A 67,417-nucleotide genomic window follows, 5' to 3' on the forward strand; every position below is an offset into this window, starting at 1 on the left:
TGGAAACAATCCTACTAGCCTCCTGGATACTCAGCCCATCCGGTGGCACACTGTGACTCGGACAGATCCTCCGGAGAAAGAAGTCACAGAAGGTAAGGGATATTGGGTCCTTATAGGGCGTCTCAAATATTGTTTCAAGAGGACCCAGAGCTCCTCAAGCCCAGGCAAGAATCAGAACCGGAGGGTCTGCTTGTGGGAGTGAGGGAAGGAATCAGAGCGTCCAGAGGGCTTACGTTCCAGAATGTTCCCTCGCTGGAAAGAAGGAGACTACAGTCTTGACAGAGGCGGTCAGGTCAACACGAAGTCATCAAGGGGAGCTGGTGCCCTTCAAAGAGGTGGAGATGAGGATACAGACGTACACAGAGCGGAGACCACGAGAGGACGCAGGGAGAAGGCGGCCATCCCGTCTGCAAGCCAAGGGGCTGGGGCGGAGGGGCCTTGGGCGAACCCAACCATTTAAGACACAAAGCTGATGAGGCTGCAGGAGGGACACTGAAGGCATTCACCTCAGACTGGAAGCTTCCAGAACAACGAGACAATAAATTCCTATGGTTGGGCACCCCCGCCACCCCGATCTGCGGTCCTTTGGCTGTGTCCGCCCGTGGCTGACTAGTACGCCCCCTGGAAACCTTCTTTCCAGAACCAGAAGCTGTGGTTGGAAGACACAGGTGACCTTCACACAGAGGGGCCTGATGGTCAAAATCCGGTCAGCGGCTCTCACGCTGGAAGGTGCTTACCCATCCGCTGACGGGCTCGGGATAGCAGGAATCGCGGGGTCCCACGCCAGTGTCCCGAGTCAGCCGATTTGGGGCGGGGCCTGGAATCTGCTCACAGGTCTGTTCTCCTGCGGTGTTGGCGGCGCTGGCAGGGACCACCCCTGGGCAACCAGTGTTTTTCACGCTCATTAAACTCGGAGGACCGCTGGCCCGACAGCTGGGGCCCCTGTGGGAGAGTCACCAGCAGCGATGGGGTGGGGGGGTCTGGTTCAGTGTTTCTTAAGCAATTCGGTGCATCAGCAGCTCCTGGGAAGACCCCCTCCTTGTTCTACACCAGGGACTCTGGTCTGGAATATGGCCCCGGGCAGTGAGACTTGTTTCAAGACACCCCCATGGCTTCTAACGCACAGCCAGAGTGGACCAGAAGGCACGACAATGGCGGGCGCACGCGCCATCGCGTAACTCAGACCGAAGTTGTTAAGACTTAGGGCTGATCGCGTGGCAAGTGGGGCATCAGCTTCTTTTCCATTCCATCCGCTTCCCTCCATTTCCAAATGCTGTCCCTGCCCCCAACTAAACCAATTTCACACCGATAGGTCACAGCCTACAACTTGAAAAGCGCTGGGAGAGCGTGAAGGCTGAGCTGGAAGGGCCACCATGCTCCCAGGGGCAGTTCCTGGCGGGCTTCACGCAGGGCGGGACAGCTGGGACTGTGTTTCCGGAAGCTCCCCGCCGGCCAGGCAGGCAAGCAGGCAGCCTGTGGGTGGGCCGAAGGGCAGAGGCCAGGGCCCTTCAGCCTTCCTGCTTTTGCAACCACCACCCAGAACGCCTCTCCCTTGGAGAGAAGGGAACAGGTTCAAGTCTGGTATCACCTCCTCCAGGAAGCCTTCCTGATTACATCCCCTTTTCCCAGGATAGCAGGTGCTGATGCCCTGCCGGTCCCTGCTCCCAAGCAAGGCCAAGGCCTGGCCAAAGCCGGCAGCTCAGGAATGTGGAGACCAGAAGCAACGAGGGAGTAGATAACCCAGGCCCGGCGGGAGCCCCTGGCCCGGCCTCACATGCCTCCCACCCTGCATCCTGGCAGCTGCCCTGCCCGCCCCGTGGGACCCGCCTGGCGCCGCAGAGATCAGGCCCGCTGAGGGTTCCGGGCATGGGTGGAGGGGGTCTGCCCAAGGCAGGGAGTGGCCAGACGTGGCGTAGGGATGGAGACCAGCAAAACCCAGGAGGAAGAGAGCTTCCCACCCAGCAGCGTTCCTAGCTCAGGCTCTTGGAAGGGCTCCTGGGCACGATGGGCTGGAGGAGGTGAGGCGATCAGGGCGTGCAGGAGAGAGCACGGCCGTGAGCCAGGCAGAGGGAGCGCGGACGGGGCAGGGGGAGCATGGATAGCTCTGCCCACCAGCTCCCAGAGCCAGCGTGGGAACAACGGGGGTGCCCAGCCCCGGGAAGGGAGGACCAGGGAGCGTACTTTGGGGAGCTTCGCTTTGGGGAGCGTACCTCCCAGCTCGGGCCATCACCCTATCAGAGAGTGACTGGAAGGGTGAAATGCCCCAGAGGCCTCCACTCCAGGCCATAATGCTAGTGGGTGAGCTCTCGTACCCCCAAAACACTCACTCTGCTCCCCTGGGTAGCAGGATAATGAACAGAGCCATGAACACCTGTGTGGGACCCTCCCATGGCTCCCCAGGCTACAAGCCAAACCAGGCAGAAAGCTGCCTTCTCTTTGAGTGCATATACAAGACAGGAAAGGTTTCCCCACCCGGGGGGATGGGAGAGCTCCCCGTGGGTCCGGAAGGAGATCACCGCTCGCCAGCATCCCCAGAGAGGGCCTGGCCCTGGGACCCCCAGCCTCATCACAGACCCAGGGTACAGAAAGGCACAGAGGCTCCAATAAAAGTCGGAGAGGCCAGGGACCCCCCCCCCGGGTTTGGGTTAGGGACAGGACAGAGAGAGCCGGTGACGGGGCTGGAATGGGCTGCCGTCCCCTGACAGGGGCTCCGCAGTCCAGTTACACAGATCAACCTCAGATACAAAGAGTGCTCTTTCTGGCGGTCCGAGTCTGTAGACAGGGGTCCTAACCCCTGTGTTTATACTTGGGATAATAATATCCCCAATCATAAATGGAGATGTGCTTTGTAAACTGTCAAGTGTCAAACAAACGAAAGGCACGTTCTGGGTCCTTGGGGAGAGGGGGGCCTGCCGAGTCTGCCCGGCTAGCCATGTTCCCCCCCACCCGCCCCCCAGACGGCAGCAGACAGTTCGGGAGGACATATGGAAACAGCGCGGAGCAGAACAGCACGGCCTGTCCGGGACACCTACCCCCCGGCTCGCACCGGCCAAGGACCCAGACTGACAAATGACTCAGATGCAAAAAAACACCCAGGCCTGGGCAGAGGCGAGGCGTTGCACAGAGACTGCAGGACCAGAGACCAGGAGCTGGAGAATTGGGGCATGCAGGGGCCGGGGCTCGTGAGAAGGGAGCTTCCCCCGGCCCTCCCCTCTCTCCCTCTAGCCTCGGTCATCTGCTTTGGTCACCGAAACGGTGTCGTGGACCCCATCTTGCATCGGCACGCGGGCTGTCTACCTGGTGCGGACAGACAGGAGTTTTCAATCTTAAAGGCTTAGGGGAAGCGCCCTGGCTCCGTGTTTCTGGGGCTTAATGACCCGTTGATGTCACCGTTATTGGGTATTGCTAGGTGATCTGCCCAAGGTCATGATGACCCGCCACCCCCCTCCACCCCGGCACCCCCAAACTCCTCCTGGGATCCCAGCTGCCGCCCCAGCTCCCCCAAAACTGCCTCCAAGTACCGCCTGTTCCTCCCTCGGGCCGGTCCCGCGTGACGAAGCAGCCCAGACCCGCAGCCTCCCATCAAGCGGCTTTTCACGGCGGACCCTTTACCTCCAGCGAAGTCTGACATCTGTCCGCTTGGCAAGTTCCTCCCCTCTCCTGGCCCGGGCTCAGAGAGGCCCCCAGCTGCCTCTGAGCAGGGACCAGCCCCAGAAGGCCTCTCTCATTTTCCGGCCAAAGCGTTGGCGCTGGGTGCCGCGCGGTACGCCCCCACCCTACCCCCCGGCCCCACCCCACCCCCACTGCCGTGGGCAGTCAGTCACCTGCTCTGGTTGGGTCACCAGCATGAGGTAGGGCCTCTCCCCTGGGGCTGCCTGTCCTTGTTGGGCTCCAGACCTCCCCCGACCCCCACGTCTGGCCCCACCGGCCCTCCAGGACATCCCTTCCTCCCGGCCCCTCTCCCTCACCCTCCCGCTGTCCTGCCTATAATCTTATTAGTGGGAGCTCCTCCTCACCAGTCCCCTCATGACCTTCCCCTGCGCTGTCCACTCCGGGGGCCACTGCCCACAAGGGTCTGCTGAGCACACCAAAGGCCACCAGCTGAAATCGCGATGTGCTCAGTTGGTGGTCTTTATTTATGGGTTTTTGTGTGTGTGTGTGTGTGTGTGTGTGTGTGTGTGTTTAATGTAACCAACATATATCCACAGTATTAGCTTCAGGACCGCAACATGATAACTCGATACTGGCATATATTGTGATCGGATTAACATCCGCCCCCAGATACGGTGACAACCTTTTCTGTCCTGATGAGAACTTTCAAGATCGGCCCTCTTAGCCGCTTCCAAGTCCGCCATCCGGCGTGGTTCACGGCCGGGACCGAGCCGTACGTGACGTCACCAGGGCTCGTCTGTCTGAGGGCTGGAAGTTTGTACCTTCTGACTCCTTCCCCCACATTACCCCGCCCCTGGCAACTACCCATCCGTCCGCCCCACACCGTAATCTGTGAGTTTGGGTTTCTTTATTGATTTGGATTTCACATGGAAGTGAGGTTGTACCGTATTTGTCTTTCTCTGTGTGACTTAGTTCACTGGGTATAATGAGGATTCCTTTCCTTTTTAGGGGTGAGTAACACTCCATTATGATGTTCCTTTGTCCGTTCCCCGTTGGTGGCTACTTAACACGCTTCTCAGTCTAGCAATTGTAAATCATCCTGCAATGAACACAGGGTGCGGATGTCTTTTTCAAAGTAGAATTTTTGTTTCCTTCAGACCGGATACCCAGAGGCAGAATTACTGGATCCTACGGTATTTGTTTCCTAGGCCAGTTTTAAGACTCAGTACCAAAAAAAAAAAAAAAAACGTAGAACATCTCCATATCTTTTATATCAATTCCCTGTTCAAATGATAATATTTTAGGTGCTCCTGGGTGGCTCGGTGGGTTAAGCCTCTGCTTTCGGCTCAGGTCATGATCTCAGGGTCCTGGGATGGAGCCCCGCATCGGGCTCTCTGCTCAGCAGGGAGCCTGCTTCCCCCTTCTCTCTGCCTGCCTCTCTGCCTACTTGTGATCTCTCTCTCTGTGTCAAATAAATAAAATCTTAAAAAAAAAACAAATGATAATATTTTAGATATAATCAGTTAAATATAACATATGATTAGGATCCGTTTTACTTACATTTTCTTTATTTTACGGGGCTATTGGAAAATTTTTTAAATCAGAGGAAGGGCAGGGTCTGGCTTTATGTCTGCAGCTGGGTCTCTCCGATGAGGGAATGGGCACGTCGCTCGGCCTTGCTGCTGATTCTCTCTACAAGCGTCGACACTCGGACCCACGCCCGCAACCAGCGTTCTGTTCCTTCCGAAACCTCAGTTGGGGCCATCTGAAGAACTCATGCTCTTGCTACCAGTGTAACCTTGACTTTATTTCCTACAGGACTGTCCCTTACTCACACGGAGGGGGAGGTGACTGACAGCAGAGGGCCCCATGCGCAGGGACGGAGCCCAGCACGGATCCCGGGTCCGATGGACAGCAGGCTCTTCCCAGTCTAGCCCTGAAGCAAGTGTTTGTCTCTCTCCCACTCTCTCTGGTTCCAGACCCCACGCAGAGAGCGCATCCTGTACTCAACCAATAAAAGGACCATGTGTAGACGGCGGGAAAGCAGAAGCCGCACCCAGACTCGGGGGGTCCACTCACACCAGCAGCCCCTACCCCCCCCATCTCCCAGAAGGCACAAGTGTGCTATTATCGCATATCATCCAATGAGGACACGGGAGACAGAACTGGGTCTATCCTCAAACTACCTACAGCGATGGCCAGGGCAGAGGGTCTAAGATAAAATGCCAAGCCCAGCCACAAAGGTTCCCACCAACGCCCCTCAGAGAGGGTCTGGGGACAGGGATGCCAAGGGCACAGGAATGCAGGGACAGAAGCTGAGACTAGGGACCCTTGCCAACGTCCAGCCCTCCGGGACAAGTCTGGGAGCCGGGGAGGAGCTCCACCAGCTAGAAGGGAGACCAGCCAAAAGGAAGGAGAGCGTCAGAGCCCCTGCGCTGGGTCATACAGGGCCTTGAAGGCCATACTCAGAAGCCTGGACTTTATCTGGAAGGCAAGAGAGGGCTTCCAGGCAAAGCAATAAGGCACTCAGAGCCGTGCAAGGAGGCAGCGCTGTCCTTTCTAAACAGGTGCTCCTGGAGGACTTGGGGGGACGGAGACGGCCTGTCAGTGACGCACCTGGATGCCCAGCAGGGAGGAGGCAGGGAGGCTCGTGGGTGATAACAGAGAAGCCAGGCTCGCCCAGCCCGAGATGCGCCCCGCGGCCATCCGTGGGCGGTTCCACCTTCCCGGCCTCGTTTAACCTACGCAGCTATGCAGGGAGGTGGGCGTAGAGCAACTGAGGACGGCCGGGTTTCTGGAATGTACGAGGGTATGAATGATCGAGTGTTGGCTAATAACTGTAATGCCTGGTCCTTAACTCTGTACTGAGGGCGCTGGGCTAAATTGTACTGAAGAATCAGCTCAGTGGGTGAGTTCTGAACTAAAGCCCCTCCCGCCGTGTGCAGACTCTAGGCTGAGTGTCCCTGGAGCTGCTGCCGTGAGCTCGGGGCGCTAAAAAGAAGGGAGTCCTGGGTGGGGGTGGGACACAGGGCCCCAGCCGTGCGGAGAGAGGTCTGGCCCAGCAGCCCCGAGTCTCTCCCTGCCAGCGCCCCCTCCACACCTCTCCCAGGTCCCCGGGTAGCAAGAAAGCTCTCCTTCTGGCTCCAGCCTCTCTCCCGGTCCTGGAATTAATAAAGACTCTGAGCAGACTGCGGTTTGCATTTCTGAAAGCCGGTTCCTGCCCACGTCACTGCCCCGAGAGAAGTGGGGCCCAGCTCCTCCCCAGCACCCCCTCCGCTCCCCCTTCCCAGGAGGGGGCAGGCGCACAGATGCACCCCTACCCCGCCGGCCTCCCCTCCCCACACGCAGGCTCGCCCTAGGCGCTGAGCCGCCGGACCCCGTCCCTGAGCAGCCCCAAGCCCCTACCAACAAAGACCATCTCGGGCTCATAACCTCTATCCGCTGCCCCAAAGTCCCCCCAAAGAACACACGCTGGAAACAAGAGCTGTGCATGTCCTGGACGCCTGTTTCAAGCCTGTTCTCTTCATGTGCTCACCCCCCTTCCAAACTGCTGCTGCAGCCTGAGACCAGAGGAAGAGGCAGGTTTGGCCCCGGGGTCCCAAGGGGGTCCCGCAGAGAGCTGGCCTTACAGTTACACCAAACACGGGAGCAGTCCTTGCAGGACGAGCGGAAGCCACAGCGTGACTGCTGGCACTGAGACCCAACAAGGACGGAGCACTTTGGGTCCGGCAGGTGCGGTGCAGGAATATAGGACCATATTTTATTTATCTCCGCAGTCACCCTCCTAGGCAGGGATATTTATCGGCCCCTGACGTGGGATGAAACGGAAGCTCTGTGAGGAGCTTACCCCAGTAGAAAGCGCTAGAGCTAGAATTTAATGCTAGGTTCGCCGGAGCCCAGTGCATGGCCTTGCCGCTAGACCTCCAGGTGGCCGCGGGGCTCCCGGCTGCAGGAGGGGTGCTTTAGCCCCCTTGCTCAGACCTGCGGTTGTGTCTCCCCCCCCCCCGTTCTCTCCATCTGGAGGCAGGGAAAAGCTCACAGAGCTTGTGGCCTCGACTTTTTCCCTGTTGGAGGCTCTGACGAAGGCAAGTATCCATCTCCCACCCCAGTCCTCTGGCTCCCGAATTTCTTCTCCCACTTTCGGGGTCTGGGGAGGCATGACCCTCTCCTATCCTATCCGACCCCAGAAAAATCCCCAGGGTCCTCATGGTGTCTCAGGCAGGCTGGGACCTCCGGAGTCCTTCTGGAGATGCGGGTCCCCGCTGTTTCAGCGCAGGGCCGCCCCCTCCTGGCCACCAGCGGAATGTCAGGCCCCCGGGGTGTTCTGGTCCTGGTGCTAGCGGTGCTCGGCCCCCTGAGACAGATGGGGGCTGGGTGATAAAGGTGGCTGAGCCACTTCTCAGTCCAGGTGAGGTCCCCAACCCCTGGGTCCCCCGTAGAGTACCTGGGGATCCGGCCTGTACTTCACCAGACACTGTGGTCTACACGGGCCTGCGTGTGGGACTGTGACCTTGATCCATGACAGATGGAATCTCTGTGGTGTGTCAGGGGGTCCCACATGTCCCCCAGATGCTCCAGGGGACAACGCCAACATGGCCTTAATTCCCAGGCATTCCCCTGGTGCAGCCCCTCTGCCTTTGCACTTAAGGATCCCGGACCTGCCCCGCACTCCCTCCTCAACATCAGGCAGGAGACGGTGACCTAAGCCTATAAAGAATGGAGCCCTATAGTGTGTCAGGGTCTCCCTTCCTTTCCCCAGATGCCCCACGGGGCAGCGCCAACATGACCTCCCCTTCCAGGCCATTCTGCTCACAGGCCCTCAGTCTCAGCAGACATTGGCCCCAGGCCCTGGACCCCAGACCTGCCCGACACCCCACCTCCCCAGCTTCGGGCAGGGACCGTCTCTGGCCAGACCCGGGGGTGTTGGGGGAGTCTGGAGGGCCGGGTGGGGGCAGAGGCTCGGGACAGCTGGCTCGTGTCCCCACGCTGGGCCCGGGGCCCAGCCGGAGGGGCGGGGGCCTGGCCACTCGGGCCTTGGCTGGGGCCGGATTTTTGGCCGGGCTGCAGGGCCCTGCCTCCTGCTTCCTCTCCCGAGGGCTGTCCTGGCAGAGGCCCCCCTCGCACTTTCTGGCGGGAACAGGGCCAACAGTGAGAGAACAGCAGGAGAGAGATGGGGGGGACTGTGTGTGTGTGTGTGTGTGTGCGCGCGTGCGTGCGCGCGTGAGTGTGTTTTAAGGAAAAAAGCCCACAGTCCAGTCCCGTCAGACCCAGCCTGGGAGGCTTGTGAGCCGGGCCTTTCGTAACTGCCCCCTCCCCGCGGCCCCCTCCCCCAGGCCCCCTCCCCGCGGCCCCTCCCCCAGGCCGCCCCCTTCTCCCGCCCGCCCTCCTTCCCTCTCCGAGGCAGCAATTACGCTTTGGGGATAAAACGAGGCGCAGAGAGCGGGCTGGGGCATTCCTCCCCGAGATGGCGGGTCTGAGAGCTGCAACCCTGCGGCCCGGAGTCCTCCTGCTCCTGCTGGCCATCGCCCACCCCTCGAAGCCTGGAGGTAGGCCTCACCCTGCTCCCGGGGATGCCGGCAGCCCTGGGGGGGCCACCCAGCCAGGTGGTCCAGAGGGCGCCCTTCACCACGCTGTCCTCCAGGGGTTCCCAGGCCGGAGCCCCCTCGGCCACTGGATCCTTGGAACCGCCCCTCCCGAGAGCCAGCCCGTGCTGAGGAGGAACCTGTCACAAGACTCGGGATGGTCCCAACCGAGTCCTGGTTCTGCCGCCCCAACGGGGCTGAGGACCCCTGCTCTGTCCGGGGTGCTGTCCCAGTGGGGGGAGGGGGGACTCCTGAGCACGCCGGGGAGGGGCCGGTGGGGGTCCCGTTGGGTCGTTGGGCACCGGCAGTTTGCACACCTGTGGATCCAGTAGGTGCGCACATGTGCCCCGGGGAGGGGGGGGACCTGGGCTGGAGGCCAGCTCTGCCGCTGTGAGCTGTGTGACCTCAACAGGTTCCTTGACCCCCGGGGAAGTCAGGACACCTGTCTGAGGAAGGTCAGAGTTCAGTGGATTACGGGGCTGTGGGTTGCAAAGCCGCTGCCGTGGTCTGTCCCTGGCGAGGAGGCGGGGGGCATCCCAGCATGTGTGTGAGTGTGTGCACGTGCACAGGAACGAGTGTGTGGCACGCGATCACACAGGTGAGCATGTATGTGTATGCCCAGGTGTGTCATCAGACAGGAGAGGGGGAATGTCTGTTCACAAGTTCATCCCTGAGCAGGTGTAAGTGTGCGTGTGTGCGTGCGTGTGTTGGGGCGGGAGTTGTAAGGTATGCTATAGTGTTGGTAGCGTGTGCACAAGTCTGCCACCCGACAGGCATGTGCACCTGGGAAACGCACTCTCCGGGTGTGGAGGGTCACTGTGCACATGTGTGCGTGTGTGTGCGTGTGCACGGTCCAGAGCACGAATGAGGATCGGGGAAACCGGGGAAGGTGTTCATCCTCTGGCAGAGAGAGAGGGTGGCCACTGGCAGAGGCTCGGGGCAGTCCCGGACCGTCTGGCATGCTCTCTGCCGCAGGGGACAAGGGTACCCCGCCATGGGGCTGCTACGCACCTCAAGGGCCCCCAGGAGTGCCCCCCCCGGGGCCCCCGAAGGTGTTCGTGGCCATGGAAAGAGAGGGGTGCAGATACCTGAGCCATTTGGTGGGGTAGCCTGGGTGGGGTCAGCTTTCTGGGGGTGTCCCCCTTGCCGTAAGAACCAGACCTTCGGTGCGGGGGACAGCATGGGGGGCCCAGTGGGGGCAGGGCCACGCCGGGGGGTGCTGGAGTTAGGGGCTGGGCAGCTGCAAGGTTTCCGTGCGACGGCCTAGCTGGGCAGGACTGCTGGGAGCAGAGGGTTCCAGCACGGGGGGGTCAGCTCCCGGACCTGGAGTAGGGGCAGGGGGACTTGCACACCATCAGGGGGGTCCAGCAGGGGGATCGAGACAAGCCCCAGAGGACAAGCCACCCCAGGGCCCCCCGTAAAAGCAGCAGCTCTAGGCCTTCCTGAACCTCCTCTCCGCTCCCGGAGGTGTGACCCCTGAGCACCTGCCTCCCCAGAGCATGACAATTCAACCCCTTCAAAAATCCCGGGAGTTGAGAATATTATCCTCTTTTGCAAATAGGGAAATAGAGGCTGAAACGGGCTAAGGCAGCCGGGGGGTTGGGGGGCGAGCCCCAGCCAGTTCTCTGCCAAAAAATGAGGGGCGGGGGCCGGGTACCAGGCTGCCTCCGGGGAGGAGCACGCCCAGGGATGAGTCTTCCAGAGTGGGCACGCCCTTGAGCAGAACGCACCCCTTGCTTGTGTCCTCGGTGACACCGCTAACCTTCCCCTGTCCTTGTTTGGTTTTTTTTTTTGCAAGCGTTAAGTCTCAGCTCGGTCCCTGGTGGTAGAGCGACTGGGTCCCAGTATGGGGTGTGGGAATCCATGACATCTGTTGGGGTTTTTGCCCAGAGCCTCCGAGAGAAGTTAGGGTTAGATCAGGGGGCGGAGTGGGAGGGGCCGTCTACCTACACACACACACACACACACACACACACACAGCCTCCTGCTCAGCTCTCCTGGGGAGCCAGCTCCCCCCACGCCTGCCCCCACCCACCAAGAGGCTCCCAGGGGTTCCCCACCTCCAAAATATTCTATTTCCTAGGGGGCTCCCTAGGAAAACTGTGATGGAAAGGGCTGTCTACACCCATTCAGGGTGGGTCCAAAGCAGCTTGGAGGACCAGCCGCCCCCTAACCCCCATGCCATCTAAAAAGAGACAGAAAACAATGACATCGGGGAGAACTCTTTCCCCCGTGCCCCAGAAATGTTATCAGCCTTTTCTTTTCCTGATTCCGGAACTAAGGATGATTTGGAACTGAGATTGCGGACCCTGGCTGCCGGCTGGAGTTAACCGGGGGGGCTTTAAACAGCGCTGATACCAGGGTCCCACCCAAGAATTCCTGCTTTATTTGGTCCGAGGAGGGCACTGGATTGTAGAGGTTTTGTAAACACTGCCCAGGTAACTCAGATGAGCCTCCGGGGCGGATGGCCTGCGGTTTGGGGGGGGGGGCTAATCCCGCTCTCCAAGTTGGCTGGGACCGGAGGCTGAAAGGCAGACGTGCCCAGGGGGAGGGAGAGGACAAAGTCACCCACTAGAGGACAGATTGTTTTCGAAAAGCCCTTGGCAGCCTTTCTCCAGGCAAACAATAAACAGCTTCGTGAGGTCTTATCTGCTCCCCCCGCCAGTCCCCTGGACTGAGGCTTGGCAGAATCCCTTGCCAAGGCCTCCTGATCCTATGCTCATTCCCAAACGGCCTTCTCCACGTCTTTGAACCTGAAGCCCAGGGCCCAGACGGAAGGCCCTGCGTCCCTGAGTGGGACCGGGGTCCACTGTGAGTCCCGGGCCAGGCGCCTCATCTCATCGGCCGTAAAATGAGGAGAAACATCCCTGCCCTACTTATCTCCGAGGACCAGGGGGAGACTCCTGCCAAAGTCACATCAAATAAGGGGACTGTGGGAATGTGAATTTCTGAGACGATTCATCTTCTGATTCAGAATGTGTTTACTTGGACCGACTGACTCTTACAATTAGTGCATATTTTTATGGTTTAACTTTCCCTCTCGCTACTCACGCCATGTTTTGTCTCCTGGGTGGAGCGCGCATGGGTGATGGAGGAAGCAGATAGGACTGCGGGTCCCCGGGGGTGTCTGGAAGGGTTCTGGGAAATCCAGGAAGGCTTCATAGCAGAAGCGGCATTCGAGTCAGACCTTGAAAGAAAGGGCCCTGAGAGGCCGTCTGTGGATGAGAGATGAGGCTGGGTCTCTGCGGCTCTGGAGAGACGGAGGGGCTGCTTCTATCTCAGCAGAAAGAAGATGTCTCCGCAGGTGGAGACGGGAGGGGGTGACTTCCCCGTCACCGGAGGCATGCAAGCAGGAGCCCAGGGCGATGTTTGCGGAAGGAGTTTCTGCCCGGGCCAGAAGACTGTTGTGATCTCTGAGAGTCTAGGAGGCGAGAGAGACGAGTTCCACCATGGGCTAGCCTGCAAAACAAGCCAAACCCACATAAAACAAGACAAGCGTGCTCCAAGCCAACGGCTTTGGGCCCGCCGAGCGGTGAGAACCACAGGCTCAGAGAAGGCAGGAGGGGAAGAATTTGAGATCAGTCTCGGAGGAAGGGCAGGACTTGGGTCGCAGAGAGGCGCTCCTGGCGGGAGGCACGGCTCTGGCCAAGGAGGGGAGGAGGGAGATGACCGGCTGGGGTGTGGATTCTGCCCTTCTGGAGGCCCTTGACGGACGACAGCCTTAATCTGTTCTCTGCTCTCCTGCACTTGGCGAGAGGAGGGGGGGCTGGGATCCTTCGGCCCTGCCCCCCCTTCTCCCTTAGCTCCGTGTGGAACAGGGAGCAAAATATCTCTAGCTCCCCCAGGCCGGCATGGTTCAGGCTCGGAGTTTAGCAATCGCTGTTGGGATCTGAATCATGGGGGGGTCGGGGGGGCCCGGGGCAGGCCAGGACGGCTGCAGAGAGAGAGGCAGGTCTGGGGAGAGAACAGGTGGACCAGCAGCCGCCAATGGGCGTGGGGAGCAGAACCTCGACAGAGGAAGTCGGGGTTCAGCCAAGCCCAAGGTGGGGGGCCCCCAGGCTGGTTGGGGACAGAACAGGTTGGACCCCGACCCATAGGCAACATCCTTGACCCCCCCTCCACCTCATTCACCGGCTGGTTTATTGACTATCTGCTGGACACCTCCCCCAGGCCGTGCACTGCTTAGCAAAGCATGGACAGAGACTCACCTCCTTTTTGGGGGGGGAGGCGGTGATCACTGTATGCTAGAGCAAGGGCAGGAGGTCCCTCCCTTGAACCCTTTGACAACTTGCGACAGCCTTGCAAAGCCGAGGTTATCAGTCCCCCATTGCTTACAAGGAAACTGGGGCTCTGAGGGGTTAATTGACTTGTGCAAGGTCCCGCAGATGCTAAGAAGTGGCACCTAAGAAGTGGCACGGCCAGGATTAGAGGCCAGACGGGCGTGTCCCGAGCCCCTGGCTCCGAGCCCCCCCCCCCCACAGCTCCTGCGGCAGCCTGCCCGGAGCCAGAGAGCAGAGAGGTGGGGAGAGGTTGCTGTTGTCCTCGAGAGGGAGAGGGGAGGAGGTGAGAGCCGAAGCAGAGAGAGACCCGGACTACAATGGGGCAAGGCACGAGACACGCTCAGAGCTGGAGGCCCGGGACCAAGGGAGGCATCAAAGGCCCAAGGCAGGCTGTGCGCGAGGTCGGCAGCAGAGGACAGCGTCCAAGCGCTCCTCCCCAGCGGGCCCAGCCTCCGGAGGCTGCTGCCCTGCCACTCTGCGTCCCCCAAGGCTCAGACCTGATTGCTTGCACAGTCCAGGTCTGGGTGACAGGCCCCGGGGGGCCTGTGGCGCCGGAGTGACAAAGCACTGAGCTTTGGCACGGGGTAACCATGACGGCTTGGCACTCCCCGCCCTGCTGGGCTGTTTCTGCGGTTCACAGGGCCATGGGGCCAGCAGGCCCAGCTGTGGCAGGCCACGGAGACCAGACATCTGTCATAAGGTCTCCAGACACACCGCAGGGCTGCCCGACCCTGTCCCCCAACCCCACCCACGCCCCTGTCGGCAGGGTGGTCCCGGGGCCCTGGCCGGAGCACTGGCAGGGCTGCTGGTCAAGGCTGGGGCCGCCCAGCAGCACGGCGTTCCCCCGCGAGAGCCGTGCGGGTCCATGGGGAATGAACTCGTGATCTCGGCCGGGCAGACCGCCCCTGGCCTGGCCAGTGAATTAGATTTTCCTTAGGAAACTATTCACTTTGGTCATTCATGGTGTCCCCCTCTGGGCCCCGGCACGTCCTAAGACAGCGCTGCGTCCGACAGCCAGAACCCCACCCAGCCGTCGCTGCCCAGTGGCCGAGGACGCTGACCTCACGCCATCCTATCAGTGTGGGAATGGCTGTGTTTGTGTTCCCTGAAGCCACACTTCCTTACTGCTCGCTGTCACAGCCCGGCCGGCCCTCCCACAGCGATGGGCCGGGCCAGGCTCACGCCGCTCGAGGCTGCAGAGAACGGGCCACCCAGCAGAAGGTTCCCGGCCCCAGTCCCCTGCCCGGCCCTCTCCGGGGAACGGGGAGAGAAGCAGGTAACACAGTGCCCACCATCCCGCTCAGAGCGGTGGTCTGGGTTTGAATCCAGACTCCGTCTCTTCCCACCTGTGTGTCCCCGGGCACCCCTCTTCACCTCTCTGAGCCCGATTTTACATCCATTGAAACAAAGGTAGTAGTAATCTCTGCCCTTCCAACCTCATGGGGCCATCTTGAGGAGCGTGAATGAGAAAAGGCTTTACGATCATCAGTTGCTTGGCCGACATTCTTTGCAGAGACACAGCAGTCTACAGTCCTCTGCCCTCAGCTTCATTAGGGTTCCCCTAAGTTCTGGCTGATGGAGGACTCTACTTACTTACTTCCAGGGGTTCCGGGGGCTGTTCCTGGTGGAGTTCCTGGAGGCGTGTTTTACCCAGGTAAGGTACACAAAACTTCCATGCACCCAGGTAAGGTAGATTGTGACCAGATCATAAGAGCTGCGCCCCATGGCAACGCAGACAGGAAGGACACGGGCGCGCCTCCCGCCGCAGACCCGTGAGCCACTCTAAAAGTCGTCTGCGTGACACTTCTACAAGGACTCCAGCATAAATTCTCTGAGATGGAAGACAGCATTTGCTTGCAAGGCTGTACGGAAGTGGACAGCTTTATCCTGCCCCCTCAAACCATGAAACCCACTCTTGAGAATCCGTTCAAAGAAAATAATTCAGAGGTAGAGAAAAAGAGAGATCCCGTACAAGGTTTATCAGAGGGTTATTTGCAAAGGCATAAACCAAAAATCCCCCCCTGACTGGAAGGTGTGATTGAGTCAAATCTGTCCTAATTAATATACGGCTACTGAAAAATATAGCAGTGCCCTACCTGCTCAACTGGACAGCACAGTGCTTTTCCGGCTGCTAACAATATAAAGGCAGGGACCACGTGCAACTGGAGACTGGGAACACCCCGGAAAGATAAGGGGGAGAATGGTGTGGCTCTGGCACGTTTTCTTTTAATTTAAGAAAGAAAAAAAAGCATCATGCTTTGAAGTAGACTGAAAAATCAAAAGTAATATTTTCAATACTTAGAAAGTATTGGAGGGGCACTTCCAGAGAGGGGGACCCCGGGACGAGCAGGAGGAGGTGCCCATAGGGGGCGTGGAAGCCCCGCCCCATCCTCCAAACCTTGCCCCGCCCCCCCGCACCCCACCCCGCCCCTCTTCCATCTGGCCTTTTCCTGGGTTCATCCTTTCATAATAAACAGATGATCTAGGGAGGAAAAAGAAAGAAAAAAGCATCTGAGGGTTCAGGACTGAGGGCAGCTGCCGGGTCAGTCCCAGACACAAAGAGGCACTGGGCTGTTGGCCCAATGGGGAAACTGAGGCTCACGGAGGTTAAGGGTGGCCCAAAGCCACGCAGCTAAGCAGTGAGGAACTTGACCATGGATCCGTGGGCAGCTTTCTGGCAGAGACACTGATGGTTCTATCTCTCTCCCTCTCTCTCTCTCTCTCTCAACACAGGTGCTGGTCTCGGAGGTCTGGGAGGAGGAGGTAAGCTCAGAATCCGAACTTGGTTCCTCGCCCATGGGGTCCAGCTGTCACTCGGGTCCCCCGGGCTCAGAACCCAGAAAGCCTAGACATCCCTCAGTCTATGGACAGTGTCCAGTTGGGAGAGACTCGCCAGAACCCACTGGCCTCCCAAATCGCTCCTCTAGCCTCTTTCCCTGGTAGCCTCCTTTGCCCCGGGTTTGGACCCTCCACAACACCCCTGCAAGGTCTTCCGGGGCTGGGAAACGGAGTCTGAGACAGTAGAAACCGTAAGTCAGGGCTGAGACTTCCCGCCCACACATCCAGACCCCGGGCTCCCGGCAGCTCCCTGGCTGAACGGGAGGACCGGTCCCATGAGCTCTTCTAGGACCTGGGGAGTGAGATACCCACCCCCTCCCCCGCCCCTACATTGCCCCAGAGAGAGAAATAGTAGAAAAATCTCGGCCTGGGTCTCCTCATTCACTCCCATCTCTCCGCTTTGCAGCTCTGGGGGCTGGAGGCAAACCACCCAAGACTGGTAAGACCTGAGGCCCCCGGGGAAGGGGAGGGCAGGGCAGGGCCTCCAAAGTTGTGAATCCAGGGAGGGAAGCAACAGGCCAGAGGAGGGAGGGGGGTGTTGAGCAGCAGCTATACTCTGGCTGGGGCTGGGCCCCAGGACCTCTAGGAGTGGGAGGCTGGATGTTTTCCATCCAGGGTGGGGAGGGTCTGGGGTCTACCCTGCAAATACCCATGAGCCCAGCTTCCTGGAGAGCCCCCTTGGCACAGGGTTGCAGAAACAGCCCCCAGTGCCGGGGGTGGGGGTTGGAGGGCGGGGGAAGCAGGGCCAGACCTTCCAGTGACCACCAAGCCCATGAATGTCACTCTGGTGCTAACCCCGATGGTGGGCTCCAGACCCCGCCTGGATGGTCCCCTGATCCCAGACCAAGCTTTCTCCAACTTCTAGACATCTCTGACCTCAGTGACCATCGGAGCCCTTATCCCAGCCCCGGGCTAAACCCTGACCCAAAACCGAGGCCTGGACTTAACCCCAGCCCAAACCCAGATGCTGGGCCCAGATGAGCTCCCCTGCCGACCAGGCAGGCCTCTTCCAGCTGTGTCTAGACCTTGGAGGTTTCCAGTAAGAAGATCTGGCTCCATCTGTCCAGGCTTCTGCCCATGGGGCCCGGATCTGCCACTGAGGTCCCCCATCAGCTCCAAAAAACACACCCCCCAGGAAAGGGGGAGGGTAGGTCCCTCTGGGAAACACTGGCAGATAAGGAGCAGGTGGAGGAAATGGTCCAGATTGATGGCCCCATCGGCGTGAGATGCTGCACATGTAGGCTTGGCCAGCCCCTCCACCCCACCCCCTGCTCCGCGTCTTCCCGGCTCTGAAGCCAGAGGCTCCAGGACACTTTGGAAATGCGACGGCTCTTACGAAATCTCAGCGTTCGATGGTCCAAGTCCAGATGAGTCCACAAGACCCAGATCCCACTTCTCCACAAGCCCATCTGGGTTGTGAAACTCCAAGGCTGGGCCAGGCGAGCGAGAGAGAGAAGACAGCAGGAGTCCTGGGCCAGGGCTCTTCTGGGGTCTGTAGGGGTCTGCGAGGCCAGGAGCCTTGGGGCCTCACTGCTGGGTCTGCCAACACCTGCACCCCATCTTCCTGGAGGGGCGAGCCGTCCTCACAGGGTCCCCGAGGGCAGGGAGGCGACGGAGGTGCAGAAGTAGGACTCTGCTTAGCCGGGAGAGCCCGCTAAGGACTTTACTTCGTGGGGGTCGAGACTGCAAAGCAGGGGGGGCGCGGTGAGTGGGTCCCACCGGCAGCAGGAGAACCCGTGGCAGGTGGCGATAAAGCACCAGAGGGGAGACCGGGACCGGGACACAGGCCCACAGAGGACAATCAGGGATGAGAGCTAAATGGAGGTGTTCACGGGTAAAAGACTTAGTGTAGACATCCAAAAATACTGTAGGCTCGGGGTGAGGAAGTAGACCACAAGGGAAGTCAGAACATGACCTTCTGACGGCAAGGGCCCGAGATCGTCCCCTCTCAGCCTCAACACCCTGGGCCATAAAGGCCCAGCTCTGGTCACAGCGCCCACCTCCCTGCCCCTCCCCGAGCAGCTGCACAGGGCCTGGCCTCAGGGACGTCCGGGCCTGCCCAGGCAGGATGAAACGGGGCACAGACGGCGCGTGTCGTGCTTGGGAACAATTCATCCCTTGACAAGTCGAGAGTGGGTGGGCTGGCAGCCGCTCCACGCGGGCGTCCGTGGGCCGGGCCTGCCTGGACTCTCGGTTGGGGGGGCCCAGGCAGCTGGGAGCGGCACCACCCACACCCGCCGGCACCAGCTGGGGGCCAGCTGCCGGCCGGGCAGGACCAGGGGGAGCTGGGGGACACCCACTGGGTGCCCTGGCAGGTGGCACGCACTATGTGGTTTCTGCTCCCCAGCCCACGGGTCCCCGGGAAGTCGGGGACCTGCTGGCCATTCTGCAGGTGGGGATACTGTGAAGTGACTCTTCCCTGGGCTCTGGGACTCCGGGAAGAGAGAGGGTTCCGGGGGCCGGGCCCCTGGGCTCCCCCCGGCTAGAGTGAGCTCCTCACCTCTCTTCTCCTTTCCAGGGGCTGGACTCCTGGGGGCGTTCGGGCCAGGTGAGTCCCCGGGGAGGAGGGCGAGCAGGGGCGGGACTGGTCATGCGGGAGGTGACCCCGGGAGCAGACAGCTGGCGGGGGAGCATGGGAAAAGGGCAGAGCAGAAGGGTGGCCTGCCCACCCCACCAGCCCCAGCTTCTTCCCACTTCCTGTTGGGCTCCTAGCTTCTCTTCCCAGCCCTTCTGTGGGCAGGAAAGGTCTGAGCCTGTTGCCTGCCCTCTTGGAGCTCAGGAAATGGGCTCGGCCTGAGAGCCTCTGGCAGCACCGAGGAAGGGCAGGGCCTTCGGTGTTAAGGAAACACAGACCCAGCTGGGCACATACTGCACCTGCCTGATAGGGAGAGGGGCGGCGCTTAGAGACCCACCTTTCAGAGGGGCCGGCTGAGTTCCAGACCCGCTCCGACGAGGGAGAGACAGGATGGGAAGGGGAACCACACCCAGGGAAAGCCAGGTCGACCCTCGGGGGCTCAGCCTTCCCCCGTGCCTGGGGCCTGTCCCCAGAGAAGCCTGCCCCTGGGCTGCGGACTGGAGCTCGCAGGAAGGGATTCTCACAGAATTGGAAACAAACCTGGCTCGGGGGTGAACTCCAACCTGATTGCCCCCCTCGGTCCCGGCCAAAGCTGTGGGAGGAATGTCTTCTGGAGGGGGAGAAGGAGCAATTGGGCCCAGATGTGGGAAGGAGAGAGCCAGAGGGACCCGTCCGGCTTCTCATAAACATTTTAGCATCCGTCTGCAAGCGAGAAGGCTCCTGGACAGCAGGACAGGCTGGACAGACATACAGATGGTGGGAGAGGGAAGGGGGTTCCAGATAGAGGGGAGGAGGGGCGAGCTGAGCCTGGGGACCCCTATGAGGAAGTAGCCCAGGCCTGGGGGGAGGGGTGTTGATGGTAAGACCCCTGCTGGGCACCCCCTTTTGCTGACAGGCCTAGGGGAAGCAAGGTTTGGCTTGGGGGGTGTGAAGGGGCGTGGGTCAATGCTCTACATGGCAACTAGTGGCGGGTCCCTATTTTATCAGGATCGAACCCTCAGTACCACCTGCTGGAGTCCAGCTTGGCTGTGGGCACCGCACACGGTCCTGCTTGGTTCCTAATCCCCCTCCCCCCCCAAGACCCTTCCCAGGCCCAAGAGCGACGCCAGCCTCTCCTCTCCTCACCGGCTTGGTCTCCTTCTTCCCGCAGGTGCTGGTGGGCTCGCAGGCGCTGGCCTGGGGGCAGGTTAGTGCGGACATCCGGGCAGCATGCCCGTCGAGGGGCCAGAGGCCAAGCCCAGGGCATCTGTTCGGTGGGGAGGGCAGCTGGGGTTCAGGGATGGGGGGGGTGCTGGGCCTGTCCTGGGCGCTAGCGTGGCCGTGATGTTGGAGCAGCTGTCCAGGGTCTGAGCAGGTCACAGCTGGGTCCGGGGCGAGAGCTGCAGAGAAGCCCCAGGGGCCATCTCATTGCTCTCCATCCCCAAACCTGGCCCGGGGAAGCGGGGGTCGCTGCTGGGCATGGAAGCCACCTGAAAGGCGCCTCCAGGGAGGGACAGGGCCCAGCGGGGCTGGGGCTCAGAGCCTCACCTGGTCCTCTGCTCGGCAGGACTCGGGGCCTTTCCCGCAGGTACCTTCCCGGGGGCTCTGGTGCCCGGTGGAGCGGCGGGAGCTGCTGCGGCCTATAAGGCAGCCAAGGCTGGTGAGTGTCACCCCCGGGGACAGGCCGTAAGCCCGATGGCCTCTGTGAGCTCCCAGCTTTGCCTAGACCCTTTCCCGGGAGGCAGGTGGGCGGGCAGAATCCTCAGCCCCGATCCACCGGTCACCAGCCGGGGCCAGACCTTAGTATGGGGCCTTCAGCTGGCGGCCCAGGGCCCTCCTGCCTCCCGCCGTTCCTTGCGTGACCCCTGGCCTGTCCCACTCCCCACTCTGCAGGGGCTGGGCTGGGCGGTGTCGGCGGCCTCGGTGGTGTTGGTGGTGTCGGTGGTGTCGGTGGCGTGGGTGGCGTCGGCGGCTTAGGAGTGTCTACAGGTATGGTGGGTAGAGCGGGCTTGCCCAGTGGAAGGCCGTAAGCCCGGGCGGACCCCACTCTGATGTGCCCCCATCCCGTGCCAGGCGCGGTGGTGCCCGGGGCTGGAGCCGGGGTCGGAGTCGGAGCCGGAGCGAAGCCCGGGAAAGTGCCTGGTCAGTGCCCAGTCCCCGGGGGACTGGAGGGGGCCGGGCGGGGCGGGGAGGGGAGGGGAGAGGTCCCCCCTCTGCAACAGACCAACGGGAAGGGAGACGTCAGGCAGCAGCGGGCAGGGAAGCCAGCCACGTCCCATGCATGGTAACCTGGCAGAAATGCCGGAGAGGGACCCCGGCCTACCCTCCGGGCCCTTCTTCCAGATCTTAGACCAGAAAGGGACCTCAGAGGCTCGCTCTGTGGCAGGCACTCAAGCGCCAGATGGGCGCAGGGTGGGGGACAGGCAGGGCGGAAAGGCCCGTGGCCGTCCCGGCAGAGCTGGGCTGAGCCCAGGCCACGCTGACCCCCCCATCTGGTGCTTGCTCCCCTGCACCCAAGCCCTTGAGGAAGTGACTTCAGGTTGAACAAAAGGCTGCCTGAGTCCACACAGCAGGGAGGAACATCTGGAAGCTGTTAGCCCCGAGGTGGGCCGAGCCAGCCGTGTAAACAGGCTCCAGGAGACAAGATAAATCCACACAAGAGAGAAGGGCTTGCAGATGACTTCCGAAACGCGTCAGAGACCTGCGGCCACTGCGCTTGGGTCTCTGGCGACATTCCCTGGGCCCCAGGGCAGCTGGGGTCTGGGAGCCCCGGAGCCGCTCTGGAGAGACCGGCCCGGGAAACCTCTGCTCGCAGCTCAGACCTCTTCTCTCGGCCACAGGTGTGGGGCTGCCCGGCGTCTACCCAGGCGGAGTGCTCCCAGGCACAGGTGAGGGTCTGAAGAAGGAGCGGACCCTAGGGCAAGGAAAGAAGCCCCCGGCAACCTCCCGGGTGGCCCGTGACCTCCCCAGCCGGGCCCTGACCGGCTCTGTCCCCCTAAGCATCAAAGCTCAGACCAACACAGAAGATGACCAGAGTCGTCTTTCCCCGCAGAGGCTAGCCAGCTTCACCCCTGTCCCCAGCCCTGATCCTAGGCCCAAACCCAGACCGTAGTCACAGCCCAGGAAGGGCCCCCTCCCCCCGCCCTGCCCAGGGACACAGCACGTCCCAGGGTAGCCAGCTCTTTCCTAAAAGCTCTGAGTCACCAGGGGGCCCGCCCAGCACATCCGCCCTGCAGGAGACCCCCTCTGAGCTGCCCTCTAGTCCTCCTTCCCCTGCCAGGGCCTGGCCACCCCACCCGGCATGTGACCTCCTGAATTCCCCCAAAAGCCCAGAATCGGCCCGCTCTGAGGGATTTCCTGACAAGAGTGTCTGTCCCCACCCCCCACCCCACTGTCCCCCTGGCTGAGGTAGCCCAGCCCCAGTGGAGACAGGATGCGGGGGGGAGTAGCAACCGTCCCGCCTTCTCCGGGGACGGTGGGCAGCGTGGTTACAAATTACCTCCAGTTTAGCGAGAAGGCCAACGGAGGCACAGGCTCGAGTGGCGAGGACGTGGGATTAAAACTCAGGGCTTCTGACCTTGGATCAGACAGGGACCCACGGCCACACGGCCCCCCACCCCCACCCCGTGAGCCGTGCCCCTGGCTGATAGTCAGTACAGAAGCTCAGCTCTGTGACCCCGGGGCAGGTTGGGGGCCCGCAAGGCCTGTCTTCCCACACGTCACTGCCAGTTCCCCGCTTTGCCCCACAGGAGCTCGGTTCCCGGGTGTCGGGGTGCTCCCTGGGGTTCCCACTGGAACTGGAGTCAAGGCCAAGGCCCCAGGTACGCGGCCAGCGGGCTGGGAGCCCAGGGCGGGAATCTCCACGCTCCTGCAGGCCCCCTGTGGCCCTGGGTGGGGGTGGGGATGGGGACTCGGGGCTCAGGGCCCTCCGGGTGTGTGCCTCTGGGGCTCCAGCCCGGGTGTAGCCGGCCGAGATGGGCAGCACCCCTCTCAGAAACCCCCAGTGTAAGCCGGGAATGGGGCCATGCTCCCCTCGGCCTGCCCCCCAATAGCTGCCATTTATGGGGCCCGTGGGGGTGGGGCTGAGCTGATGGCTCCTGTCCCTGCAGGTGGAGGCGGAGCTTTTGCTGGAATCCCAGGTGAGGCAGAGTGGGGTGTCCCCCCCCCAACATCCCCTCCCACCTCTGGCGGGTGGGCAGGCCAATAGAGTAGCCAGCCAGGCAGGGAGGGGCCCTTGCCCTGGGAGGGGCTGGGCACCCGACATCCCAGCAAGGCCTCCTGGCTTCCCTCATGCCTACCCGCCCCAGGCCTTGGACTGGCTTCAGCACGATGTGGCCTCCATCACAGGCCGCTTCCCCAACCCCAACCCCTCCGTCTGTGCCGCAGCCAAATGAGCCCAGAAATCCCACCCGTCTGTGCCAGATGCCGTGAGAGCTGCAGGCCCGGACGGTGGCCGAGCCCCAGGGCGGGGGGGGGGGGGGGAGAGTGACCTAGGGCACTGAGGAGGGCCAGGCTGACCGGTGACAAAGAGGCAGGAAGACAGGCAGGCTGGGTTCCGGAGCTCCCTCCGCGCGCGGGACGTGGAGCGTGAGGCCGGCGAGCCCCGCGGGGCTGCTGGCCCCCTCGGCCGGGACCTGAGCTCGCTTTCCTTGTTCCTTGTTCCCACAGGAGTCGGACCCTTTGGGGGCCAGCAGCCTGGCGTCCCACTGGGGTACCCCATCAAGGCACCCAAGCTGCCAGGTGTGTCAGAAGGAAGCCTCGGGACGCACTCCCCGGGCTTCCCTGCTGAGAATCCAACGTGGGGGGGGACACCTTGGTCACCCACTCGTGTCTCTGTGAGGCGGTGGGGAAGGGGGGTGGGTAAGACACCTGAGTATGGACGCCCACGTCCGGTCGCCAGCAAGGGAGGCCATCCTGCAGGAGCCGGCCTCCTCCACACGCACAATTGCAGAGATCCGTAGCCCCGGTGGGAAACCACAGATGTGGATGGCAAGACCCCTCTGATGTCAGCCCCCTGCCCCCGCCACCAGCTCCCGTCCGTCGGGAGGCTGATAAGAAAGAGACTCGGATTCTAGGGCCATGGCAGGTCGTGGATTTGTAGGGAGAGGGGCTTGCCCTCAGCCCCTGGAGCAGGGGTGCTCTCTCCCTCCTCCACCCAGGGCCTCTGCCCTCCTGAGAGCCTCTGAGAGCGGCTCGGGAAGGTTCTCAGGCCTCAGTACCTGGGAGGCAGGGCCACCTACCCAGAATAGGGCTGTCTCTTGCCAAGGAGCAGAGCAGCCCCTGAGGCCGCCCTGCCCTCTCTTCAGGTGGCTATGGACTGCCCTACAGCACTGGGAAACTGCCCTTTGGTGAGTGAGCACCCCACGAGGGGATGGGCTTTTCTAGCTCTTTCCAGCGGCAGTGGCCTGGCAACGGAGCACCCAGCTGGGGATGGGGTGGAGGCTGGAAAGGGGATCCCATAGAACTTGGACTCAGACAGCCTGGTTCTCAACCCTGGCCCTCACATTTAGTCCCAGGCCTTGGGCAAACCAGTTTCTTCATCTGTAAACTGGGAACAAGTACCCCACACCCATTTGTGTTTGTTTTCACGCTGGCTGGGAGTGAAAGGGTAGAGACTCTGGGCAGCCTGACCCCTGAAGGGCAGGGCCAGGGGGCCGGGGGGCTGGGGGTGGACAGTCACAGTGAGATCGGCCCAGCGGCCCACTGAGACTCTTCTATTTCGCAGGCTACGGGCCGGGAGGAGTGGCTGGTGCTGCAGGCAAGGCTGGGTACCCGACGGGGACAGGTAAGGACACCCTCAGCCAACTCTCAGCCCAAGGGGCACCAATCTCCCAGGCTCCAGAGCCCTGGGGGGCTGGCCAGGGTCTCTCTAGGATGCAGGCCAGCCCACCTTGCATCCAGACCCCAGTCTGGAGGACGATCTTGGGCGAGGGCAGCTCCCTCAGCTCTGTTGCTAGGAAGCCCCTCACCCAGCATCTTTTGCGAAAGGGTCGGCTCTCGTGGGGCTGGAGCAGGTGGGCCCTGGAAGTGCATGAACACAGTTTTCAGCGTCTCTCTCCTTCCCCTGCCCTAGGAGTTGGCTCCCAGGCTGCAGCGGCAGCAGCTAAAGCAGCAAAGTTCGGTGAGTGAGTGAGTGAGTGAGTGCACCTGCCAGCCCGGCCCCCAGCCCCCAGCCTCTCCTTCCCCGTTATCACTGAGAGCCTGCCCTGTGGAGAACTAACCAAGGCAGCCCTTTGCCACCCCCATTTATCTAATGTTTTCAATACTACCCACTCCTCCATCTGTCCATCTACTCATTCTTTCTTCCATCCTTCTCTCCAACCATCCCTATCCATCCTCATCCATCTGCCCATCAATCATCCGTCCGTCCATCCATCTGTCCATCCATCCATCCATCCATCCATCCGTCCATCCATCTGTCCATCCATCCATCCATCCGTCCGTCCATCCAACCATCCATCCATCCATCCATCCATCCATCTGTCCATCCAACCATCCATCCATCCATCCATCCATCCATCCGTCCATCCAACCATCCATCCATCCATCCATCCATCCGTCCGTCCATCCAACCATCCATCCATCCATCCATCCATCCGTCCATCCAACCATCCATCCATCCATCCGTCCATCCATCTGTCCATCCATCCATCCATCCGTCCATCTGTCCATCCATCCATCCATCCGTCCGTCCATCCAACCATCCATCCATCCATCCGTCCATCCATCTGTCCATCCATCCATCCATCCATCCATCCATCCGTCCATCCAACCATCCATCCATCCATCCGTCCATCCATCTGTCCATCCATCCATCCATCCGTCCATCTGTCCATCCATCCATCCATCCGTCCGTCCATCCAACCATCCATCCATCCATCCGTCCATCCATCTGTCCATCCATCCATCCATCCATCCATCCATCCGTCCATCCATCTGTCCATCCATCCATCCATCCATCCGTCCATCCAACCATCCATCCATCCATCAGTCCATCCATTTCAGAGACCAGGGTCAAATAAGAGCTCTGCTAGAAAAGGCAGGCACTGTGGTGGGAGTCGAGAAAAGGGAGACATTATTTCTACATGGGGGAAATCAAGACGGTTTCTCAGAGAAGATGACATTTGATTCTGGAGTTTGCCAAGTGGTTAAACTAGGAAGAAGTCCAGGCAGAGGGGAATGGGTACTGTGGTGGTTAGGAGGCTAATTCTAGGTGGTACCTACGAGTATTTAAACCATGTAATTGTTCAGTATCAATGTCATGTGTATTGCAAAACTTCTATCCCGCTCCTCAAGCCCACGACCCCTTGGCAGACGTGGCATGGCCTTCCCCATGCCTGTGTGGTGGGCAGAGTGAGCATCCATGCCCCCCCCAGTTCACCCCCCAGTTCAGAATCACATTACTGGGTTTGAGAGCCTTGCCTTCCCCTCCAGTCCCAGGAGAGCCCCTCCTGTACCCTGATGGGACAAAGGACGTCTCCCCACCAGCCCAAGGGGGCAAAAGTGAAGGGAGACCAGCAAGCTGGAGGCCCGCTCCATGCAGGCCCCGCAGGCCCTCCCTCTAGGCCCCCAAGGCTGGAGGGGATGGCTGGAATGTGGGAGCAGGAGAGTGGGGTGACAAGGGGCTGCCAGAGCCAGGCAGCCAGGCGCTGCCTGGCGGATTACAAACTTGGCCGAGTGTTCGGAACACAGGGAGGGGAAGCTTTGAACATTCCTACAGGGGCCCCTCTGGCCCGGGGAGCGGCCGCTTGTGGTTTCTCAGTATGTGGCAGTGATTAGAATGGGATTTGTCTGAAAACATACAAGTCCCTTAATGAGCGTGTTGAAATGGACACTTCGGGGGTGAGTCAAGGAACAGTGGGGTGGGGGCCTCCTCAAGCAGGCCCAGCCGGAGATGCCTGGGCCGCATTCCCAGAGGAGATTGTGCTGGTTAAAATCCCAGCATCCAAGCCGCCTTCCTGCACGGCCTCCGGAAGGGCCCTGGGAGCCACATGTTCACGGCCCCCTTCCTACCAGGTGCCGGAGGAGCCGGCGTTCTCCCTGGTGTTGGAGGCGGCGGCATTCCTGGTGGGCCCGGCGCAATTCCTGGGATCGGAGGCATCGCAGGTGGGCATCTGTCCAGCCGGGGCTGGGGGCGTTCTGGAGAGGGCCCCAGGAAAAGGGTCTCACCCTCTGCGCCTGTCTCTCCAGGGGTGGGGACTCCAGCCGCTGCAGCCAAGGCCGCCGCGAAAGCAGCTAAGTACGGTGAGTGCCCCGTGGGGTGGCCAGCCCAGACCCCGGTGCCCTCAGCCGCCAACCGCAGGGGCCTTGGATAGCCCGGTCCTACAAGGCTGGGTGGATTGGCCTCCGTCCATCTCTGGCAGCCTCTATCCCCATCTCCCCAAACATGCAATGTTCCTACCTCCCTGCCTTTGCCCATACTGGCCACTCTTTCTGGAAGACCATTGTTCTCCATGGATTGGCCCAGCTCAGGGGTGGGGATGTCCCATGGAGCACCTGGCTTCTCCCCTCCTACCCTAACCTCACCGCCGCTGCGCCCACTGCCTGGGGGCCCAGCGGAGAGACTAGACTTTGCTTTAGACCTAGATAGTGGTCTTCCCATGCTCAGATCCAAATCCTCAGAGCTCCGGGCAGGTTCCAGCAGACCTCCCTACCTCTCGGATGGGTGGGATCCTTCCCTGGGACCTGCCGCTCCCACAGCTCCCAGAGCTGTGCCCTTGGAGGCCCTCTGAGGTTCTCCCAGGGTCCAGACCAGGAGAATAACCCTCTCCTTCCACAGGAGCTGCTGGAGGCGTGGTGCCCGGTGGGCCAGGCTTTGGCCAAGTAGGCGTCCCAGGAGTCGGAGTCCCTGGTGTTGGGGTCCCTGGTGTTGGGGTCCCTGGTGTTGGAGTTCCAGGTGTTGGAGTCCCAGGTGTTGGAGTCCCAGGTGTGGGTGTACCAGGTGAGCTGGGCTGCGCGTGTGCACACGTGGGCACACACATGTAAGAGAGAACTATTGAAACCCTTGATATGACTTTTGGATTGTCCCCTAATACCTCACCCAACTATCCTCTTCTCTTCACACCCTCAGCCATGCCTCGTCTTCTCTTCCTTGGGCTATAACAATCTCCTGACTAGTCCCCGCCAGTGTCGAGTTTTCTAATTCATCTTTTGGCTATCAGTGTGTAGTCCCAGCTCTTAGCTGAATAGGTGCTCAGTAATGGTGGGTGGACGGATGGATGGATGGATGATGGCGAGATGGATGGATGGTTGGATGGATGGATGATTGGGTGGATGGATGGATGGATGGTTGGATGGATGGATGGATGGTTGGATGGATGGATGGATGGATGGACGGTTGGATGGATGGATGGTTGGATGGATGGATGGATGGATGGATGGATGGATGGTTGGATGGTTGGGTGGATGGACGGAAGGTTGGATAGACGGATGGATGGATGGTTGGATGGATGGATGGTTGGGTGGATGGATGGATGGATGGTTGGGTGGATGGATGGATGGTTGGATGGACGGATGGTTGGATGGTTGGATGGATGGATGGATGGATGAATGTTTGGATGGATGTTTGGATGGATGGATGGATGGATGGATGGATGGATGTTTGGATGGATGGATGGATGATGGTGAGATGGACAACTGAGTATGTCTGTGAATGGCCATGTAGATGAGTAGACAAGCTGCTGGACGAGGGAATGTGTAAATGAAAAGACAACTAGAAGGAGAGACATGGAGAGATGAATGCAGAGATGGACAGACAGATGGAAAGGCAGGTAGGGCACTAGATAAGTGGTGAGAATGACGGATGGGTAGATGGATGTGTGGGTGGAGGGGTGGATGATAGAAGGAAAAGCCCAGGGGTAGATGAGTAAATGAGCAGATGGGTGTGCAGAAGGCAAATGCAAAATGAACCATTGGATATCTAGATGAATGGATAGGTAGGCAGAGGAGTGGCGAATTGGATGGGTGAGTGGGTGCGTGGATGGACAGACACTTACGTTGGTTGAGTGGGTGGATCGAAGTCCAAGGATAGACAAACAAAGGGACAGACCAAATGGGTAAATCAATGGGTAGATGAATGGATGGTTAAGTAGGCAGATGGACGGATGAGTCGAGGGGGATATGCGTTGGTGAATGGACAGGTAAGCCCTTGTGTCATTTGTGTCCCCCTTGGTCTCTCCAGGGGCTGTGTCACCAGCTGCAGCCGCTAAAGCAGCCGCCAAAGCAGCCAAATACGGTGAGTCCTGGGCTGATAGTTCCGCCCCGTCCTGTTCTGGCCAGAGAAGGGGAGTGACTTAGTCAGGGTCACACAGCAAGTCACTGGCTGAGCTGGGACCTGGAACTGGTGGGCCCCCATACAACATCTCCTCCAGGTGCCTCCTACCATGAGGCCACAGGGCTGAGTAATGGGAGAGTCCCAGTCTGGCATTCCCAGTGGAGACAGCGTCCCTGACCCTCCCTGCCCTAATTGGGGCCCTCTCAGAGGAGCCTAAGCCTGCTTAGGGATATGGGACCTCCCCACAGTCTCTCCAAGGCCAACGGTGGGGCCCTTCCCCAAGTGCTCAGAGAAGAGAGGGGTTGGAGAGCGCTGGGGTGGGGGGGGTGTCAGTAAAGACTCCCTTCAGGGGCGCCTGTGTTCTATGGTTTCTGGTCCTTCACAAACCAGACTTGGGGGAGACCTGCTTCCTCTTTTCCAGCTGACCGGCATCCCCCCACGCCCCACCCCGACCCCTCCCCAGACCCTCTTACTGAGATGCCTTTCCACCTGATTCTCTCCCCCCTGCAGGGGCCAGAGCCGGAGTGGGAGTTGGAGGCATTCCCACTTTCGGGGTTGGTGCTGGGGGCTTTCCTGGTTACGGTGTAGGAGCTGGAGCCGGAGGGGTTCCTGGAGCCCCGCTTACCCGTAAGCCTGAATTCCCCATGGGGACACTGGGAGAAGGCTTTTCTTTTGTAGGGCTATGGGGGGGAAGGGTGCAGGGGAGCACAGGCTGGGGTTCAGAGCGCTCAGGGAGGAGCTGGGGTGGGGGGCGCAGGGAGGGGCTCCAGCACCTTTGGGTAAGAGCTCTGTAAGCCCAGCCCTCCCCTCCCCAGAGATCCAGGGGGGTTTCTGAAGGGCTCGCTCTCTCTCTGCTCCCCCCAACATCTGCAGCTCAAGCAGCAGCAGCTGCCCAGGCAGCCGCGGCCAAGGCAGCCAAGTATGGTAAGTGCCCCAGCCCTGTCTGTCCCCACGCCAAGGCCAGTGACCTCTGCTCCTCCCCAGCCCTGCTCCCCCAGGGGGCCCAGGCCCCAAGCTCAGAGCCCTCCCCCAGCATGAGGACGAAGCCACCTTGCCCTCGGGCCTTTGCTTCCCTCTCTGTCCGGGTCAAGGTCGGGGGTCCCTGGCTCCATCTTCCAAAGCCACTCTGAACCCTTCTGCTCTCTTCAGTCGCCCGGCACTGCAATTACTGGGGTCCTGCTCATCACCCCCAGCCCCAACCAGCAAGTCCTCGCCGGCCTTCTGTTCCCCGCACCGCCTCCGCCCTTCGCGGAGAAGCCCGCGATTCTAGGGACAGAACTGACGCCCCTCTTTCCTCCAGGTGCTGGAGGCGCCGGAGCCTTGGGAGGGCTGGTGCCAGGGGTCGGAGACGGAGTGGCAGGTGTCCCAGGCACGGGAGGGGTGCCAGGTGAGCGGCGTCGCCAACCCCGAGACGGGTTTGTCTCGTCTCGTGGAAGGATCCCTGGCCTTGCCCAGGTCAAGTGCATCCTTCTGCAGACTTGACAAGAGAATGAGGAGGAGAGCAGGCAAACTCCCCTGCTGGGAACGAAGACCGTCCAAGGGAGCCTAGCTTGCTGGGGAGGCTCGGGAGCCAGCCGGCATCCAGCTCGGCGGTGAAACTCCTTTACTAGTGGCCTTTCTGGTCCCAGATCAGGTGGGAGGGCCTGCCTGGGCCACCCTTTGGCTCTCCTGGGTTCATTCTCCCCCACCAGTCAGAGGCCAAAGGGAAGAGAGAAAGTCACGCAGAGATAAGTTACAGACTTCCTTGTTTGTCCCCACCCGATGTCTCTTCAGCATGCCTTCTTCCTGGGAGAAAAATGTTCCTTTTGACATTCCCCACCACCACCAAAACGAACCATTTCCTCCAGTTTGGGATACAAGCAGTCTTAGGATTTTTTTTTTTTTTTTAATGAACACAACGTTTCACAGAAAGCTGCACAAGACTTCTAGAGGCCTAGGGAGAGGGTCTGGGCTTCTCCCCATCAGCGCTGGGCTCCCCTCGGCCACAGCCAGAGCCCGAACGTCACAGTGCCCAGGTTGGCTGGGGGGCCAGCTTCAGGGCAGCTCTGGCCGCCAGGCTGGCTGGCTGTGCTTCCCTCTCTGTCTACAGTCGAAGGAGACAGCGTGGGGAGGGTCTTCTAGGGCAGGGGACACTTCCCTACAGGGGATCTTTCCAGAATAGGGGACGGGGAAGGCGATGTGGAGCGGGGTGTCGGGGACTGCCCCCTGACCCCTACTCTTCATCTCTCTAGGAGCAGGGACCCCAGCCGCGGCAGCTGCCAAAGCCGCCGCCAAAGCCGCCCAGTTTGGTAAGTGTCCCCCCAACCCCCCGATTCCACCCCCAGCCCCCATTCTGGAGCCTTGCCCCCAGCTCCAGCCCAGATCTGGCTGGGGCCTGCCTGCCTCTGGACCTCAGGCTGGGCTCCCCGGACTCCCAGCCTCCTGGAGGACCTCTTGCCCCCTGCTGAAGCTCTCTCCATCTCTTGCTACCTCCAAAACCCACCCTGGCAACCCCAGGCACCCACACCTTCCTGAATATAGCAAGCCACAGCAGCTCCACTTTACAGATTCCCACCATACGCCAGCCTCTGGGCCAGAAAGTGGCAGGTGGGGGGATCCCTGTGCCTTAGCCTTAGGAACCTGCAGACATCAAGGTTCTGATCACAAAGTCTAGCACTGTCTAGGCCAGAGAACACGTTGACTGCTGGTCTGCTGACCCCCAAACTCATGTATGGCAAATGACCCCTTTTTGGCCAAGCTACTCTATGCAGAGGCAACCCTTACAGCCATGCTATGGGGTTGGTACCCCCAGTCCCATTTTCCAGATGTGCAAACTGAGAGTCTGGGAGCTTGAGTCATGCCCCACATTTGCTTGGCTCAATGGCAACTAAGCTGAGCTTTGAACACGGGTCTACCCGCCTCGCCGAGCTCCCTTTACTGTGTAACTGCCTCTGCCACCCTCAGAAGCCCCCAAGGTTGTCCTTGTCCCCCAGAGGATAAGAGCTCCTGGTCCTGTATGTGCCTCCTTGCAGGGATGAGGCCGCTGAGGCCCCCGGAGGGAAAGTAATGTGGCCGTCACACATCACTTGTCCGGGCTGGGACAAGAGCCTGCGGCTCTTTCTGTCGGTTTCCGTCCTTGGTCATGACCTGGTTATGAATGATCTCTTCTTACTCTTGCAGGGCTAGGCCCCGGGGTCGGCGTGGGTCCTGGTGTGGGTCCCGGCGTGGGACCCGGCGTGGGTCCCGGCGTCGGTCCCGGCGTCGGTCCCGGCATTGGTATTGGCCCCGGCGGTGTTGCAGGTGAGCTGCCCGAGTGAGCGGGCCTGAGGGGCCTCCGAATCCTCCCTGGGTGCTGTCCCTGACCCTGAACTCCCTCCCTCCCTCTCCCTGCAGGAGCAGGGACCCCCGCTGCAGCCAAAGCCGCTGCTAAGGCAGCCGCCAAAGCCCAGTACCGTGAGTACCGAGCCTGAGGGGCGCCCTCCCCACCCTCCACGATACGCAGCCTCATCGGGTCCCAGACCAGCCACCAGAGGGCTCAGAAGCACAGATGGGGCACAAGGGAGACCTGGGTTCAAGTCCTGGGTCCCACTCTAACCAGGCGACCTCCGAGTTCCGTCCCTGTCCTCCAGTGTGACACATGGGGTGTCCACAACCACTGTGTAGCCCAGAATGCCAGCCTGGGAGGGGCTGGACCTGGCAGTCAGTGGGCGTTTTAGGAAGACCATTCTTGGTGGCGCTATAGAGGGCAGGTTCAGTGGCAGGAGGCCCCTACTTGTGTCTGGGTCGCCCCGCGGGGGGCTGACTCAGCTCCCCAGGCAGGACTCGCCATGCTCCCTGCGCATGCTCCCTGCCTGCTGGGCCCCCTCCACCACTGCCCATGTCCCCCAGGGGCTGCAGCCGGACTTCCTGCCGGCGTTCCTGGCTTTGGGGTTGGAGCCGGCGTTCCCGGATTCGGAGTTGGTGCTGGTGTTCCCGGGTTTGGAGCTGGTGCAGGTGAGGAGCCTTTGAGCCTAGGCAGAAACTGCCCCCTGAGCTTAGAGGAGGGGGACCCCTGTTCCTGCCCGCACATCCCAAGCAGCCTCACTCAGGGCCTTGTAGTGAATCCCCCACTAGGTTCTCCTGAGCCATCAGAGATGACCGGGTAACAGACGGGTGGCAGGCTGGGCAAAGGGGACCCCAGGCCGCTAGATTGCAGACTTTCTGCCCACTCAGTTAGACGAGTGACAAGGGTTCCAAACAGAAAAGTAACCCACTACCCCAGAAAGGAGGGTGGAGGTCCGTGGGGTCAGTGGGCCTGAGGGGGCCGGTCTGGCTGCCCTCCAGGAGCATGCTATGGTAAGGGGGCCACTAGGACCTCCGGGTCTTCACCTCCTGCCTGCTCCGCATCCAGCCTCAGGCAGATCACACTGTGCCTGGAGGAGAAGGAAAGGGCAGACAGAAGGACGAGACATGGTTCAGCCTTCAACCAGCCCCAGACCAGGCTGTTAGATACCAGAGCTCTCTACCTGGCACGGTGAGCTCCTGGCTGGGGCGCCACGGTTTCAGAGCCTTGAGAGGAGCAAGGAAAGCTGAGGAAGTCAGGGAGGGCTCCCTAGAGGAGGCAGAACGCCCAGGCACAGATCTCGGCTGCTGACCGGCTCCCTTTTCCTTTTTTCTCTTTTCCCCCAGTCCCTGGAACCCTGGCTGCAGCTAAAGCAGCCAAATACGGTGAGTGCACTCCCCAATGGCCCCCTGTGGTTAGTCTGCTTGCTGCCCGCCCTGGCCCTGACCAACCCATCTCCCCTCTGTGGGGCTGCGGCCCAGTGCCCAGAGCCCACAGCACAGGGCTAGGAGGGTCAGGGTAAGGAAAGGCAGTTTCTAGGACACATTAATGATGGTTTAGTAGACCTGGTTCCTGCCTGCTAAATACCTATCATGCCCCCAGCTCTGGGACAACTCAAAATGCCCCTCACATTTCCAACACCCATGGTGGCAGTTCCTTGAGGAGGACCATGGTCCCTAAGGCCCTCCTGGCCCCTGACAGTTTCATGGGACCCAAGACCAGGGGCCAGGGCCCAGGCCTGCCTCCCCAGCAGAGCTGGGACACCTCGCCCAGGCCCTCGGCCTCCCGCCCGCCTTGCTGTCAGCACAGCAGCAAGCCTCCGGCAGCTGGGACCTTCAGCAGCGAGCCCGGAGGACGTGGCAAGCCCCGCCTGGACAGCCAGACCCACGCTGTCTGTGGCCCCAGCATTCCTGGCCTCCGAGAAGCCGGCCCAGGACCCCTGCCAGGGAACCGCCAACCAGCCCTGGCCAGCCCGCTTGGGGCCAGTTTCCACCTCGGAAAATCCCGGCTTCCTCAGCCCCCGCCCCCCACGGGCCTGGTGACCCACAGGCCCCTCTTCTGTTCCCGGCCGGCGGCTGGCTTGTCTGAGTCTAACAGACGTTGCCAGGGAAACAAAGCAGTTGAGAGCACCGGCTCCCAAGCCACATGTTGCCGGTGGAAACGCGAGGACATTGCTTAACCTCTGGTGTGCCTCAATTTTCTCATCTGCAAAATGGGGATGCTAAGGGCCCCTCCCTTCCCTGCTGTAGCGAATGAGGAGCAGGCGACTCTGTGCAAAGCACAGAGACCGGTGAACGTTGCATCAGGTGTTAGCCGTGACCACACCCGGCAGCTCAGCCCTAGGAGGTGGTTCAGAACTCAGAGTGTGTGCACTGGGTGTGGGGGGTCTCCCTTGGCTCCCCTAGATTCCCGCAGCAGGAGCAGAGCAAGGACCTCCAGCTCTGCGGCTCAGAGAGGTGACAGCTAGGAGAGGAGAAAGCAGAATTCGAACACAGGGCTGTCAGAACCTGAGACTAGCTTCACCCCTCAGCAGCTCGTGGCCGCCAGTGGGTCCCAGCACTAACTGGCTGGGAAGGAGAAGAAATGGGCAGGCCAAGGCACGGGGTGGGGGGGCGGGCCTTGCCCAGTTGGGCAGGACAGAGCTGGGACTCAGACCCAAGTGTCTGGCCTATGCCCCTTCCCACTGGGTCACTTGGCTTTGGCCACCTGTCTGCTTGCCTAGCGTCCCTGGGCCAGGGAGCCCCCATCCTAAAGAAATTGGGGTACCAACTTCCCACTTTCTCTCCGCAGGAGCTGGAGGGGCCGGGGCTCTCGGAGGAGCAGGTGTCCCAGGCGGTGTGGCAGGTGAGTCGAAAGCCCAGGACAGGCTGGGCAGGGAGGAAGACAGACCAGTGGAGAGTCCCCTTCCCCCCCCCCAACCCTGAGCTCCTTCTGTGTCCCCAGGAGTCGGACCTGCGGCCTCAGCCGCTGCTGCCAAAGCTGCTGCCAAAGCTGCCCAGTATGGTGAGCACTGGTTGGGGTGCGGCCGCCCAGCCCCTTGGGCTTCGTTGGGGAGGGGGGCTTCTGACCGTGCCTGGGGCCCTCAGGGGTGTCATCTCCCCAGAACTCAGGCCACACCCTGGCCCCACTAGGCCCTGGGAGCTCAGGTTCTACCTGGGTCCCGGGAGGAGCCCCCCACCGTCTGACAGGCCGACCTGCCATTCCCACCCCTAGTTTAACACACAGCTCTCTCCACAGGCCTCGGGGGAGCCGGAGCCCTGGGAGCCGGGGGGCTCGGAGCCGGAGGAGCCATCCCAGGGGTTGGGGGCTTTGGAGGTGAGGAACTGCTGTGGAATCAGAGGGTGCAGGGGGCACGTGAGTGTGTGTGTGTGTGTGTGTGTGTGTGAGAGAGAGAGAGAGAGAGAGAGAGACTGAGATTTCTTCCTACCTACCACACCGGCCCCAGCCTTTGAAGGACTTTCCGCAAGCGGCCGCTGGGGCCACCTGGTGCAGCCGGGCGCCCCCTCCTGTCTGTCTCCTGCCTCAGCCCACCCACCTGCTTTAAGCGGGAGTTCATCGGGATGATGGTGGCTGTGCCCATTTTCTGGAGGAGAACAGCAAATCCAGCAGGGAAATGTGTTTCCCCGAAGTCTCTGCCACCGCCTGGGGTGGGGGAGGGGCTCGTGTTGACATGTCACTCTTTGGTGGGTTGTCATGGTGTCCCCCCTGCCTAAATTGGCCCAAATCTCGTCCCCGTGCTCCAGACTGGACAAGGGGGAAGAACTCACTAAAGTGTGCACTGGGTGGGGGGGGGGGGTGATGGGTAGATGAGGGACGGTGGCAGGTGACGAGTGGGTGAGCAGGCCAGGAGGGGATGTGGCTCTGGGAGCGGGGAGCAGTTCCTGAGCCCTCTGCCCCGTGTCTCCCCAGGTGTGTCCCCAGCCGCAGCTGCTAAAGCAGCCAAATATGGTGAGTTTCCTCCGCGGCCTCCCTCTGCCCAGGCAGCTGCTTCTGCCCGTCCGCGCCCCAGTCCCACTCAGTCCTGCTCACAGGAGCCCTGAAGGCCTGTGCAGGACGTCCCTGTCCCCAGAACCAGAGGGGGATGCCCAGGGCCCCTTCAGCTGTGCCTCGTCCGAGCCCCCGTCCACCCTCTTCTCAGGTGCCGCTGGCCTTGGAGGTGTCCTGGGAGCCACCAGGCCATTCCAAGTTGGAGGTAGGGGCCACCTCTCTTCAAGAACCTCTGCTCTGCCCGGGTCTGGAGGAGGCCCGTCTGGCTAGCAGGGGGGTGGGCTCCTGGAACCGTAGCCAGCACAAGGACACGAGCGAGAGGGCGGAAGGGACAGTCCAGGAAAGGGACCACTGTGCCCCAGGAAAGGCGCAGCAGACCTCAGGCCAGCGGGCACACCGTGGGCGACAGACACCTGGCTGATGAGCTGGGAATATGGGCGCCCCCCCCCACCAGGATGCCAGGCAGACACAAGGCTTGTAAGGAAAGCCGATCTGCCAGCCAGGCGCACGTGGCAGGGAGGAGGTGGTCCCGGGCAGGAGGCCAGGGGAGGGAAGCAGGGCCTGCCCCACGCCAACCCCGAGCTCCTCCCACAGGAGTTGCAGCAAGACCCGGCTTCGGACTGTCCCCTATTTTCCCAGGTACACCCGGGCTCCCTGCCCCCCCCCCCCCGTGCTGCAGCCCCGTCCTCCCCAACCCCTGCTTCATCTGAGATCAGAGTCAGGCCCCGGGGGGCGGAGGTGGGGGATTGTTGGCCCATGACCTCCCTTACACGAAGCTGGGTCTCCCCTCCTTCCCCTCCCGCTCCCCTGCAAAGCCAGGGAGCATCAGCTTTTCCAAAGCTCCACGTTCCAGATGCGGCAGCCTGAGACTCAGACAGTGCCAGGGGCTCGCCCAGGGTCATGCAAGGAGTGAGGCCGAGCCCAGGGCTCCTGACACCCAGGCCCAGAACTCGGCTGCCCCCAGGGTGGGGAGGGGGGCCCCCTGGGGAGGCTGGGCGGGCTCCCCAGAGCAGACTCACTCACAGCCCCTCTCCTTGTCCCGCAGGTGGCGCAGCTGGGGGCCTGGGCATTGGTGGTGAGTCAGGGCACTGAGCTATTTTCATGGGGGGATGGGAGGGGTTAGGGGCTACTGTGGCAGCTGTGACCGTGGCCACGGCCCCCCCGGGGCTGGCTCTCTGATGTCAAGGAAATGCAGCCATGGGATATAGGGCTGGGGGCAAGGAGCCCATTCCTGGGGCTCCCAGCCCAGCATGTGATGGGACACCAGAAGACAGAGACCTGGGCCGGCCAGGTCTCTGGTGTAACTGGAGAGCCTGAGGGCCCCACAGAAAAGGAAAGGAAATACGTAAGGTGACCAGGGAGGCCAAAGCCTCAGGCATATTAGGTGGGGCAGTTTGTATGGTCCAGGGTCTGGCTGGGGGGTGGGGGGGAGCCCTCCTAGCTGCTCAGACCTCCACGGGCAGGATACCCTCCACAAGGAGCACAGCATTGTTCCAGCTGGGGGAGACCGAAGGCCAGGCTGCGGGCAGGAAGGTGTTCAGAACCTTCTGTGACGGCTGGAGGCCCGGTACATGGTGGGGGTTCGGGGAGACGCAGCAAAGCCCGGCCCCCTTCCCAACCCCTACCCTTACCCCCACAGGCAAACCTCCCAAGCCCTATGGAGGGGCCCTGGGAGCCCTGGGATACCAAGGTGAGTAGAGACCCAGCCCCTGGGAGAGGGCAGTGCAGGGAGGGGGCCAGACAGAGACAGAGGGCTGGGGGGGTCCATCAGCCTGGGAGAGAGGAAGGACATTTGGACTAGGCCTAGCGGGGAGGGAGTGGGGAGGTCGGGGAGCAGCCAGAGGCCTCATTCCCATTCCTGTGTCTACCTCTGACACAGACACCCAGAGCTACTAGTGGGCCTGGGACCCTCCTGGCTCGCCCTACGCCAGCCCTGGCAGTTTCTCCGCCCGGGCAGCTCACCCCACCCCCACCAGGAGGAGCCAAGGGAAAGAGAAGGGAGGAACAGAAGAGAGAGAGGGTTCAGGGGACCACGGACCCCTACCGTCAGGGAATTTCAGGGGTGGATGGGGACCCAAGGTGCCCCCAGCCAGGCAGTGTGGGCAGAAGCCACCCCAGGCCCAGACAGAGCCCCACCCTGGCTCCAAGATGCAGACGTGCCTCTGGGAATTGGTGGGGGGCAGGTAATGGTCACCACCCCCCAAGGAACCTCCCCACAGTGCTCAAAGGAGACCCAAAGAGGCCTAGCTCCCTCCTGGTCTGCTCAGGAGAGGCAGAGGCAAGGGCGGCCTGACCCTCTCCGGAATACGCACCTCTCCACCGGGGCATGGCTTGTTGCCTGTGGCCCAATCCCACCGGTTTCCAGCCCCCTCTCCCCCCCCACCCGGAACCCCTTCACTGGGAGAAGCCTGTCCCGGCCCCACTCGGCGGCTCACTGCCACCAGGTGGCGGTAAGCAGCTGCATTGGCTCCATCAGGGGCCGAAGGACTCCAGGTCCTACAGCCGTGCCCTGACGGCTTAGAACAAGGCCTGCCAATCAGGGTGCTTGCTGAAGGCTTCCCAAACGCAGTGGACTCAGAATATAGAGACCTTGTCCGAGCCAGGCCCCTTCCCCTCCCTGAGCCTTGATTACCACCATCCCGTGGGCCCTGCTCCCACCCCCCTGCCTGATTAGGAATTAGGGCAGCGCGATGGCTCAGAGCTCAGCAGGAGGTTGTGGCCAGGCTTCTCATGGCTTCGGGGCCTTTGTTCCCCACCGCGTTGATGTGGGTCCAAGAAGAGTCTGGAGCTGGTCTGAGTTGGGCAGGGGCTTGAGCAGACCCTGGGAGGGGTCAGACCGTCATAGGTGCCTCTTCTCGCCCAGCTGGGGCCTGCCTGGGGAAATCCTGTGGCCGGAAGAGAAAGTGAGCGTCCCAGGACCCCTGACTCACGACCTCATCAACGTTGGTGCTACTGCTTGGTGGAGAATGTAAACCCCTTATGACCCCTTCCCCCTGCCCCCCCCCGTCGCCCCTCCCCAGTCCCCACCCCAGGAGGGGGACAGGCCAGGCTGGGTGGCCTTGGAAATCCACAAAGCGAGGAAACAAGAGTGGTGGCCAAGCGGGACCCAGGAGCCCCCCCTCCCCCGACTTCAGAGGCCAGGGGTGGGTGGGCTTAGCCCCCTGCCCCCACCCCTTCCCACCCAGGAGCTCCCCCTCCATACACTCTCCATCTCCAGGGGAACTTGGTGCTACGCGCTGGTGCTCTCATCTTCCTGGGGGGAGGGAGGAGGGAAGGGCAGCCCCTTGGGAACCCCCTCCCTGGGGCTCCTCTGAAGATGGTGCAGACACTCCCTGGGCAGTCCCACCTCCCCCCTGCCCATCAGGAACCCCCACCCCCCCACCCCGGCTGTGGTCCAGTTGGTACCCAAGCACCTAAAGGCTCAAGCTGGATTCGGTCATACCACCTCTCAGCCCCCAGTCCCTGACTTACTCCCCAAGTCTGGGACACCTGCGGATGAAAAGACACTCCCCCCCCCAACATTGGGAACAACCCTCTTGCTCTTGTGGAATTTATCCAGCCATCTGTCCATCCGTCCATCCGTCCTGGTCCCCAGCTGACCGCCCAGCACCGCTACCTGGCTGGGGGGCCCCCACCATCAGCCTGTTTAACCAGTCCAGACGGCCTGTGCCCCTCCTCCACCCCCCTCCACACACCCCTACGATGGGGCCTGAGTACCCAGGGTTCGAGGAGCATGCCAGTTGGGGCGGCAGGAATCTCTCTCCGACCTGGGTCCCCCCCATGCAGTACTGTATCCCCCATCCCTCTCTCGGACCCTTGTTTTGGGAGCCCGTCTCTTTGTGTCTCGCTGTGATAGATCAATAAATATTTTATTTTTTGTCCTGGATACTTGGGGATGATTTTTGATTGTTGATGTTCTCCTGGTTTTATTTTCGTGGTTAATTGAAAAAAAAAAAAAAAAATTTTTTTTTTCTTCTGATCTGGGGAGCTATATTCCCCAGTAGAAGATTAATTTTAATCACTTTGGTATAACTCTGGATGAAATACATATTTTTTTTTTCTTTGAAATACGAAAAGAGAATTAACTGCTTGAGAAAAGACTAATAAATGAAAACCTTCGGAAGGAAACTGCTGTGGCCTACTTTGTCCTCTCTCATCTGCCCCGGGGTGGGAATGGGAACTTCTGTTCGTCAAGGTGTATTTGCAGGGGCGGGGAGGGGGGGTGGAGCTATGTACCAAAATCACCTGCCCTCCGATTCTGGTCCCCTGGGTGTACCAACCCCTCCCCCAAGTTCTGCTTGCCCTTTACCAAGGAAAGCCCCTTGGCAGGGCCAAACCCATCCAAGTGGGTCTCCCAGCCAGCCACGCCTTCCCCAGACCTAGCCCTTGGGCCCTAGACCTTGAGCACAGAGCCTGGCCGGTGGTCTCCAGATGCTGACCGCAGAGCTGAAGGGGTGGACCAGACCAAACCCTTGGCCTTGGTGCACAGCCATGTGGAGAGAGGAGAAATGGCCCCACTGGAGCGAACCAGAAGACCTCCCTGTGAGACATCCCCCGGGAAGGAAGCGCTGTTCACCCACCCGGCCCTGCTTCGGTTCTTCTGGGAGCCTCGGAGGCCCCCATTCCCAAGCCCCTTCCCCTCCCCTCGGGGCCAGAAATCCACGGGGCCTGAGCCCAGGCTCACCTGGAGCCCACGACTCCCCTTTATTTTTATTTTTTAAAGATTTTATTTATTCATTTGACAGAGAGAGAAATCACAAGTAGGCAGAGAGGCAGAGAGAGAGAAGCAGGAAAGCAGGCTCCCCGCTGAGCAGAGAGCCCGATGCGGGGCTCGATCCCAGGACCCTGGGATCAGGACCTGAGCGGAAGACAGAGGCTTTAACCCACTGAGCCACCCAGGCACCCCCCCTTCAGATCGCGCTCTGGGGGCTAGATTCTAGACTCCCCTCCCCCAACCACCAATTCCACTTCCAGGGCCCATGTGGCGTCACGCCTGCATCCGACCGATCTCTGGAGAGCCAACCCGATGGCCCCCGTGGGAGCCCCCCTAACGCAGCAGGATGCAGAGGGAGCTGTTTGTTGGGAGTGTGGGTATCTGTGCCTTTGCCTGCAAAGACCCACGCGGTGCCAGGAGGGGCTGGGATGGAAAGAGAAGCGGGCGGGCTGATGCTCTGGGAGCAAATCCCAAAGCACAGCGGAGTAAAAAAAGCCATTTCTCCCCGGGGCTCCTCCTTAGCCATCTCTCCACGTAGCAGCCAAAACAAATCCTTCCAAACCCAAGTCAACTCAAGTCAAGGCATCAGGGCCAGAGCCAGAGGCCTTCCCGCAGCCTCAGAGCCCCCACCTGACTCGCACCAGCTGTTCTGAGCACGCCGCCCGCTCCCCAGCCCTCTGCCAGGCCAGGCCCTCTCGCTTTGCCTGGCAGGGAGGAGGCCTCCCCCCTACGGGTCAGCATCTGCCGTCTCCCCCTGCCTGGAGCGCCCTTCCCTCTGCCTAGCAACGTGCTTGGCTCCCCGGCTGCCTCCAGTGACTCCAATGTCACCTTCTCAGCCTCCCTGTCTCAGATGACAAACTGTCCCCTCCTCCCTCACCTGTCCCCGCCTGCTTTCTCTCCAGAGCGCCCACCACCACGTGACACGGGACAGTCTCCCCTCTTTGTCCCTCATCCATCCGTGCTCCATCCCAGACTATAAATTCCCCTGAGGCTTAAACACTGTCTGAAGAACAAAAATCCTTACACACCTCGGCTTTCCTCGGTTATACGCTCTGGTAGAAAGACGGTCCGTGACTGTGTTGGGCTGATGAGAACCTCAAAGACACAGGCTCCCCTACCCTGTGAATATTACTGTGTTCATCTGCTCAGGGGGCCACAGCCAAGCACCCCAGACCGAGGGCCTTCAACAACGGAAATCCACTTTCTCACAGTTCTGGAGACCAGAACTCCAAGATCAAGGTATGGACAGGCTTGGTTTTTTCGGAGACCCCCCTCCTCGGCCTGTTCCCCCTGTGTCTCCCCACGGTGGCCTCCGATCCGTATCTGTTCCTAATCTCCTCGGTTCTTTTAAGTCAGGCTGGACCAGAGCCCATTCCGATGACCTCATTTTAACCTAATTGTCTCGTTAAAGGCTCTCTCTCCAAACGCAGTCACGATCGGAGGTACTGGGGGGAGTACTGCGAAGTGTGCAGAGCTGTAAGTCAGCCCTGACAGTTACCTTACGTGGGAAAGCAGTCTTCGCAGGTGTGATTCAGCGAAGGCTCGTGGGATGCAGGAGATTTTCCGGTTGGCCCTAAATGCCACCGGCAAGTATCCTCGTAACCATCGGGACAGACTGTATGCCAACAAATTGGGACAACCCAGAAGAAATGGATACACTCCTAGAAACACGCAACAGAGCGAGACTGAATCGTGAAGAAACAGAAAATCTGAAAAGATGACTAACAAGGAGATTGAATCAATAACCAAAATTCTCCCAACCAAAAAAAAAAAAAAAAAAATCTCCCAACAAAGAAAAGCCCGGACCAGATGGCTTCTCTGGTAAATTTCTTTTTTTTTTTAAAGATTTTATTTACTTATTTTTGCGAGAGACAATGAGAGCACAAGCAGGGGGAGTGGCAGAGGCAGAGGGAGAAGCAGACTCCCCGCTGAGCAGGGAACCTGATGAGGGGCTCGATCCCGGGACCCTGGGATCATGACCCAAGCTGAAGGCAGACCATGATTCTGGCTCCCGCCGCCCCCGCCACCGGCCACCACTACGAGATCCAGGAGCAGCAGGTCCTTTCCGGCCCCCAGTAAACAGCCCTGCTGGCCTCAGACCTGACTACAGTCCCTAAAACGGCCCCGACTTGGCTCCAGCCCCACTGTACCATGGCCTGGAAGCAGGCCTGCCCACCCAACGGAAGCACATTCAGGGACCCAGCAGAAGCCACGCCCACCACTTGGTGCCCGGCCAGCCAACCTTGGACCCCTCTGTGGGCCCAACAGATGAGCCCAGCTCCAGCCCCACTATAACACGATCCCCAAGACAGGCCCATAAATCCAGGGAACGGGCAGGGGAAGGTCTTGAGCTATTAAAATGAGTCTGCAAAGCCTGTAAATAAAAATTTTTTTTAAGATTTTATTTATTTATTTGACAGACAGAAATCACAAGTAGGCAGAGAGGCAAGCAGAGAAAGAGGAGGGGGGGAAGCAGGCTCCCCTCCCCGCTGAGCAGAGAGCCCGATGCAGGGGCTCCATCCCAGGACCCTGAGATCATGACCTGAGCCGAAGGCAGAGGCTCTAACACACTGAGCCACCCAAGCGCCCCTAAATAAAATCTTAAAAAAAAAAAAATTGAGTCTGAAGGTGCATCCTTCAGGGCCCACACACCCACGCAAGGCTCCACACGTCACCAAGAATCAGGTAAACACAACAGTGCCAAAGGGAACTAATGAAACTCCAGTGACCAGCTCCGAGCAAAGTAATTGTCTCCGAGAAGCTCGGGGAACCATGAGAGGACACGGATATGCAACTCAACAAGATCAGGAACAGAACAAAATTCGAAGCTTAACAAACAGGGGCACCCCGGGGAGAGGGGACCCAGTCGGTGAAGCACCTGACTCTTGAGTTCAGCTCAGGTCACCATCTTGGGGTCCTGGGATCGAGCCCCACATCGGCCTCCACACTGGGCGTGGAGCCTGTTTAAGTTTCTCTCTCTCTCTTCCTCTCTCCCCTGGTCACGTGCACGTGCGAGCTAGCACACTCTCTTGATCTGTCTCAAAAACAAAAAAAGGGGGGCACCTGGGTGGCTCAGTGGGTTAAAGCCTCTGCTTTCAGCTCAGGTCATGATCCCAGGGTCTTGGGATCAAGCCCCACATCAGGCTCTCTGCTTGGCAGGGAGCCTGCTTCCTCCTCTCTCTCTGCCTGCCTCTCTGCCTGCTTGTGGTCTCTATCTGTCAAATAAATAAATAAAATCTTTAAAAAAAAAAAAAAACAAAAAAAACAAAAAAAGGGGGTTTTAAGGTGGGGGTTCCTGGGTGGCTCTCTTGGTTGGGTGTCGGGTTCTTGATCTTGGCTCAGGTCGTGATCTCAGGGTCATGAGTTCGGGTCCCGTGCTGGAGCTCTGTGCTAGGCGTGGAGCCTACTTAATAGAAAAAAATGATTAAGATGGTAAATTTATATTATGTGCTTTTAAGTGCAGTTTTAAAAAGGAGAAGCTTAGGGGTACCTGGGTGGCTCAGAGGATTGGGCCTCTGCCTTCGGCTCAGGTCATGGTCTCGGGGTCCTGAGATCAAGTCCCGCATCGGGCTCTCTGCTCAGTGGGGAACCTGCTTCCCCCTCTCTCTTTCTTCCTGCCTCTCTGTCTACTTGTGATCATCTCTCCCTCTGTGTCAAATAAATAAATAAAATCTTTGAAATAAGAAAAAGAAAAAAAAAAAAAAAGAAGCTTGAAGAGGAAAGGCACTGATTCTCCTCTAGAGTTTCCAGAAGACGCTTTCCTTTGACTTGGGCTCAAACTGATTTCAGACTTCTGGTCTCCAGAACAGGGAGCAAATTAATTTCTGTAGTTTCTTGATTTGCCCCCCAACCCCCCCCCCCACACACACACTCACTTAAACCGAGTTTGTGGTAATTTTCTAGAGCAGCCCCCAGAAAACAGTCGATAAAAGATTCCCTCCAATGTCAGGGAAATCAGCCCCACCAGGATTAAAAGCCAGGATAGGGGCACCTGGTTGGCTTAGTGGGAAGAGTTGTGAGTTCACGTTCAACGCTGGGAGTAGAGATTACTAAAAAAATAGATAAATAGACTTTGGGGGACGCCTGGGTGGCTCACTCAGTTAAGCATTTGCCTTCGGCTCGGGTCGTGATCTCAGGGTCCTGGGATCAAGGCCCACAGAGGGCTCCCTGCTCAGCAGGGAGTCTGCTTCGCCCTCTCCCTTTCACTCCTGCTCTCTCTGTCTCTCTCTCTCTCTCAAATAAAAATAAATAAATAAACTTTAAAAAAAATTTTTTTTAATTAGAAAGAAATAAAAGCCGGGGAAGGAGATAGGGAGTGACGGAGAATGTTAAGTCATTGGGATGGGTGAGGACACCCGACCTCCAGTCAAAGAGCCAGTGATGAGCACAGGCTTGGGACGTTGGAACAGCAGAGGAGGCCCACGATGGTTAACAAAGGTGAACAAAGAGAGAAGAAATAAAAGCAAAGAACTAGCCAGGGGCTAAGTCCTGTAAAGATCGAAGTAGGGCTTTGGGTTTAAAAGCAAGAAAATGTCACGCTTTGACCCATGTGTTCAGAAGCTCCGAAGGGCATTAGGAGGACGTGACCCGGGATTACTGCCCGGTGCACCCGGCTAGACCAGGGAGGAGGGAGAAGTGGGGGAATTCTGGATATATGCTGTGCAGAAAGGCAGCAGAATGTGCCCACGGAACAGACACAAGAGGCAGAGGCAGAGAATGAGAGAAGTCAAGACCACCGGCAAGTTTGGGCCTGAACCACGAGAGGATGGTATGTCATCGACAGAAATGAGGAACCGCTGCGAACGGCAGCCCCGGGCACCCAAGAAGAGCTCTGGCCTGGACACATTAAGCGTGAGGTGCCCATGTGCCATCCAAGTGGAGGCGCCGAGAGGAGACATTTGGGTGCTCAGGTCTCGCAGTTCAAAGACGGGGCAGGCGAGTCACCAAGCGACGTGTCTGGGTGAGGTCACCCAGAGTGGGCGAGAAGGGGGCAGACTGCGGCTGACCACAGGGATCCTGTGGTGCCAACTCTTTTTGTCCAGAGGCTAGAACAGCTCAGGCGTAGGCCCCTGCCTGGGTGACAGTCTTGGGCTCATCCAGTGACAGCGTCCTTATCCCCCATGGAGCTTCTTGCTTGTCACAAGCTTGTGTTTCTCGCCAGACACCAACTTAGCAAGTTTGGACAAATCCTAATCAGTGACCTGGAGTAAACGAGCCTTTTCTCACAAGTAAGCAAAGGCGGGGGGGGGGGGAGGCTGTGGCGGGGAGCAGGCTCACTGCTGAGCAGAGGGCCTGATGCGGGGCTCGATCCCAGGACCCTGAGATCATGACCTGAGCCAAAGGCAGAGGCTTTAACCCACTGAGCCACCCAGGTGCCCTTCCCATCAGTAAGATATTTTTGAGCAAACATCATATATATGGCAAACAGACTCCTAAAACTTAATAGACCCAAGCCGGGGCTCTCAATTTGCTCCCCACCCCACACACTTGTAAGTCTTTCTCACTTGTAAGTCACAGACGTACTCAACCACACGAATAAAACACGGTCATCCCATCAACGCGCAAAAGCGGAGTTCACAAAGAGTCCTCCAAAGATGAAAAACAGTACTTGAACGATAGTATTATTTAAAAATACAAAACTCATTTTTTTGTCCTTAAAAAAAAAAAAAAAAGACGTAATACCTTATACCAGCGACTGAACATGTCCGATCTGATGATCCAGTCCCTGGTTCTGCTGGGAGCCGGGGCTGACAAGCAGTTCCTACCAGGGACAGATGCTCCGTCTTTTTTGTTCGTCTTACAGGACCAGCATTGTCTTCCATTTCGGATTTCTTTTCAGGAATCTTTGGCAGCCACAGGTCTGTTCTGTGAAGGTTAGTTTTGTTAAAACTTGACAAAATTGCCCAGCGAAGTCGGCACAGGCGCAGGGTCCCTCCAGGTCCACTCTGTGCCCCGCTCCAGCCCGCACGATGGCCCGCTCGGGAAGCCATCTGACCAAGACAGAGCAAGGGCACCGACACCAATATAAATATTAAGTATTTTTAAAGCCCAGCTTCTTTCTTATCAGAAATTAAAATTCTAATATTCTCTTCCCTCCCCCAGGTAACTGTTTTTTGCATCCAGGGCTGAGGGCCCCTGCCTAGCCAGCACTGGCTGCTGGCCCTGGCTAGCGGAGCCTACACACTTGTGATTATGTAGAACCCAAGTGGGGGCAGATCTAGATAACTCTTGTTCACTGGGCGCCCCTGGGCACGGTGCTCAGCCTCTCTGCTCACCACTTCTCTGCAAGGGAAAGAAGTGGGGGAGGAGTCTAAAGGGAGAAAGGGTCACCCCTCCCCAGGTCCAGCATTCTAGGATTCTTCACTTCCAGGCAGAATGGTTCATCTCTTCAGTGCTAGACGGGGGACCCGTGCTTTGGGGACAGCGCAATTCCTCTGGCCATTTCAAAGCTGTGCCTCCTCCTGCACCCTGGGCAGGGCTGGAGCTCCAAGTCTGCAACACTGGGGAGAGCAGACCCCTGAGCACATCTGTCACTGCCCCCCAGGGGTCCACTCCTCCCCAGGGCGTCCTCCTTCAGCTCCCTGCCTAGCCGGTGAGGGCCTGAGACGTGGGCCATGGCCTTCCCCCCGCCGGGGCCTGACCTCACCGCAGGGGTCAGAGAGGGAGAGGACATGAGAGGCGCCCCTCCTCAAGGCGGCCACCACGGTCCTTCCTCAGGGTCCACACCGCCTCCTCCAGCGCCGGTCTGGGCTCTTGGTCATCAGCTGACTTAGGTCACAGGGGCCCCCCGCGGGGAAACTGAGGCCCCCCCCCGTCCGGGCCTCCGCATCCTCCTAGGCTGCCGCACCCGCACCCGAGCACGCTTCCCCTCCGATGCCGCAGTTTTGCGCTTACGAGGCCCCGCCTCGCGGCGCCCAGCGGGGACTCGGCGCTCGGGCGGAGATGAATGAAAGGGCGGGGCGGGGCGCCGCCGGGGGCGTGGGGCGGGGCCGCGCAGGGCAGTTCGGCCGCTCGCCCGCGCCCCGCCCCGCCCCCGTGCCGCAGCTCCAGGCCCCGCCCCGGCCCGCCCCTCCGCTCCGTCCCCAGGCCGCCGCGGCGCGGAGCCGGTGCCCGAGCCGGTGTCCGAGAGGCGGCGGCGGCGGCGCCGGGAGCCCCGAGCCCACCCCGGCCCGGCCCGCGCTCTCCGCCTCCGCCTCCCGGGCCGGCGGCGGCGGCGGCGGCGGCTGCGGCTGCGGGCGAGCTCGCGGGGCCCGGGCCGCCCCCAGCCCCAGCCCGCCGGGCCCCGCCCCCCGCCGAGTGCATGAGGTTGACGCTACTTTGTTGCACCTGGAGGGAAGAACGTATGGGAGAGGAAGGTGCGCGGGCCGCGGGGCGCGGGCCGGGAGGGGCGCCCACCGGGGCCGAGCGGGCGGGGGCGTCGCGCCGGGGCAGCCGGGGCCCGGGGGGTGGGGGGAGCGGGCGGCCGGGAGGGGGCCGGGTCCGGCGGCCGCGGAGGCCGGGTCTGCCGCGAGGCCGCGCCCCTGCCTTCTCTGGGCTGAGCTCGCCCTTCCCGAGCCCTCCGGCCCCTCCCTGACTCGCTCCCACCCGGTTTTCCCCCGCTCGGCCCGGGCTGGGCCCCTCCTCCCTTTCATCCCCGCCTCCCCCTCCCCCGACCGACGACCACCCGGGAGGAGTCCCAGGCGCTGCCGGGCCGGCCCCGGCCTCCCTCCGCGTGCTCTGCCCACCCGGGTACTCGCACTGGGGCCACCCCCTTATCCTCTCTCTAAGCCGGCGGGGAAGAAAGGGGCTGGGAAAGCCGCAGCCCTGGGTCCGTGCCGCCCGCCCAGCTCCTTGACCTTGAGATAGGGGTGGGGGCTACGTGCCAAGCCTCAGTTTCCCCGTCTTTACGATTTTGGGGCTGGGTACTTGGCCCCCGGTACTGGTGGTTGGGGCCGGGTTGAGAAGCCTCCTCCAGGGAGCCGTCGGCGGCGGTATCCCGGGGCCTCCACCCCCTCTCCCTGCACCAAACCCAGTGCCTGCCATCGGTCGTGGCTGGGAAGATGACTCTCATCCTAGTCTCCTCTTCAGCCCCTTTCCCCTTCCTGGGGCCCAAGGATTGGCTTGCCCGACAGTTAGGGAATGAAGACCTCCGAGACTCCCTCCCTGGTGTCCCCTGGGGGTTTCCCCAGCAGCCATCACAGAGGCTCACTGGTCCAATCCAGGTCCCATTGATGCCAACTCCTCCAGCCCTGCCCTTCCCTAGGGCTCCTGCCAGCCGTCCCCAGGCCCTTGAAGGCCTGCTTGGAGCAAGAGCCCTTCTCACTGTCACCCCTCCCTACCTGTCCCTGCATCCTCACGGAGGGCCAGGCTGTGGCCTGGGAGCCTGGCTGTATGACAGGCCTACCCCCTCCAGGACTCAGTCTCCCCATCTGTACAATGGGGACGAGTAGGTTTGGGGGGGGGGTCCTCCAGGACCCACCCAGCTCCAAGGATACCAGGCCCTAGAATGACTAAGCACACCTAATGGCCGGCTTGAAGAGGCACCAGGCGTCCCCAAAGCAGGTGTCTGCGAGTGCCCAGCTCTAAAGCCCCAGGCCCTCAGAGGCCAAGGCACAGCTGAAACTCAGATGAGGCCAGCACCTCTGGGCTTCCTGCCTTTCTCCTCTTATAGGGGCTTCAGCTCTGGATACACCGTCCCAGCCCTGTCCAGTCCCTGCCCTTTTGAAGCTTCCTCTTTCTGGACAGCCAGGGGAGGAAAGAGGCCATGACAGGAGTGTTGCCTGCTGCCTTATCTCTAAATGCTGCCTCTTGCTCTCTCCGCTTTGACCTTGCTAAACAGGAGTCGCGGCAGGAGAACGCTGTTGCTGGAGAGTGGACATCCTGTCCTCCTCTTCAGTTGACAAATAGGGAAACTGAGGCCCGCAGAGGCCTAGCAAGTTAGCCAAGGTCTCAGTGAGACTCTCAGACCCACGTCCTTTCTCCTTCTGCTAGGCACAGCATCTGGGTGCTCTGGGTACGTGCAGGAGAAGGTGCCGGGTCCCCGTGGGGTGGGCCGGGCAGGCCCGACCTGCACCAGACCACACCTCCCAAGAGGGGCTGCTGACTGCCTGTGTCCTTGCAGGAAGTGAGCTGCCCGTGTGTGCGAGCTGCGGCCAAAGGATCTATGACGGCCAGTACCTCCAGGCCCTGAGTGCTGACTGGCACGCAGACTGCTTCAGGTAAGCCAGGCTGATGGGGGTGGGGGGTGCCCCGAGCAAGGCCTCCCACCGACCAGAGGCTGGCTCAGCGGTCCGGGAGACCTGGCTAGTCCCTCTGGCACCGTCTCCACCTGTGACTTTTAGCAAGTCTGTGGCCTCAGTTTCCCCACCTGTAAAATGAGGCCTGGGGTCCCCAGGGGCCTTTCTGTTTTGTCATCCTAGATCTCTTAGGAGAGAAGGGAGGCCTGCATATCCCCCCGTATTACTGAGGCCTTCTGGCACCTAGGCAGGGGGAGGCCATGGAGGGCCGTGTGCCCCTGCCTGTGGGGTGTTCACACTCCAGAGAAGGAGGGAGGAGACAACCCAGGCTGGTTGTGAACAGGCACAGCCCAATAAGACCAGCCCCTTCCTCCAGGAAGCAGCTCCAAGCGTCAGAGAGCAAGGTCAGGGCTGTGGCCAAGCACTGGGGACCCAAATGTAGCCCAGCCCCCCAGCAGGACCATCCTGAGAGGCAGGTGCAGGGGATAGCCTTAGGGTTAGCCCTAGGGCCGGAACCGGGGTCTCGAGACGTGAGACATGCTGCGCGGGGAAGTATGGCAGGAAGCAGTTCCAGGCGGTACGGCTCCCGGCAGGCGGCAGGGGTGGAGGGTGACAGGACAGGGCCAGTCGGTGAAGAGCAGGGTTGGGGTGGGAAGGCATCCACCGCCCGCTACAAGGGTTTATTTCCGCCGGCAGGAACCTCGGACAACTTTGGTCTATTTGTTTTTTCTTTAAGAACAACGTCCAACATTTTCTGCAACTTAGCAAGGGCCTGGCATCCTTCTAAGGACTTTGTCTAATCAGATACTGTGTTGTCTCCGTTACTGGGGACACAGACGTTAATTCTCTCGACCAGTCACACAGCCAGCGATGATTCTGGCTGATGAGGCCAGAGGAGAGGCAGGCACAGGGCCCAGGGCTCCCGATCAGGGGTTCACAAAGGGGCCTTTGGGGACAAAGAGGGCTCTGGATAGCTGGAGAAAGCCACACGCACAGAGACAGAAATGGGAAGAGCTCATCTGGTTTGGAAAAGAGCGAGCGGGGGAGGAAGGTTGGGATCCGCCTGTGGCAGGACCTCAAGGCCAAGATAAGGCCCTTCCAAGGGCACGAGGGTGTCAGCCGAGGGTTTGCAGAAAGCAGGGGAGGGACGTGGGCGGAAGTGCTAGTGAAAAATGCCATCCCAGTGGGCAGATGGCGGTGACTTGGCAGGGAAGGGACTTCACAGTAGTTCAGGGATCTCAGCTCATAAGGCCTGACCTAGGACAGCGACGACAAATGAAGAGAGGGGACAGTTTCCGCGAGCGACCGCATGAGCCACTGTTTATCGGGTGTTTTTGACTTTACCCTTGACCCCGAACACCCCAGGTTTGAACTGCGCCGGTCTGCTTCCACGCAGATTTCTCTGCCGTTTGATACCAGAGGTGTGTGTCTTCTCTCCGTGATTTTCTTAGTAACGTTTTCTCCAGCTTGCTTTGCTGTAAGAATACGGTAGGTGCTCCGAATAACACAGGAAACCCGTGTTCATTGACTGTTGATGTTACGGGGCAGGCTTCCGGGCACCAGCAGGCCGGGAGCAGTGAAGTTTGGGGGAGTTGAAAGTTACTCATGGGTTTGTGGCTGTGCGGGCATTGGTGCCCCTAACTCTGGCATCGTTCGAGGGTCAGCTGGATGGCTTGAAGCCCTCACCATCCCCCTGTGAGGTACCGTGACTTGTGCATTTACACACGACCACAGGGTAGAGCCTGTGTCGGCCTCGCCCCAAGTCACTGCAGAGGTGAAGAGGGGAGGGGCTCAGGAACGGGGACTGGGAATAGCAGGGGAGCATCTGAAGCCGCCTGGGCTTTTGCCCTGGGCGCTGGGGAGCGTGGCGCTCCTTCAGCTCCCTGGGAACCACGGCAGCAGCATTCTCGCCTCCACACGTGCTCCTGGCCCAGTGGTCTGCGCTTCTCCCAACGGCCCCCAGACCTGAGCCAGGCCAGTGGTGTCCCCACCGCCGTGACAGTTAGGAAGCTCTGTCTGAGAGGAGTCACCGCGTGCCCAAGTCCCAAGGCCACCCGGCAGCTGGGCTCTGGACTCTTCTTGCTTTGTCCCTAGGAGCCTCTCGGGACCATGACGTGGGGCTGCCACCAGCTCCCAGGCCCCAAGTTCCTTGCCATGGGAGAGTTGCACAGGCCCATCGCCTGCCTCTGGCATTAGCACAGGGGGTCACTGTCACCACAGGGCCCACTCCTTTCTCCATTCTAGCTGTCCCACTTCCTGTGGGCCCCACCTCCCAGGAGGTCACGGCCAGACGGAGTGGTCCAAGCGTTGCTCAGGTCCAGCTGCTGGCCGGAAAGAGTCCGTCCCAGAAGCCAGCAACCCTCCGGCCCTGGGGCCCCGCCGTAGCTCCGGTGACATCTCGGAGGCTGGGTGGGCTGCGCCCCCGGCGCGTAGGGGTGAGCACGCAGCAGGCACGCAGTTCAGAGCCCGGGCCAGGGTGCGGTCTCCCCCTCTCCAAGGGACCTTTCAGGCAGGGAGGACAGACCATTCGTGGAAGTCAACCTCTGTCCCCTTGGGAGCAACACCGGAAGAAGCAGCTGCTTTGGGGCTTGTCCCTGTCCCCAGGGAGTCCCGAGCATCCCTTGGTCCAGCCAGAGGCTAAGGGGCCTGAAGGGCGGTCTCCGAGGTGCACAGGGCTGAGGGCGGAGTGGGGGGCCCCGCCTCCCTGCCTGCACCAGCAGAAGGCCCCCCAACGGCTTCCTGTTGTGGGCCTGGACCAAGTCCTCCTCAGCCTCCTCAGCCGCAGCCCTGCAGCCTCCTCCCCCACCATGTGGCCGCTCTGGCCCCACCCTCTGACCCTCTGCGGCCTCCAATCCTGAGGGCCTGGAGTAGGATGGGGAAGCAGCTGGCTGGGCCCACCCCCTCACGCTGCACCCCTGCGGCAAGGGATGCTGGCCCTGAGAAGAAGCCGCTTCCTCAGAGGAGCCAAGTAAGTGCAAATCCCCCTGCCCAACCCAGCCCACACCTCAGGCTGGGTGCCTGGTCTGAGGGCCCCCTGGGGCCAGAGGCCGTCCTGTGGGGCAGACCTACCTGGGAGCGGGCAGCTCCGGGGGCAGGAGAACTGAAACTCCTTGGTCACTGTTGGCCGCCTGTTGGGGGAGGCAGGCTGGCAGCTGCTGAGCCTTCCTCTGGCCCTTTGGTCCGGTCTCCCCGTGAGGCTGGTCCTCGGACTGTTTTTTTCTTCACCCCTGGTGTCCGGGGATGTGGCCCTGGCTGGAGGGCATCCCCGGGAGGAATGGACCTGGGCCTGCCTGCCCTCCAGCAGGTCCTCTGTCCGGCCCAGGGCCTTCTCTGCCGCCCGCAGTGCCTGGTGCTCCCCCCTGACATCCCTGCTGGAGGCAGCAGCAGGGGTGGGGTGCCCTTAAGAGCCCCCCCATTCCCTGCTCTGGCTGGTGGCCAGATACTGGTCTGAGAGGTGAAGAGATGGACAGGGCCAGGGGCTCCTCTGAGCCTTCCACATGCAGAGGTCCACTGAGGCCCTGAGTGCCGGCCCCAAGCTGCTCCCCTGTCCGAGGTGGAGACCCCCTCTGCAGGGGCGGTCTGGGATGCTCGGGGCGGACCCTCTGCAGGTTCAGTGTTCTGCAGGAACCACTTCCGTTCTCTCTGGGTCCAGCATTTGTGGACTTCTGGCATGGGACCTCAGAGAGCCCTTGGGGTGATGGCAGAGAGTGGGGGTGCCGGCCAGGGCTGGCGATGGAGGCTGCAGGGGGGGGCACTCCAGCCAGGTGACTGAGTGGGCTTCAAGGAAGTGGTGACCAGGGAGCTGAATGGGCTCCCAGTCCTTGGGGGAGTCAGCGCCCCATCTTCCGGGGCGACTACAGTGAGGAATGTTAGTGCGGGTGTGTAGGAGCTGGCCGGCTGGAGAGGAACATTCTCCTCCCCCAGAGGAAGGCAGCTGCTGGGAGCCCCCACCAGGCCACCCACCAGAGGCAGGCGGGGCCCTGCTTCCTGCAGCCCGGCAGCCCGCAGTGAGGGGGAGACTAATGTGGTGACATTGCTGTGACGCGCCGAGTGTCTAGCCCGCCGAGTGTCTAGCCGGTGGAAGGGCAAAGTGAATCACTCGCGGATGGCACAGGGCGCGCGGGCGGTGGGGGAGCCTCGCCAAGGTCACGGTGCGGGGCGCGCGCCCGCCTCTTCGCGGAGCCGGCTTCTCGGCTGCGCACCTTCTCGCCTGGCTGGGGGCCCCTGAGGGCGTGCACTGGGGATCCCCCTCCTCCTGGACGGCCTCCTTCCAGGCCCCGCGCCTTCCGTGCCCCTTCGCCCACCCCGCGGTGAGATGCGCCCCCTAAGGGCGCCGGGGCCCCGGGGCAGGGTGTGCGGGGGCAGGAAGGGCTGGGGATGACGTCATGGCTCCCGGCCAGCGTTGCTTCCGCTGCCTCCTCTCTCGTCCCAGGGCGGTCTCCGGAGGCCTTCCCTCCCCCACTCCCACCTTTCCTAGGGGAGCTCATTGGACCCCCCCCCTTCCTGGGTGCACCCCCACCCGGGTGCATCTGCACCCAGGCGCTTTGTGCCTTCTCCTCCCCAACCCTCAGCCCCCCGGGCTGTGGTCCCCCAGCCCCTCCCCTCAGGCTCCCAGACAATGGGGAACTGGCTGGATCCTCTTAAAGGGACAGTGTCCCACCAGCACTCTGGGTTGCCGCCCTCTCCCCCCTCTTCATCTGCCATTGCTAAAGAGCATCAGTGAGTGAGGTCACGCCATCAGGGGGCTGGCCGCAGAAACTGACGGTTCCCTGCCCCGCTGGGGGACCGGGCGGTCTCACTCAGGTCCCCGTCTTTCCTCCCCTCCTCTCTCCTGGATTGTTCCCTTACTGGGACTGAGCTCTGAGCCTGGTCCCCTGTCCCTGCATGACCTTGGCACATGACCCAGCATGCTTAGAGGGCAGTGGAGGAGCCTGGCAGATTCTCTACTCACTGCAGACTCTGGCCCAGCCGTACCTGAGCAGCCAGGACCCTCCGTCAGGCTCTCCAAAACCCAGCGTGGCTCCTGGCTCTTGGGACATCGTGTATTTCTGCGGCTGCTTGTCCTGACTTAGCTGAGCCCCTGGTCCCCATCCAGTTCACTTGGGTGGAAGGAAGCCAGGCATGTAGGTCCAGATCCTGGCCTGTGGGATAACACAGGGAAGGAAGCAGAAAGCTTTCTCATTTCTCCCCAGGTCCTTTAAGAAGCCCCAGCTGGGCCTGTCCTGTATCCCCTCCTGGCAAAGCAGGAGGTCCCAGCCTTGATAACTGCACATCTGGGTGTCATACCTACGGTGTGACTGCTCCTCTGAGGGCGGGGGCGGGCGCTGGAGTCCTGGTTGAGCAGGGTTGAGCCGGCCCAGGCTGTGCCCCCTTCTTGGGACCTCAGCACCCAAGTGCTGGATAAGATCTAGGAATCAGGGAGCTCCTCTGTCTTCAGTGATGTTGGCTGGGGTCTGCCAAGCTACATTCTTGCCTTATATCATAGTGGAACAGGGAGGAGCTTTGCTTGGGGTTGTGGCACCCATCCCATGACCTTCAGCCATCTCGAGCCTCCAGAATTCATCTGCCTCATGGTGGCCAGTGTGGATTAAGTACATTGAGCCCAGACAGTGGGCAGGTGCCGGCTTTTGGTAGTTCTCCACAGCTCCCCCCAGGTCACGGCCATCCGCATCAGCCCCACCCGAGTCCCGGGTACCCAGGTTCCATTTCCCCCTCCACCGAAATGGTGAGCACAAGAGCAAGTCGTTTGCCTTCCCTGGGCCATCTCCTTTGCATGACGAGGGACAGGAGCTCAGAAGTGAAGAGCACTTCTCACCCTGGGGCTGGCAGGTTGGCCAGGTGATCTGGTGCTCTGGAGGCAGAATGGCCATGGGTGGTTGTGCAGGCTGTGCACTGCACAGAGGCTTCCATCTGAAGCCACCCCAGACTCCACCTGCTGAGCCCTGGGCCCCAGCACACGCTGCTTCTGCCCAAGGAAGGTGGCCCTTTTTCTCATTCTTACAGGGGCACCTGCTGTTGGGGAAAGGGGCCAGACTGAGTCCCTGTGCCTCTTCCCCCCAGGTGTTGTGAGTGCAGTGCCCCCCTTTCACACCAGTACTATGAGAAGGATGGGCAGCTCTTCTGCAAGAGAGACTACTGGGCCCGCTATGGAGAGTCCTGCCACGGGTGCTCAGAGCACATCACCAAGGGACTGGTCATGGTAAGCGCCCTCTCTGGTTCTCCTTTTCGCTGGTTAGGACTCTGCCCCCTACCCCCTGGCCCTCTGAGCCCCTCGGTCTGTCTGTGCGTCTCTGGAACCAGCATCCTAGAGCCAGCCAGCCGGGCCCCCAAAGTTGGCTCGGGGCTGTCCTTCCAAGGGGAGGAGCCGGAGGGGTGGAAGGGGCTGCTGAGCTGAGTTGTCTCCGCCACCCCCCTGCCAGGTGGCCGGGGAGCTGAAATACCACCCCGAGTGCTTCATCTGCCTCACGTGCGGGACCTTCATCGGTGACGGGGACACCTACACGCTCGTGGAGCACTCCAAGCTGTACTGGTGAGTGCCCAGGCCCCCTCCAAGCCCGGGGTGCCCGCCCCGTTCTGAGCCTCCTGCGCCAGCATCCTTGCCCTCCCTGCGTGGGGCAGGTGTGAGGACAAGTTCGGAAGTCACCGAGAGGACGCGGGAGTCACAGGGAGGTCGCGTTCCCCCCCCCCGATACCCGCTCTTCCACATCACGGGGGTGCAGTTCTGGTACACACCCCACAAGCTCGGCCCAGCCCGCAACTGACCCCGAGTTCAGGGGTTTTGATCAAGGCTGCAGATCCTCCTATATGAGGACCAGCCAGCAGAAGCGACGCGAAGAGCAGAGTTGGAGGGGTCCCCAAATTTGGAGTTCCCATGCGTCCCCTGCACCTCGGAATCAGGACGTGTGACACCCCCACCTGCCTTGACGTCACCAGAGTTTTTATTGGGGTCTCATTACGGAGGCACCATTGGTTGAGTCATTGGGCACGTGATGGAGCTTTACTCTTCCACTGCCCACCCTCGCGGCCGCCGCCAAGGTCGGGCTGGGTCCCAGGCCCCCCTCTCCCCCCACCATCTAGTCACGTGGTTGGTTTTTTCCTGGTGACTGCCCCCCACCCCGAGTCATCTGTTAACACAAGCTCAGGTATGGGCTGAGGGACACTTACATTCCAAAGATTCAGAGCCTCTTTCCCAGGAACCAGGACAGAGACCAGACCAATTCTTTATTCGACGGTGCTGATCAAGCTGGGTTCCCCGGGCAGCACGGCTCAGTCCCAAATGGGCTTTTAATGACTTCCTCCTGAACTGGATTCATCCCCTGGCCTTTTCCGGGCCGGCTCACAAGCATGACAGTGGTAGACGAGCCCAGAATGACCGAGGCGGCAGGGGCTGGGCTGGACATGCTCAGTTCCTGCTCCGGGCCTGTGGGGCAGTGACGACCCTCCGGCCCCTCCTGCCCTGGGGAGCCGGAGGTGGGCAGGAGAGAAGAGCCTGGGGCGCGGGTAGAGCCTGGGGAGGCAGCGGTGACGCTGGTAGCTGTCCTCACACCCTTTTCTTCCCCCTCCTTGGGTCCCTGCCATCCGTGGCCCTCGCAGCGGGCACTGCTACTACCAGACCGTGGTGACCCCCGTCATTGAGCAGATCCTGCCCGACTCCCCCGGCTCCCGCCTGCCCCACACGGTTACCCTCGTGTCCATCCCGGCCTCGGCTCATGGCAGACGTGGCCTGTCCGTCTCCATCGACCCCCCCCACGGCCCGCCGGGCTGCAGCACGGAGCACTCCCACACCGTCCGGGTCCAGGGGTGAGTCCGGCTTTGCCCGTGGGGGCTCTGGGTGGAGGGGGGCGGGCGGGCTCCAGGGCTGGGAAGCATTTGGGCCACACACAACCCAGCTCTGACAACCTGGTATGCCACATCCTTGGTCCACTCATTCCTTTAAAAACCACGACCAGCGTTAGATAAAATATTTTAAAACTTCTTTAGTCCATGTGTCACCCAACAAGAAAGGGGAGTAACCAAGTCAAGGATAATGGATGCAGGGAGTCCGGGACAGACAGCAGAACCCCCGAAGACGGCCATGCCCTGAGGCCCAATTGAAATTGAGGCAACTGAAGCTTCAGTTTTTAAGTCCTTTCATGGCTGGGCCTCTGGAAGCCCTGACGGGCTCCAGAAAGCCAGTCCCATTAGACAACTCCTTCTCCATTAAGCTGAGATCCCAGAGGGCTCTCCGGGTACGGATGAATGAGAGACAGACCACACCTTCCATCAGTCCCCCACTCCCAGAACCGAAAGATAAACTGATTGGCCTGAATGGAAGGGGAGGGGGAAATCTCCTCCCAGAATTCATGAACTTGGGTTTGCAAACCAAATTCGTAGGCCTGGATGGCTCAGAAACTCCCAAGTCGCCACGGTACAAGTTTCAAGTGCTTCCCCGCTAGCAGTGTTTCCAGTCCCTGAAAGAATCAGATGCAGGTCCTTTCACTGAGTTTCCGAGCTAACTGTCCCAAGGAAGATGAGCAGTTCCGCGAAGAATCACTGAACGCATACCGAGGCGGGGCGTGTAAGGAAGAGCCAGCCGAAACACAGGAAAGAGAACCAGACCTACAGAACCTCCAGGGACCGGGACGATTGGACACAATACAACATCATTACGTTCCGTGTGTGCTGTAATCAGTAAGAGAAATTTGGAAGAAATGAGCAAAGAGCGAATAAATTCCAAGTAAATGGAAAAGAATCAAACAGAACCCCTAGGAACGAAATAACGGAAACCTCAATGCAAGGTTTTTAACGGTGGGGTAGGGCTTTAAGCTACTAAAGGGAGAGGCAGAGACCAACAGGATGAAAGCTGCGAAAGAGAGGTTAGGACCCGTGGAGGACAGAGGTTAGCACATAGGGAAGCCATTTGGGGTTCCAGGAGAAGCACGAGACGGTAGGAAGGAGGTGGTGTTTGAAGATACAGTGGCTGAGAACATCCTAGAACTATACCAATCCACGAACCTCCAGCCCAGTAAATCCCAAGCAGAACAAAAAGAAATCCAGCCGTGGGTCACGCCATCCCGTGGAACTACTGCGCCTGAGGTGAAAGAGAAGTGCTTCAAAGTGGCCACAGAGCCTGGGTGGCTCAGTCGGTTGAGCGTCTGAGTCTGGATTTCCACTCAGGTCATGATTTCAGGGTCGTGAGACGGAGCCCCGCGGCGGGCTCCGTGCTGAATGCGGAGGTTTCCTGAGTCAGTCTCTCCCTCCCTCTCGCCCTGCTCACAAGCACTCTCTCTCTCAAAAAACATAAAAAATGTCGCCATAGAAAATAGACATCTTCGAAGAGGGGCCACTGATTTCTCCACAGAAACTGGGGAAGCTGGAAAGAAGCAGAAGGATGTGTTCGGTGCCCTGAGCCAAGAATAACCATCAGCCCAAGATTCTGTCCTTGGTGAAAGTAGTCTTCAAGAAGGGGGGAGAAAAAATGTATTCGGGCCGACAGGATTCAGGGAACCAAGATCAGCGATGGGCAGGTCGTCCCTAACCAGGGTTCTAAAGGATGTGGAAAAGGTGTGTAACGCAAGAAGGCAGATAAAGGAGCCAGCAGAGTTGGCCAGCCCGCTGTGTGACGCCGAGCAGCCCCCTGCTCTCTCTGGGCTTTGTACAGAGAGGCAGTTGGACACCTTGGAGCCTTCTAAGATGTCTCCTGGGCGTTGATGGAGTCCTTGAGAAGTAACCAGTGGGCCTGGGAGCCAAGTGCCAGCTTCTGTGGCACCACCGCGAGGCATGGGTCAGGAGGGGGGAGGTGCTGGGTGCAGGATGCATCCGGTCTTAACCTTGCCTCTGCCTGTCCCCCCACCCCGCGCCCCGTGAACGCCAGCCAGGCCAGCAGCTGCCTCGTCTACAGCAGCGGGCAGACAGACTGCTGAGAGAGCTGGGGGAACCCCCAGACCAGCTGGTCTCTGGAAGCCAGGCAGGATTTTAGGAACAGAAAGCCAAGGAACGGCACTCCTCCTGCCTCCCTCGCCGGCGGAGCCTCTGCCAGCCCAGCCAGCAGCTGCTTTCCCCGCAGTTTCGGCCCAGACCACCACGCCCCTCGGAGGAGCCGCCCTGCCTGCCCAGAGGCTGCTGACCGGATTTACGCGTTTGTTTTAAGCCTGCCCCTGTGGACCACTTCGCTTTTTGTCCGGCAGCATTGGAAGGAGAGTTCTGCATCTGTGCCCCAGCAGGAGACCAGGGGGAGGCAGGGAGGCTGGGGGATACGCTTCGAAGACCGCATCCACGAGAAGACTGTATCGACGAAATAGACTCCCTTCCGAGTTTTTATCTGGAAATTTTCAAATTTACGGGATGTTCACTAATGGAACTTTTTGGCAGGGGGGGGGCACATTTAGGATATGCGTTTCTTTCTACATATGCGTATGTGTACATTGGAATGATTTATATTTACACATACACATACGTACGCGTTACTGTTAGAAAATTTACTAAGTGGCTCGAGATTCCGTTCCAAGCTCTACTGGCCCTTCTGCCCCCACCAGACACCTGACATTGTTCTACAAACAAGGGCGCTCTCCTGCCTAATTACCAATCATGTCTCATCGCACAGTTAGGACGCTAAAGAAATTGAGCACCGACGTGATACTTGGATCCACTGGCCAGCCCACGTTCATGTTTTACTGGTTTTCTCAACACCCTTAGGGCCACTTCCCTCCACCCAGCCTCCAGCCCAAGACCATACATGGCGCTGAACCCGCGTGTCCCTTTCCATCTCTGAATCTGTGACAGTCCTCAGCTTTTCGTCGTCCTCCGTGAGCTGGACATTTACAAAGAGGACGGGCCAGCGGTTAAGCAGAACTCCCTCCATCCGGGTGTGGCTGACTTGCTCTGACCACTTCGTCAGACTCAGGTTATGGGTTTTGACCTGATGCCGCGTCGTGACGCCGTGTCCTTCCTGCGACCGCCGACCTGACCCACGCACGAAGTCAGTAAAGCCTGCCGTTGATTCCTCGGTCAGAAGTACAGTCCTCTACTATCCAGGATATTTTTTTTCCCTTTGAAACATCATCAATAAATCATTTGTGAGATTTGAGTCTGTAAACCTCCTGCCCCCAGCAGCCTTTCCCCAGATGGTCTGAGCACCCGTGCAGGATTCTTGGCTGTCCCACTTACTCCTGCAATGGCTACACCGTGGTGGTCCCCAAGTTTCTTCTTCCTCTCGCACGAATGATTTGGCTTTCCAGGGTAAGGGATAGCTTCTCCCCCGTGTGAGACTATACCCTTGATGATGGAGAACTTGAACGAACCTTTTTCTTTTTCTTTTTCTTTTTTTTGAGAGAGTGAGCACATACATGTGCACGGGGAGGGGGCGGGGGCCGAGGCAGGGAGAGAAGCCCAAGCAGGCTCCACGCTCAGCACGGAGCCGACGCGGGACTCGATCTCACGACCCTGAGATGATCCGTAACCTGCGCGGAAAACGAGTCGGACGCTTAACCAAGTGCTCCACCCAGCCGCCCCCTTAGGAACCTTTTTCCCTAACGTCCCCGGTCTCCTTTCCGTCCCACTGCCGGCCCCTTCCCCATCTCAGCGCAGAGACAAAGTGAACATCCCTTAAAAAAGCTTGCATGGAGACAAGGTAGCCGAGTACCCATCAGGGCTCCGGGGGACAGGCAGGCAGGGGTCTGACCACTCCTCTCTCTACCCCCAGGGTGGACCCAGGCTGCATGAGCCCGGACGTAAAGAATTCCATCCACGTCGGAGACCGAATCCTGGAAATCAATGGCACGCCCATCCGGAATGTGCCCCTGGATGAGGTGCGCGTCCCGGGTCCCGGGTCCCGGGAGCAGGGTCAGGGCTCCTCCCCCGCCTCGGACTCAACCCATCTGCCCACCCGCTCTCCCCAGATTGACCTGCTGATCCAGGAAACCAGCCGCCTGCTGCAGCTCACCCTCGAGCACGACCCCCACGACACACTGGGCCATGGGCCAGGGCCTGAGCCCAGCCCCCTGAGCTCCCCAACTCCCACTCCCAGTGGGGAGGTGGGCAGCTCTACGCGGCAGAAGCCTGTCCTGTAAGTCAGCCCTGTGCCATGTAACTGGAAACCAAGTCTCGGGGGATGGGGCCTGGTCCCTGCTCTCGAGGCCACCCTAGTCTGGTGGCCGAGTGTGCCTTGCAGAAAAGCAGGCCAGTGGGGGGTGCAGAGGGCTAAGACAGGAGAAGGGTCATGAGAGGTGGGAGAGGGGCACAGCTGCCCCGGCTGGGGGTTATGGAGTGCTCCGGGGGGGACCAGCACCCTGGCTTCAGGGAGGATAGACAGGTAGCTCAGGACAGTGGGAGCATCGAACGTCTTTGGGCAGGGCTGGGCCCCCTGGAGGGAGTGTTCTAGAGACGCGCTGGCTCCCTGCGCACCAGGGGCCCGAGCCCAGAGATGGCTCACAGGGCCATGGCAGGGGCCCAGGCAGGCGGTGCCAGGAGCCCCAAACTCTCGAAGGGAGGGGGAGCACGAGGAAGAAACCCAAAGGCAGCCTGGGTCCTCACAGCGCACACCGTGAGGCCTGCTCAGGACTCCGGGCAAAGATTTTGGGGGAAGGGGCACCTCCTGGGGAAATCGCACGTACTCTGAGAGTGGTGGTGGGGAAGGGCTGTGGTTCCTGCTTGTCTGAGTTTGCCTGGAGGCCTCGCTGGCCCGGGGAGCCGCTCCCACGGCAGGGCTACAGCACCCGGCCAGGCTATCTGGCTCCACACCCCAGGACCTGGCGCCCGAATGCTAGGAGATGAAGCCCCTGACCTCGGGTCCCCCGGCAGAGAAGGCCGAGGGCAGACGGTGCTGCGGAGGCACCTGCAGGATAGCAGGCCTAGGACAGGGCCCTGGGTACCGGGTCAGGATGGGGCGAGGGCCGTACGACCACCCACGGGGGCCGCCCCATGCCACGCTCTCCCGCGCTGGAGTGGGGGTGCCGACTGCGTGCACGGGCGTGGATGGGAGCGTGGCAGGCAGGAGGGGTCAGGGCTGAGGCCTGGTGCCCGCGTGCCCCAGGGACACTGAGCCCCGCGTGCACCTTCCCAGGAGGAGCTACAGCATCGACAGGTCTCCCGGAGCCGGCTCCCTGAGCTCCCCCGCCTCCCAGCGCAAGGACCTGGGGCGCTCCGAGTCCCTGCGCGTGGTCTGCCGGCCACACCGCATCTTCCGGCCGTCGGACCTCATCCACGGGGAGGTGCTGGGCAAGGGCTGCTTTGGCCAGGCCATCAAGGTACGGGGTGCACCTGTGCAGGGATGGGGGCGGTCCCGGTGAGACCTGTCCGTCCTTCTGCCTCCCTGCGCTGCCTCCCGGAACGCACAGTGGAAGGGGCCCCCAGCTTCCAGACTCCCTGGCCCATACTCTCGTCCGGCCGGGCTTCCCTGAGCTGGTTAGCAGGAGGGGAGGACCCACTTCAGGGAGACCCAGAACTGTATGTGGAGGACGTGGTTGGAAGATGGGGGGAGGGATGCAGAAGGGTCCTTCCCGGGGCCCTGCACCGAGCCGGAGGCCAGCCCCGACTGCTTACCCCTTCCCACACTCCCCCAGTAGAAACCCTTGGCTCTGATGTCCCCTGACTATGACAGGGCTGGAAGGTTCAGGATCCTGCAGAAGGTGCCCTGTGCCTGGTCCCCATCCCGGGGGACGGGAGTCCCTGGTAGAGCCGCCAGTTGACCTCCCAGCGGAGCCGAGGAAAGAGGGCTGGGCTCTGGGTCGGGCGGTGCTGGACCTGAACCCCAGCCACCGGCTTTCCCTCCTGCTGGGTGACCTCGGGCTCTCAGGAAGCCTCATCCGTGAGGCGGTCCCGCCCCTCGGGGGTTGGGGACATCCCCTGAAATGCCCATGAAAAGCTTCAAGCCGGGTGTGTCCGTCTCCCCTGCAGTTTTGGGGAGCAGCTGGGCCTCCTGCACGGCGGGCAGAGAGCAGAGCCTCTGTCGGTGCTGAGTCTCTGTGCCTCGGTGTCCCCACACAGGTGACGCACCGGGAGACGGGCGAGGTGATGGTGATGAAGGAGCTGATCAGGTTCGACGAAGAGACCCAGAGGACATTCCTCAAGGAGGTCGGCAAGTGGACCCGCCCCGCCCTTCCCCAGACTTCTCCGTCGAGGGGGCGGCACGGGGTTCCGGGAGGATGAGACGCTCAAGCCACAGGCTGGAAGAAGAGAAAGTGTCTCCCCTGGAGAACGAGGCGGGCAAGGGGCATCGCTGGGGGGTGGGTGCGGCCCTCGCAGACCTCACGGGGACCAGACGGGTGGGGACTCTTCCACCTCCGGGACCGGTGGGGGCCTCTGGAGGGGCAGCGGGGGGAGAGGGACCAGGGCAGAGCCCCAGGCCTAGCCTATCTCCCCCCCCACCAGGTGAAGGTCATGAGATGCCTGGAGCACCCCAACGTGCTCAAGTTCATCGGGGTGCTCTATAAGGACAAGAGGCTCAACTTCATCACCGAGTACATCAAGGGCGGCACCCTCCGGGGCATCATCAAGAGCATGGTGAGCGTCCAGATCCCGCCCGCTCCCCGCCCCACCCCCGCCACCAGCACCGCGGGCCAGTGATTCTGAATCAGACAGGGAGACGGGGAGCCGCCCACTCCCACCTAAAGCGGAGGTCCGGAGTGGGCAGCAGCTCCTCCGAGCGGACACACAGGCTGTTTTGGGGTGGCCATCCTGTGGACCCCCGGCTTGACCCCACCCGGGCCCTGGGTAGCCGGACCCAGCCTTACCTGTCCGGGCTGGGGGCGGAACCCCTCAGGAGAGGCACCTTTGTGCTGTCCTTCCATGGGGGGGCTTTTTTACTGTTTACTATGTTCTGCGAAATTCGGAACTTTCTTTAAGGGCTTGAAGAAAAACTGCAAATCCAAACTGAAAACAGATTTGGGGAGGAGCCGGTAGCACCCCGGTGCTCGGTGCTCGCGGATGGCGCCCCGCCTTGGCGGCGCCCCGCCTTGGCGTCCCCCCGCCCACCACCACCGAGACCGAGCGGTCCTGCTCCCCGGATACCTCCTCAGGCTGGGTCCCTGCAGGCCAGGCCCCTAACAGGTGCACCTTCCTGGAAAGGGTGCTCTGGTCAAGTTCAGTTTGGAAATGCCGAGCTACACCCTCTGGGCCTTCCTCACTGCACACCCGTCTTTGATATGCTTCAGTGTCCTCACCCCGCAATGCAAGGTCCCCGGCAGTGGGGAGAATCAAGCATTTCCCCGGAGGGTCTGAGCCCAGAGCCCTGTTCGCTGGTGCCCTGTAGGCATTCTCATTGGGCACGTCTGTCTGCCCTTACAGGAAAGCAGGTTCGGATTTTCGGAAAACCTGAAAGAACAGGATTGTGTTGAAGATAGAAGATGGTGTTTTTTTTTTTTTTCCTCCAAAGAGCGCTTTGTGTTTGAAATCCCATAGTGGAGAATGATGTGGGTTTTTTTGTTGTTGTTTGTTTTGTTTTGTTTTGTTTTGTTTAAAGATTTTATTTATGTATTTGATAGAGAGACATCACAAGTAGGCAGAGAGGCAGGCAGGGTGGTGGGAAGCAGTCTCCCCGCTGAGCAGCAAGCCCAATGCGGGGCTCGATCCCAGGACCCCGAGATCATGACCTGAGCTGAAAGCAGAGGCTTCATCCACTGAGCCACCCAGCGCCCCGAGAATGATGTTTTCGAGTTATCCAGACACACCCCTTCGATGCGGACAGACGTGGGTGCCAGAGAGAGTGGGGAGGGGGCGGTCACGGGACTCGCCGGGACGCTCGCTGCCCTGGCTGATCTCTCTCACCCGACCGTCTGCCGCCGTGGCCCTGTTGGCCCATCCTGGCCCTTCTCCTCCCCCACAGGACAGCCAGTACCCGTGGAGTCAGAGGGTGAGCTTTGCCAAGGACATCGCTTCAGGGATGGTGAGTAGGCTGGGGGGGTTGTGGGCTGGGTGAGCTAACCCCACTTGTACCAAAACTCTGTCCCACTAACCTAACTCTTTACTGGAAAGTCAGAGGCAGAAGCTGTCAGAAAGCTCTGAGAGCAAGCAGAGGGCATCAGCGGGGGGACGGGAGGAGCACCCCTCCCTCGTCTGAGTGGGGGGAGCCAGGGCCGGACTGGGCTGAGCTCCCTGGGCACAGAGGCCCCCTGACCTCCGCGCCCTCTGCCCCCAGGCCTACCTTCACTCCATGAATATCATCCACCGGGACCTCAACTCCCACAACTGCCTGGTCCGAGAGGTGAGCAGCCTGGGCCCTGGGGAGGGAGACCCCCCCCCGCCCCGCCCCGCCCCGCACACTCCTGGCCTCGGGAGGCCTTGCAGGGACGGCGATCCTGGCTTGCCTCCTCCACGCCGCCTCTGGCTCACGGGGAAGCAGTGCCAGGCCGCCGCCAGACCCGGCGTGGCCATCTGCTTGGACCGTGGCTCCCGGTTGTTGGGAGGCTCTGATAAACGGATAAAGGAAAAAGTGATGGGTAACCCGTGACGGCTCGTGAGCACGGCTGTCGCCAAAACAGCCCACGGCACAGCGACTGGGCCTGCTGCACGCAACGCCAACAACCCGGGATCTGGAGGGAGGCCTGGGTGTGTGGGTGGGCGTGGCCAAGGCCGGCTTCCCAGAGGCTGGGGGGTGGGGGGCACACACTGAAGTCAGGAAGTGGGGGTTGCGGAGGGGCTGCGAGCCCAGGGTCTGAGAGGTGGGGATGGAGGGGGCCATCGGCCCCATAGCGGGGGGTGACCGACCATGCCCAGCTAGAGACGGGGCTCCCTCGTTTCCTGGGGGAACCATAGCCTGGATGTGGCCGAAACGCACTCGCAGGGTTCAGGAGGCAAAAAGTCCCAAAGCAGGTGCTGACGAGGTGGGCTCCTCCTGGAGACTCTGAGGGAGGATCTGTCCCGTGCTTCTCTCCCGGCTCCGGAGGCTGCTGGCACTCCTTGGCACTCCTGGGCCAGCAGCCACATCACTGCAGCCTCTGCCAGAGACTGACTTCCCACGGTGTGTCCTCTTCGTACAAAGACAGCAGGCCCTGGATTTAGGGACCCCCTCCCCACCGATCTAGTATAATCTCATCTGAACTGGTAGCATCTGCAGAAGTCCCGTGTCCAAACACAGTCGATCTGAGG

At 60.6% G+C, this 67,417-nt stretch overlaps 2 protein-coding genes and 1 long non-coding RNA gene across 7 annotated transcripts in view; 2 read left to right on the forward strand and 1 right to left on the reverse strand.

Annotated features, from left to right (window-relative positions):
* The first annotated feature begins 8,837 nt into the window (after positions 1 to 8,837).
* On the forward strand, positions 8,838 to 40,313 carry ELN (elastin). Of its 2 annotated transcripts, XM_082712633.1 has the most exons (37): positions 8,838 to 9,158; positions 15,078 to 15,128; positions 16,208 to 16,237; positions 16,719 to 16,751; positions 18,831 to 18,860; positions 20,038 to 20,073; positions 20,434 to 20,526; positions 20,760 to 20,855; positions 20,940 to 21,008; positions 21,707 to 21,754; positions 22,616 to 22,687; positions 22,976 to 23,005; positions 23,535 to 23,606; positions 24,173 to 24,214; positions 24,592 to 24,651; positions 24,940 to 24,987; positions 26,883 to 26,972; positions 27,057 to 27,110; positions 27,646 to 27,807; positions 29,047 to 29,100; positions 29,650 to 29,766; positions 30,013 to 30,063; positions 30,440 to 30,526; positions 31,371 to 31,427; positions 32,299 to 32,418; positions 32,512 to 32,571; positions 33,007 to 33,111; positions 33,787 to 33,825; positions 35,231 to 35,284; positions 35,384 to 35,443; positions 35,678 to 35,755; positions 36,350 to 36,388; positions 36,579 to 36,632; positions 37,022 to 37,066; positions 37,473 to 37,502; positions 38,067 to 38,117; positions 39,291 to 40,313. In XM_082712633.1, the coding sequence occupies exons 1-37, from the start codon at positions 9,077 to 9,079 to the stop codon at positions 39,332 to 39,334; spliced, it is 2,343 nt and encodes a 780-aa protein (XP_082568759.1). In that variant the 5' UTR covers positions 8,838 to 9,076; the 3' UTR covers positions 39,335 to 40,313. The 2 variants fall into 2 exon arrangements, with proteins under 2 accessions (XP_082568759.1, XP_082568760.1); XM_082712634.1 differs by lacking the exon at positions 36,579 to 36,632 and having other exon boundaries at positions 8,841 to 9,158.
* A 4,094-nt stretch (positions 40,314 to 44,407) lies between these two features.
* Positions 44,408 to 48,113, reverse strand: LOC309854005. Of its 2 annotated transcripts, none has more exons than XR_014306045.1 (3): positions 47,788 to 48,113; positions 46,824 to 47,006; positions 44,408 to 44,544 (listed from the first exon to the last, which is right to left on the reverse strand). It is a non-coding gene; the product is annotated as an uncharacterized lncRNA (long non-coding RNA). The 2 variants fall into 2 exon arrangements; XR_014306046.1 differs by having other exon boundaries at positions 44,408 to 44,547.
* A 155-nt stretch (positions 48,114 to 48,268) lies between these two features.
* LIMK1 (LIM domain kinase 1) overlaps positions 48,269 to 67,417 on the forward strand; it is a 24,379-nt gene continuing 5,230 nt past the window's right edge. Inside the window, exons 1-12 of one of the 3 annotated variants that reach the window (XM_082712635.1) lie at positions 48,269 to 48,496; positions 50,242 to 50,338; positions 56,417 to 56,555; positions 56,776 to 56,885; positions 57,950 to 58,156; positions 62,037 to 62,142; positions 62,233 to 62,399; positions 63,396 to 63,579; positions 64,319 to 64,405; positions 64,703 to 64,834; positions 66,156 to 66,215; positions 66,468 to 66,533. In XM_082712635.1, coding sequence (XP_082568761.1) covers positions 48,442 to 48,496; positions 50,242 to 50,338; positions 56,417 to 56,555; positions 56,776 to 56,885; positions 57,950 to 58,156; positions 62,037 to 62,142; positions 62,233 to 62,399; positions 63,396 to 63,579; positions 64,319 to 64,405; positions 64,703 to 64,834; positions 66,156 to 66,215; positions 66,468 to 66,533 — 1,410 coding nt within the window. In that variant the 5' untranslated portion in view covers positions 48,269 to 48,441. Of the gene's footprint in view, positions 48,497 to 50,241; positions 50,339 to 52,974; positions 53,325 to 56,416; positions 56,556 to 56,775; positions 56,886 to 57,949; positions 58,157 to 62,036; positions 62,143 to 62,232; positions 62,400 to 63,395; positions 63,580 to 64,318; positions 64,406 to 64,702; positions 64,835 to 66,155; positions 66,216 to 66,467; positions 66,534 to 67,417 lie in introns of those variants that run through there. The other 2 variants (XM_082712636.1, XM_082712637.1) reach the window with 2 other exon arrangements.

Source organism: Mustela nivalis (genome assembly GCF_964662115.1).
Source record: "Mustela nivalis genome assembly, chromosome: 19".
Classification (NCBI taxonomy): Eukaryota; Metazoa; Chordata; class Mammalia; order Carnivora; family Mustelidae; genus Mustela; species Mustela nivalis.

Bases quoted from the DNA above. Each gene is read 5' to 3' on its own strand.
- ELN (XM_082712633.1), top strand. From the start codon at position 9,077: ATGGCGGGTCTGAGAGCTGCAACCCTGCGGCCCGGAGTCCTCCTGCTC. The intron at 21,009-21,706 runs GTCAGTGCCCAG...TCTCGGCCACAG, and splicing joins GAAGCCCGGGAAAGTGCCTG to GTGTGGGGCTGCCCGGCGTC. The intron at 32,572-33,006 runs GTGAGTACCGAG...CATGTCCCCCAG, and splicing joins AGCCGCCAAAGCCCAGTACC to GGGCTGCAGCCGGACTTCCT.